Genomic DNA, 72,089 nt, shown 5'->3' with positions numbered 1-72,089 from the left:
GCTTCTATTGACTCTGTAAGTTGAGCTTGACTGTTTAAAGGGAAGCATACACTTCCAATCTAAGACTTCGTAAAATGATCACTTTCTCGAATTGTGTTCTGTTCCAAAAGAAAAATGGATTCTTAGTGCACTGATGCAATTATATTGCCATAAGTTAGGAATACTCAGAAAGAGTTTCTAAATTTTAGAGTAACCAGGCAGAGAGTAACAAACATGCTTCAAATTTTGCTCATAGGAGTATATCTTACTCAATTATTAAAGGTTGTAAATAGTTCAAAATAAGCTTCCTTCACTATGAAAAACCAAACAAGGCTCAGCAATATTCCAACCAAATATCCAAAAGGTTTCTTCAGCTTTCTGTGTTCAGTCCATTTAGTTAACTCTTGTTTTGCTCAATATTCATGAACATTTCAGTTCTTCTTGAGTCCTGTACATTTTCCTTTATTCCAATATTACGGTTTAGAAGTTACCAGAAGCCTGTACTTGAGAGCACCTTTTATAGTTCTATAGCTCATTAGAAATCATCTTTGAAAAAAATTAAAACAACAATTGTCTGTGAATAGCAAAATGCCTGGCTAGTTACAGTTACATACACGATTGAAAAAAAGTTTGGTTATCTCCGTGGTTTACAATAACTTAACATAAAAACCCTAATTATGACTGATAGTGTGTCCGGAATTGGTTCCCTCCGGTGGGTGCTTGGTCTCGCTGACTTCAAGAATGAAGCCGTGGACACTTGTGGTGAGTGTTACAGTTCTTAAAGATGGTGTGTCCAAAGTTGGTTCCTTCAGATGTTCAGATATGTCCAGAGTTTCTTCGTTTCAGTGGGTTTGTGGTCTGGCTGACTTCAGGAGTGAAGCCGCAGACCTTCGCAGTGAATGTTACAGCTCTTAAAGGTGGCATGTCTGGAGTTGTTTGTTCCTCCCGTTGGGTTTGTGGTCTTGCTGACTTCAGTAGTGAAGCCGCAGACCTTCACAGTGAGTGTTACAGCTCATAAACGTAGGGCAGACCCAAAGAGTGAGCAGCAACAAGATTTATTATGAGGAGCAAAAGAACAAAGCTTCCACAGAGTGGAAGGGGACCCAAGTGGGTTGCTGTTGCTGGTTCTGGTGGCCAGCTTTTATTCTTTTATTTGGCCTCACTCACATCCTGCTGATTGGTCCATTTTACAGAGTGCTGATTGGTGCGCTTTTACAGAGTGCTGATTGGTGTGTTTATACTCCTTTAGCTAGACATAGAGTGCTGATTGGTGCATTTATAATCCTTTAGCTAGACACAAAAGTTCTCCAAGTCCCCAACCGACCCAGAAGCCCAGCTTGCTTCACCTTTCAATAGCATATACTCAGACATTAGAATTTTAGAAATGCCATACATTTTTGAAACATATATTAGCATTATTCACCAAGATATAACCTAAAGAAGATTGAGCATCATTTTGGCCATCCCATGTACTTAAATGTGTCAAATAATCCTGTTTACCTCTCTTTTCTGGGCACTTCAGGGGCCCTCTGAAGTATCCAAAAAGCCAGGTGCCACAGAATACAATTGTGTGACTCAAGTTTGATTTAGGGAAGGCTGTTAAATTTTCGAAGTTTAAAACACTTGATGTTAAGAAATAGAATTCCAGATTACCGTAAGTTATTTATTTTGATAAAATGACTCAGAAATTTTAAAGAAGGAAAAACCTTTCATAACCCTTTACAAACTTTGCCAAAGAACAGATTAGCACCTTAGGAAAACCTTGTTATGCTTTTATTTTAATGCTCAATTTACAGAAAAACCATGTAATACCCTTTTTTGAATTTAGTCAATGTGTTCACACAGAGAAATTCTTTGGCAAGATTAATTCCCACAATTCTTCCACCACTTCTTTAAACCTTCGGCTTTTTCCTAATTTAACTCAAAACAGTTCTTTAACCCAAGGCAAAAGTTTACATTTCCATGCCTTCTTATAACCTTTTACTAAAAAATACATTTTATTGTTCTTAGCCAACTTGCATGTAAATCTATTTCTAGTAGTTTCAATTAACTCCTAGCAAGTTTTAACTTTAAGGTAAAACTTGGTAAGTTGCTTTAATTGTGTGCTAACTGCAGCCAAGGTTTGCCTTCTTAGTTAAGGGCGTGGTTAATTCCATATGTCTCCAGGCCTTACCAATCGTGAAGCCAGCAAGTCAAATAGTTCCTAAAACCCAAAAAGCACTTTGTAACCTCAAAACACTGAGCAAAACTTGCATCTGACCTGCATTTTACCAATAATCTTTAGGGCTGTTTTTGTTTCTCTAAGATTAAAATTACATGAACTGAAAGGTTCCAGCTTTTAACTTCCCTGTAAAAAATATTAGATCCAAGCGTTTGTCTTTCTTTAGGCCAAATTAGTTAGATATCTCTTTTTACAGGTATCACACAGAGTACACACACAGGCGGAAGAAAACCTAGTTGCTGGGTGGGGGCCTCTAAGAGACAGGGCTGGGAAAACATGTGGATATCAAACCAGAAAGAAACTTACTTCCTAAGGCAGGATTGCTAAACAAAGCCTTGCCACTGGAGTTACAAGCCATGACCTCCCCATGTAAAACAAGATGAAGCATTGATTTCACAAGGAAGACTTTGCAGAGAATACACACAGTGATAGTTGGTGGGGTTGGGGGTGGGGAGTGGGGTATGGCCTGGTAAAATGAATCCTAAAAGAAAAAAATAATAATAATAAACTTAACTGCGGGCGGAATGGAGAAGAGGAAAGAAAACCAGTTTTAAAATGCCTGGGGAAGAACCTCTTACCCTTATGCAACTGGTTCCTCCACCAGGGAGAAAAGTTTAATTACTGTCTGATGGAGAAGTAAAACCTCTTGGCTGGGGAAGCGGAAGGTTGAGGCAGCCCTGAGGCTGGGAACCAGCACAGCCAGCTGCGTGGGACCCTTGGGCCATGTGACCCAGCCACGGCCTGGAGTGGGGAGCGGCTGGCTGACCCCCAGGAGCAACAGGGTGTGGGGGTGCAGTTCTCCGTAAGCTCAGAAATCCAAGGATGAAAAGGCTGAAAAACCACAGTGAGAGATTTTGAGTCCCCGTTGACGCGCTGCTTCTCGAGCACCCACATTGTGCACCAAAAATATTGCAAGACTTTTCCTTAGTTCAGCTAAAGATAGGGTCCTTGCTTGTCCCATGGCCACAGAATTTTAGGTTTGCAGACGGTTTGAAGGATGAGTAAAGCAGGGTTTTATTGGGTGAAAAGGAAGAAAAGGGGGAAATAGGGAATGTCACAAGGCCAGAGTGCCTGCTAGAGTGCTTCTAGCCAGGCCATTTGAATCTCAGTTTCCACACTGGAAGAGGAGGGGCCGGGCTCCTCCCTGCTGCCAAAGTGGTGAAATTCCAAGACTCCACCTCAGTGGGCAGGCTGGTTGGAGTTTCTCCAGCCACACCTTCCCACCTGACTGTCTCAAAATCTTTCACCTCCTTGTTTAAGTTCATACACAAATATTTTGACACTACTATAAATGGGATTATTTTAATAATTTCTCTTACAAATAACTTACTGTTAGTGTATAAAATGCAACTAACTTTTGTATGTAGATGTTAGGTCCTGCAACCTTACTGAATTTGTTCTGTAGTCTTTTTAGTGGAATCTTCAGGTTTTCTACATACATATAAGATCATATCATCTGCAAATGGGAATATTTTACTTCTTTCCTCCCAAATTGGATGGCTTTTCATTCTATTTATTGCCTGATTGCTCTGGTTAAAACTTACAGTGCTATGCTAAATGGAAGTGGCAAGAGTATGCATCCTCGTCATGTGTCTGATCTTAGAGGAAAAGCATTCAGTTTTTAAACATTAAGTATGATGTTAGCTGAGAGCCTGTCACATATGGCCTTTCCTACATTTATATAAATTTCTTTTATATGTAGTTTGTTAAGTTTTGTGATGCAAGTGTGCTGAATGTTGTCAAACACTTTTTTGCATTTATCGAGATGTGTATGAGGTTTTTATCCTTCATTCTGCTAATGTGATGTATCACATTAATGTCCTCCTGTATGTTTAACCATCCTTGCAACCCAGGGATAAATTCTACTTGGTCACAGTGTACATTTTTAAATATGTTATTAAATTTGCTTTGCTTGTATTTTCTTCAGGGTTTTTGCATATATGTTCATCAGAAATATTGGTCTGAAGCTTACTTTTCTTGTAGTGTCTTTGTCTGACTTTGATATTAGAATAATGCTGGACTTATAAAATGAGTTTGAAAGTGTTCCCTCCTTTTAAATTTTTTGGAAGAATTTGAGTATGATTGGTTTTATATATTCTTTAAATGTTTGATAAAATTCATCCATGAAGTCATCTGGTCTTGAGGTTGTTTTGTTGTTGTTGGGAGGTATTTGATTACTAATTAAATTTCCTTATTTGTCACTGGTCATTTCAGGTTTTTGATTTCTTAAGAATTCAGTCTGAGTAGGTTGTATGTTTTTAGAAATTTCTCCATTTCTTCTAAGTTATCTAATTTCTTATTGTATAATTGCTCATACCAATATTTGTGATTCTTTTTTATTTCTGTGGTAACAATTATAATATCTTCTTTTTATTTCTAATTTTATTAATTTTAGTCTTATCTCTTTTCTCCTTAGTCTAGTTAAATGTTTGTCAATTTTGTTGATTTAAAAAAAAAAAACTCTGTTTCATTGATTTGTTCTAATTTTTATTTCATTATTATTATTATTATTATTGTTTTAGATATTATTTTCTTTCTTCTGCTAACTTCTGACTTATTTTGTTATTGTTGTTTCTGAGGTATCAAGTTAGATTGTTAATTTTTGATCTTCCTTTTTTATTTTTTACAAGACTCCTGGATCAGAGGCAGTCTTCTTTATTAATGTAGGCATTTACCACAACAAACTTCCCATTTAGTACTGCTTTTGCTGTATCCCAGGAGATTTGGTATTACGTATCTTCATTTTAATTTATCTTAAGGTATTCTGATTTCTCTTTTTATTTCTTCTTTGACCCATTGATTGTTCAGAATTATGTGTTTAATTTCCTCATATTTTGAGTATTCTAATTTTCCTTCTCTTATGGATTTCTGCTTTAATTCCATTGTGGAGAAAAAGATACTTAGTATGAGTTCATTATTTTAAAATTTGTTAAGACATTTTGAGAATGTGAATTTTTCTGCTGTTGGATGTAATGTTTTGATTGGCTGATAGGTCCATTTTGTCTTTAATGATTTGAAGTCTGTTATTTCTTTATTTTCTATCTGGATCGTGTATTTGTTATTAAAAGTGGGGTATTGAAGTTTTCAATTATTATTGTATTGCAGTTTATTTATATCTTTATTCTGTCTGTTTGATATTTTTTGTTCCTCTGAATAGATGTACATACATGTTTATAATTGTTGGGCCTTCCTGAGGAATTCATCATTATATGTCCTTCTGTGTCTCTTGTTACAGTGTTTGAATTATAGTCTATTTTGTCTAATATAAGTATTGCCACTCTCGTTTCTTTTATTTATATTTGTATAGAATATCTTTTTCTATTCCTCCTCTTTCAGCCTAAGTCCCTATATCTCACGTAAGGATTTTTTAGACAGCACATAGGTTTGTTTGTTTGTTTTTAAAATATCCATTCAACTACTTTAAGTCTTTTGAGTTTGGATTTTAACTTGTTTTTATTTAAAATATTTTTACCTTTTTGTTGCTAAAAGAATAGATTTCATAATTTTAATATTTTTACAACTTTTGTTTTAGAATTAGGGGTATTTGTGAAGCTTTATTACAATGGTATATTGTCGGATGCTGTGCTTTGGAGTACAAATTATTCCATTACTGAGGTAGTGAGCATGGTACCCAAGAGGTAGTTTTTCTCAACATTTATCTGATTTCCTCCCTCTATCTTCTTGAAATCTCCAGCGTCTATGGTTCCCATTTTTATGATTGTGTGTGTCCAAAGTCTAGCTTCTACTTATAAGTGAGAACTTGTGGCATTTAGTTTTCTGTTTCTACATTAGTTCACTTAAGATCATGGTTTCTAGCTGTATCTATGTTTCTGCAAAGGACATAACTTATTTCTTCTTTATGGCTGCATAGTATTTCATGATGTATATATACCATATTTTCCTTTTCTAATTCACTATTTATGGGCAACTAGGATGATTTCATGTCCTTTGTAAACTGTGAATACCACTATGATGAACATATGGATACATGTGTCTTTTTAGTAGGATGATGGATTTTACTTTGGGTATACACCAGGTGTGGGATTGCTGGGTTGAACGGTAGTTCAACCCTCAGTTCACTGAGATATCTCCAAATGGCTTTCCAGAGTGACTGAACTAATTTAAATTCTCACCAATAGTGTATAAGTGTTCCTTTTTCTCTGCAGCCAAGCCAACATCTTTATTTATTTATTTACTTTTATTTTTCAGTAAAAGCTATTCTGACTGTTGTGAAACAGTATCTCACTGTGGTTTCAGCTTGCATTCTTCTGATGATTAGCAATGATGAGCGTATTTTTATGTTTGTTGGCCATTTGTATGTGCTCTTTTGAGAATCATTTGTTGATGTGCTCTGCCCATTTTTTAATGGACTTATTTGTTTTCTGCTTGTTGGGTTGTTTAAGTTACTAATAGATTCTGGATGTAATATAGAACAAATTTTTTTTATAAATGATTGTTTTCTTTTATTCATTATAGTTTCTGAAAAATACAGCTGTTCAGTTATACCATTTCTCAAACTATGTATTTGAACTCCTTGTCAATCATTTATTGTAAAATATAATGTTGACATTCATTAATCTGATGCTAAGGAGATAATTTCTTTCTGACATAAAACAAAGATAAAAGAGATAATAGTTACTTTGATTGCACAATAGTAGAGGAAACATATTTTTTCAAGAACAATAAGGATAATTATTTCATTCTTAGCAATATACATGGCTATCATTTCTTTTTATGAAGTAATTAAATAGCCTGTTTATTAATTGAATTATTCCAACATTTTTATGTTGGAGTCCCAGCTCCCAGTACCTCCAAATGTGGCCTTATTTGTAAACACAATGATTAACAATGTAACTAGTTATGATGAGGTTATAATGGAGTAGGTTGATAGCCTAATCCAACATGATTGGGGTCCTTTATAAAAATATTTGGGCCTAGATAACACACAAGGAGAATTTCATGTGATGATAAAGGCAGAGATATGAGTGATGCTTCTACAAGTGAAGAGCCACCAATGATCAACAGTAAACCATCATAAGTTAGGCAAGAGTCATGAAACAAATTCTTTCTCACAGTAGTCAGCAGAAAGCAGTTCTGCCAATAGTTTGATCTTGCACTTCTAACCTCTAGAACTGTGAAAAAAATGCATTATAGTCCTTTAAGCTACCCAGTTTTTGGTGCTTTGTTATAGTGAAGTAAGGCAGGTGAGCCAAAAAGTTGGGGATTAGAATGGAAAAATTCTTGGCTTCACTTAAAAAATAATTCAAGAGTGAGCCAGTGGTAAAGAAAACAACTTCATTAGGGTGGCAGTGTTACAGCTCCATGACTGCTCCTGCAGAGCAGATCTACACCACAGGCAGTGGAATGAGAACAGCAGCTCAGGGGCAGCTCTGCAGTTATATTTATACCAACTTTTAATCACATGCAAATTAAGGGTGGGTTATTCAGAATTTTCTACAAAACCGTTGATAATTTCAAGGTCATTCCCATGGAGTGGAGATGTAACTTCCGGGTGTTGCCATGGCAATGGCAAATTGACATGGCACTGGCGGGCAAGTCTTATGAAGATATGCTTTGAGTGCCTCTTCCCCGTTTCAGCCAGTCTTCAGTCTGATTCAGAGTAAAATCCTGCCTTCTACCTCATTCCCTACTCAGAGATTAGATACTTGTTTTTAAACTCAAGGGGTTTGCAAAAGGATGGAGATGTGTCTTCTATAACTGCTTCCTGCTGAGTTCATGGGTGTAGACTCTGCCCAGCACCGAAGGAGTAAAAATTTTGGGATTAAAAAAAATCCAGAGATTTGGATAAAAAATCCAGATCCAGAGGTAAGAACTGCATGACATACAAGAGAGTCCTGAATACTATCAATGGATTTCTTAACAGAAACTCTGAAGGAAAGAATGGTATGAAATATTCAAAGCTCTGAAAGAAATAATATGAAAACTGGCAATTAAGAATACTTTAGTTACTTTAATTGGAAAAACTGTTCTTCTAACATGTAACAGGTTTGTTTTGTTTGTTTGTTTGTTTGTTTGTTTTTCAAGATGTCTGATTAGGGATGTCAGATTCCAGGTCTCCTCAGAAAAATCAAAGTTACAAATCAACAGCCATGATTGAATGGAAAGCTGAGGAAAGAAGGCCTGGATCTCTTTGAGGGCCCAGGGGAAACAGCTGGTGTCCCTAAAAGGAAAACAGCAAGTATATTGCAAAATTAATCCCCCAAAGAACTCAGAGCCCCATGAAAAGGACAGGTTGGGGTGCTTCTGTACTTTCCTCATGCCTGCAACAATCTGCTGACCACTGTCAGGCCTTCTGTCTTAGTTACGCTGGGCAATGCTTTTGGTGGCTCTTTGAGAAATTGCCAGGGATAGAGCACTGTGCGGTCAGTTCACACAAATGCACCCACAGTCTTCTCAGGGCTGAACCGAGATGGTCAGAGACATACTGCTTGTGTACCCAATATGAGCCACTGTTTTGTCTAGGGAACCTCAGCGCTTATATCACTGCATCACCAGATATCCTGCAAACATACCCCAAGACTTGCTCTGACTTTGGCAATGAGAGGAGACTGCCAAGTCTCTGAGGAGCTGCATAATCCCTGCATAATGGCCTTCAGCAGGGGCCACCCCTATGGAGCGGGGAGAGCATAAACCATCAACGCCATCTTGGGACAAAGGAAATGTAAACAAAACACCGATCATTGAGGGTGGCAGCACCAGTGACTGGGAACAGACGTGGAGAACGGATAATTTTGTGCTGCCTCATCCACTGTCACAGACACAGTAGAGGCTCTCACACTGGGGTTTGATGTGAGTCTACTTGGAGACAACCTTCCCATTGCTTTATACAGTGGTTGCACTCCCATTGCAAGTAAGACCATACTGAGTGGGCATGCACAAAAGATGAGGCCCATCTTCCCCTTTCTACACAGAGCAACAAAATCCTGGCAACAGCAGGCAGACGAGTCACAGAGCTTTCTGTGCTGGACTGAGGGATGCATCTCTGCCTCGAGTTTGTTTTGATGGTAGCTGCCAGAGGGGAACTTCTCAGACTCTAGTCACACTTCAACTCGGAGCCAAAGAACAGTATCCATATGAATTGAAGGTCATTAGCCCTATTAAGGGAAACAGATTGTGCTTCTGCCTGCCCAGGATGAGAAGCTGGTGTAGACTTTACCCTCTTATTCCTATCCTGGAGACATTAGTGCACTCCAACATGATCTCCCCCTCAGTGCTCCCCGGGAAGGTAGATGCTCATGCTTATTATCAAGCTACCAGAGAGCGAGCTGGCTCTTACTCTAAAGCTCCATTTACTGTACTGGAGAGTAAGCTTCACTACCAAATACAAAACTTACTACTGAAAGGATATAGTGTCAGTGTATGATATAAGCTTCCTGAGATTTCTGCATTCTCAGACCCACAGGAGATAGATCATATGTTCAATGCATTGCTACGACAAGATGCATTTGAGAAAAATACTGCAAAAGAGCTATCCACAACCAAGGAATCCATGCAAAGCCTGTGCACCTTGAAAGCATCCAGAAATAAAACCAAAAGATTTTACACAAGATACACCACAGTAATAACCTCAAGGGAAAAAAGAATAAATAATAAGAAGGTCCCATCCAAATGATAGCAAACACAAAACTGAGAAGTGACACTGCTTCAGAGGAGGAAAAAAAAAATCATTGCAAGAACTCTGGCAGTACAAAAAGACAGACTGTTTCAACATCTCCAGCAGATTGGACTATCTATCTCACAATAGATCCTAAACAAAATGAAAATTCTGAAATGAGAGCTAAGGAATCCAAAATATGGATTATATTGAAGCTCAAGGAGATGAAATAGAACGTTAAAAAGAAACAAGCAAACAAACAAACAACAAAAAAACAGAGAAATGTTTCAGGATAAGGAAGATGAGATAGCTATGTTAAAAATATAGAACTTTTGGAATTAAAAAATTAAAGAAAATTCAAATAGAATTGAAACCTTCAAAAGTTGACTAGATCAAACAGAAGAATTCCAGAATTTGAAAACTGGTCTTGCAAATTAATCCAATCAGAAAATATTTTTAAAATAATTTTAAAAAATGAACAAAGCTTTTGAGAAATATGAAATGATGTGATGTGACCAAACCTATGATTTATATGCATTCTTGGGAGAGAAGAACAAAAAGTAAGCAATTTGGAAAACATATTTGGGAAAATAATTTAGTAATATTATCCTAATATTGCTAGAGAGATAAACATCCAGATACAAAAAATTCAGAGAATAACTGCAAGATACTACACAAGATGAATATCACCAAGACATATAGTCATCCAGACTATCCATGGTCAAACTTACTGAAAAAAATCATAAAGCAGATAGAGAAGGGGACAAATCTCATGCAAAGATAATCCCATCAGACTGACAACAGATTTCTCCACAGAAACCAGAAGAGAATGTTGTTCTATTTTGAGCCTTCTTAAAGAAACAGAAATGCCAGCCCCAATTTTCATACCCTGCCAAACAAAGCTTCATAAATAAAGCAGAAAAAAAGTATTTCCCATACAAGGAAACACTGAAACACTTTGTCACCATGCCACCACTAGACTGCACTTAGAAATGCTCAAATGTGTTCTCAGCATGGAAATAAAAAGATCATACTTCTATCGAAAAGCACATGTAAGTATAAACTTCACAGATCCTATAAAGTAATTACACAATTGAGACTACAGCAACTAGCTAACAACTAGCTAACAACATTATAACAGTAACAAAACCTCACATATCAATTTTATCCTTTAATGTAAATAGCTTAAATGTTCCACTAAAAGATACAGAATGACAAATTGGATTAAAAAAAACACACACACACAAGACCCAACCATATGTTGCCTTTAAGAGACCTACTTAAAGTGTCATGACATCCACAGATTCACAGTAAATGAGTGAAGAAATATATTTCGCATACATGGAAAACAAAACAGAGCAAGGTTGCTATTCTTGTATCACACCACATAAGCCAGACTTTAAACAAACAACAGTAAAGATAGACAAAAAAGGCACTCTGTAATGATACAAGGTTCAATTCAAGAAGAAGGTTTATCTATTCTAAATATATATGCACCCAACACCAAATAAGCCAGATTTATAAAACAAATACTAATATAACTAAGGAAAGAGATAGACATTCATAAAATAATAGAGGGGACTTCAATACTTCATTGGCAGCAGTAGAAAAATATTTGATGCAGAAAAGTAACAAACTCTGGTCTTGAACTGTACTCTTGACCAAGTGAAACTAATAGATAAATCAGAATATTTCATCCAACAATGGCACAATATACATTTTTCTAACCTGTGCATGAAATATAGTCAATTTACAGATTTCATGCACAGATGAAAATTCACAGATTAATTCCCCAAAACTAATCATATACTTGGCCATAAAGCAAGTTTCAATATACTTTAAAAAAATCTATCACTATATCAGATCAACTACATCCTCAGACCACAGTGGAATAAATCTAGGAATCTATACCAAGAGGAATCCTCAAAACCATACAAGAACAAGGAAAATAAGCAACTTGTTTTTGAATGACTTTGGGTAAAAAATAAAATTCAGGCAAAAATCAAAATTTTTGAAACGAATGAAAATATAGACACTGCATACCAAAACTTCTCAAATGCAGCAAAAGTAGTATTAAAAGAAAAGTTTATAAAACTAAACTTGTATTTCAAAAAGATAAAATATTTCAAGTTAACAACCTAATATCACACCTCAAGGCACTAGAACAACAAAAACAATTCAAACCCAAGGACAACAGAAGAAAAAAATAACAAAAATCTTACTAGAGCTAAATGAAATTGAGGACAAATAATACAAAGGATCAACAAAATGACAAGTTTGTGTTTTTGAAAGTATAAACAAAATTGATAGACAGCTAGCTAGATTAAGAAAAGCAACTCAAATGAGCACAATTAGAAATAATAAAGGTGATGTAACAACTGATACCACAGCAATACAAAACACCATCAAAGATTACTGTGAACATCTCTACATGCACAAACTAGAGAGCCTAGAGAAAATGGAAAAATTCCTGGAAACATGCAACCTTCCAAGATTGAACCAGGAAGAAATAGATTAGACATAGATTTCTATTTCTTCCTGGTTCAATGTTGGAAGTTTGCATGTTTCCAGGAATCTTCTATGCCAATAATGAATTATGAAATTGAAAAATTGAATCAATGATAAAACATCTACCAAACAAAGCCCAGGACCATATGGATTGAGAGCTAAATTCTACCAGAAGTACAACAAAATCTGGTATGAATGTTACTAAAACTATTACAAAAAATAAAGGAGTTGAGATTCCTCCCTAACTCATTCTATGAAACGAGTATTATTCTGACACCAAAATCTAGCAAGAACTCAACACAAAAGTAAACTTTAGGTCAATATTCTTTTTTTTTTTGAGACGGAGTCGCTCTGTCGCCCAGGCTGGAGTGCAGTGGCCGGATCTCAGCTCATTGCAAGCTCCGCCTCCCGGGTTCCCGCCATTCTCCTGCCTCGGGCTCCCGAGTAGCTGGGACTACAGGCGCAGGCCACCTCGCCCGGCTAGTTTTTTTGTATTTTTTAGTAGAGACGGGGTTTCACTGTGTTAGCCAGGATGGTCTCAATCTCCTGACCTCGTGATCCTCCCGTCTCGGCCTCCCAAAGTGCTGGGATTACAGGCTTGAGCCACCGCGCCCGGCCTAGGTCAATATTCTTGATAAACATAGACACAAAATTCACAACCAAATACTAGTAAACAGTATCTACCAGCACACAAAAAAAATAATTTATCATGATCAAGTGGTGTTTATCCCAGAAATGCAATGATGGTTCAACATATGAAAATGTGTTATTTACAACATATTCAGAAATAACAAAAAGCACATGATCATCTCAATAGTTGCAGATAAAATTCAGTATCCCTTTATGATAAAAACCCTCAACAACGTAGGCATCAAATGAATATATTCCAAATTAGTAACAGCCATGTATGACAACCCTCAGCCAACATCATACTTAATGAGGAAAAATTGAAAGCATTCCTCCTAAGAACTAGTATAAGACAGGGATGTCCACTCTCATCACTTTTATTCAAGATAGTACTGAAAGTCCTTCCCAGAGAGACTAGGCAGGAAAACAAACGACATTCAAGTTGGAAAAGAGAAAATCAAATTATCTCTGCTTGCTGATCAGATGATCTTATATCTGGAAAATCCGAAGATTGCTCCAGAAGACTTTCACATCTGATAAACAACTTCAACAAAGTTTTAGGATACAATATTAATGCACAAATACTAGTTGCATTTCTATACACCAACAATGTTCAATTTAAGCACCAAATCAATAAATCAATCGTATTTAAAATAGCCACAAAAATATATAGGAATACGTTTAACCAAGAAGGTGAAAGATCTATACAAGGAAAACTATAATATGCTGATGAAATAAGTTGTGGATGACACAGATGAAAGAACATACTATGCCCATGAATAGAATCAGTATCATTAAAATGAATATACACCCCAAAGCATTCTACAGATTCAATACAATTCTTATGAAAATACCAACATTGTTTTTCACAGAGTTAGACAAAAACAGTTCTAAAATTCATATGGAAACAAAAAAAGGCCCAAAATAGCCAAAGCAATCCTAAGCAATAAGAACAAAGCTGGAAACATCACATTACCTGACTGCAAACTTCGCTACAAGGAGATAGTAACCCAAACAGCACTGCACAGGCACAAAAATAGACACGTAAATCAATAGAATAGAAAAAGAAACCAGACACTAACAGATTCTTGACAAAGTAAACAAAAGTAAACATTGGGGAAAGGACATCCTATTCAATAAATGCCTCAGGAAGAACAGGCTAGCTAAACGTAGAATAATGAAACTGGACGATTATCTCCCACCGAATAGAAAAATTAGCTCAAGATGGAGTAAAAGTTTATATTTTAGACTGGATTATCAAAAAGTTCTGGAAGAAAACCTAGGAAAACGTCTTCTGGACATTGGCCTAGGTTAAGAATTTATGACTAATGCATCAGAGGCCAGTGCAGCAAAAGCAGATATATACAAATTAAAATTAAATAAAAGAGCTTCTGCACAGCAAAAGACACTAACAACAGACTAAATAGATAACCTACAGCATGGAAAAAAATATTTGCAAACTATGCATCTGATAAATGACTAATATTTATAATCTATAAAGAATTTAAACAAATCATCACTAAGAAACGAATAATCTCATCAAATAGTGAGCAAGGACATGAACAGACACTTCTCAAAGAAGGCATATAGCGAGTCAACAAATATATGAAAAAAGGCTCAATATTACAAATCATCATATATGAGCAAATTAAAACCACAATGAAATCCATCTCATAAGAGTCAGAATGGCTATTATTAAATACTCAAAAAATAAAAGATGTTGATGAGGATGTAGAGAAAAAGGGACACTTATTTACCATTACTTGGACTGTAAATTAGTTCAACCCCTAAGGTAATCAGTATCCAGATTTCTCAAAGAACTACAAACAGAACTGCCATTTGACCCAGCAACCCCACGGCTGCTTCTCTCTCCAAAGGAAGAGAAATCATTCTACCAAAAAGACATCTGCATTCATATGTTTATGGCAGTCCTATTCACAATAACAAAGTCATGGAATCAACCTAAGTGTCAATCTATGGTTGATTGTGTAAAGAAAATGTGGTATATATACAGCATGAAATCCCATGCAGCTATAAAAAATAATACTGTCTTTGTAGCAACGTGGATGGAGCGGGAGGCCATTAACCTAAATGAAATAACTCAGTAACAGGAAAACAAATACTGCATAATCTCACCTTTAAGTGGGAGTTAAGCAGTGGATGCACATGGAAAAAATATGGAAATAATAGACACTGAGAAATCCAGCACATATATATATACAAACACACACACACGTATAGTTAATAACAATGTATATTTTTATTACAATACAATAATATGCATTTTAATACAAAATATGTATTTTAGTAATGTATTTTAAAATTATATATTAACTTTAAAATTATATTATTATATATTATATATATTAACTATATATGGTTGATATTAATGTATATTTAGAAATTAAGAGAATACAATTCAAATTTCTCGTTAAAAAGTGATAGCAAGTGATGTAATAGTTAATTTAGTTTTATTTAATCTTTCCACGTTGTGTGTTTGTGTGTGTGTGTGTCTTTGTGTGTGTGTGTGTGTGTATTTGTGTATACACATACATGCGCGCACACACACACACACACACACACACACACACACACACAAGTGTGGGACCTGTGGGACCTGGACTGGCTTCCTCTCCTTGGGTTAACCGTAGTGCATTGGAGGTATGAATAAAGGACCTAGGATCTTTGCTCCTTTGTTAGTCTGAGGGTAGAAAGGTCCATTTCACTCCAGAGGCCATGGCAGAGAGGTTTTCAGTTGCCCCTGGAGGCTCTGTCCAGGAAGTTTCTCAGCTGCTACTGGCTCAGTAGTTCTGGTGGGGGTGGCTGGAGGCCCAGGCATGGAGGACCTCACCAGTGAGGAGATGTGGGACCAAGCACCCACTTAAGTCTGGTCACTTTTCCATTAGGCTGCTGCAGTATGCTGGGGTCTCACTCCAGTCCCTAGTCACCTTAGATTTTCCAATACCTGGAGGTGTCACCAGTGAAGGCAGTGTAACAGCAAAGATGGCAGCCTTCCCCACCGGACCTGTTTTTGGCCTGAACACACCTGTAGAAGGTAGCTAGAGACCCTGGTTGGGAGTTTCCACCCAGTGAGGAGGAACAGGATTGGCAGACCAGCTTGAAAAAGCAGTCGGGTCATGTTTTGGTAGAGCAGCTGTACTGGGTGTCCACTTCAGTCCCCAGTCACCGTAGACACTCCAAAGCCCAAAGGTTGGAATAGCTAAGTAACACAAACAACGAAAATGGCGGCTCACCCTTCCTCTGGGAGCTCCATCCCCGGAGAGTTTGAAACGCCTGTCAGCCAAAGAACACTGGTAGGGATAGCTGGAGATCCCGGTTGGGAGGCCCCACTGATGATGAGAAACAGAATTGGGGAACTGCTTAAAAAAGCAGCCTGGCCACGTTTTCATAAGGCAGTTGTGCTGTGCAGGGGGTCCGCTTCAGTCCTTGGTCACCTTGGACTCTCCAAAGTTCAAAGGCCAGAATAGCTAAGTCGCCCAAACAGCACAAAAGGCAGCTCACCCCTCCCTCTGGGAGCTCCATTCCAGAGAGGCTTCAAATCTCTGTCAACTGGAGAACACCAGTGGGGGTGGCTAAAGACCCCAGTTGGGAGTCCTGTACACTGAAAAGGAATGGGATAGAGGACCTTCTTAAAAAGTCAGTCTCGGCCGGGCGCGGTGGCTCAAGCCTGTAATCCCAGCACTTTGGGAGGCCGAGGCGGGCGGATCACAAGGTCAGGAGATCGAGACCACAGTGAAACCCCGTCTCTACTAAAAATACAAAAAATTAGCCGGGCGCGGTGGCGGGCGCCTGTAGTCCCAGCTACTCAGGAGGCTGAGGCAGGAGAATGGCGGGAACCCGGGAGGCGGAGCTTGCAGTGAGCCGAGATCGCGCCACTGCACTCCAGCCTGGGCAACAGCGTGAGACTCCGTCTCAAAAAAAAAAAAAAAAAAAAAAGTCAGTCTGGCTGTATTTTCGTAGAGCAGTTGTGATGTGCTGTAGGATCCCTCCTGTTCCTGGTTAGCTTGGACTCTCCAAAGCCCACAGGGTGGAAGGGCTAAGTCTCCCAAACAGCAAAGAGGGTGGTCCACCCCTACCCCCAGGAACTCCATCCCAGTTGCAATATTACTATCAGTGGCTGGCTGAAATTCCAAGCCAGAGTTTTATTCTGTGAGGTGTCTTGTTAGTGGGACCAGCGGACAGTCACTGCTCAGCTCCCTGGATTCAGCCTCTTTCCTAGGGATATATACAGGGGTCTAACCTTTCACTTTGCCGGAATTGCAGGTAATTTTTCTGGGAAGCCCAGAAAGCCAGAGTATCGAAGGCTCCAGGGTCTCAGCACGTGCCTGACCAGCTGCTCAGCTGAGACTCCACATAGCTCTGTGTGTCAGACTGAAGGTCCTGGTGGAGTTGGTTCATGAGGGGAATCTCCTGACCCAAAGGTTGCAATGATCTGTGGAAGAAGCATGGGTTCCTGTGGTCACACTTTCACTCACCACTTCCTTGGGTCGGGGAGGTTACTTGGCTCCATGTCGCTCCTGGGTGGGCCTTCATCCTTCTTTGATTTCTCCATTTTTCATGGGTCAAGTTGTTTTCTTGATTAGTCCTTATGCGCATGCCTGGATGTTTCAGTTGAAAATGCTGTATTTACTCAGCCCTTCCTTTTCTCTCCATGAGAGCCATGCACACTAGCTTCTTCTAGTTGGCCATCTTGGCCACCTCCCCCATGGAGAACCTTTCTGACAGGGTTAACAAATATGGATTTGATGATGGAATCCTTTAACTTTGATGCAAAGCTACAAGAAGGCTTTAACACCTTTGGTTTACAACAGTATTAGACTGTCTCACTTCCATCATTAATTACAAATTATTAATGCGCATCCCACATAGTGCAGGATTAGTCAGTCTGTTCAAAGCTTTGATTGGACACTCCTCAGTTGTAATCAAGCAGATCCTCAGTATCACAATGCATGCTTTTTTTTTTTTTTTTTTTTTTTTTTTTATTGTGGAAGTGCATTAAGAAGTTGTGTTTGTACAATCTATAATTTACAAGTTATAGGAAACTGGAAGCAGATGAAAAATGTCTGATTTCAGCCATCAATGGCAATATGCTACGAAAATCTCCAGGAAGTGTTAAACCACGGGTTTGACATCTGCTCTGTGACATGAACACTCTATATGAACATTTATAAATTTAAAATTAACTGATAGTTATTCTGCCAACTAGAATTTACAGGTTCACATATAACCTAGATACTCAATGATACCTATTTGGACATGTTAGTTTAGTTTTTATACACCCCATGTTTGTCTTGAAGAACAAGTGAATTTAACTCAGGACAGATAGTATGATTGCTAAGCAGCAGGAAAATTCACTCTAAGGCCGGGTGCGGTGGCTCAAGCCTGTAATCCCAGCACTTTGGGAGGCCGAGATGGGCGGATCACGAGGTCAGGAGTTCGAGACCATCCTGGCTAACACGGTGAAACCCCGTCTCTACTAAAAAATACAAAAAACTAGCCGGGTGAGGTGGCGGGCGCCTGTAGTCCCGGCTACTCGGGAGGCTGAGGCAGGAGAATGGCATAAAAACCCGGGAGGCAGAGCTTGCAGTGAGCTGAGATCCGGCCACTGCACTCCAGCCTGGGCGACACAGCGAGACTCTGTCTCAAAAAAAAAAAAAAAAAAAAAAAAAAAAAGAAAATTCACTTTATTTCTTTGGTCATAAATTAACTTGAGATCTTTCAGCTTGAGTTTCTTATTGTTATTTCTTTGTTTGTTTGTTTTCTTTTTCCATACCTGTTATTTTTGTTATAGGTATAGACTAAGTAGAGAGTTAGATTAGCTAAAGTTGAGGGTCTGCCAGGTAACTACAATAGAGAGATAAAAAGTGTGAGCAAGAGAGAAACAAACAGGTAAGTGGCTCGTACATGCAAGACAGAGACTGCAATGAAAGAACATGAACTCCAAAGTGGGTAATAAGGGAAAATAATAACATGCAGAAAACATTGAAAAGTGATAAGGTGGTAATGTAAATAAGTTTGATTCCAATAGAATCAAATAATTGTTGGAAAGGAATGCTGGAGGATATGACCTAGAAATATAGGATGTTGTGACTGGTGAATATAATTATTGAAATTGAGATTTTGTAAATGTGATTAATGAAAATAATAATGTCTGTGATCATAGGTGGAGGTGTCACAGGTGGGGCAAAAGACAAGATCACTGACACTAATGAAGTCAAGAAACTGAGAGAACAGTTTGAGCGATTTTTTTTTTTTTTTTAAATTTTAACATTCCTGACAACTGACAAGAGTGGTGTTGGAGATAAATTAAGTCAGATGTAAAGTTCTGAAGGAAGAAATGTAAATAATTAGCCTGTCTATAAATAAAAATATAAGAGATAGTGATACGGTTAGCTCATGCATCTTCACCCAAATCTCATCTTGAATTGTAATCCCCAGGTGTTGAGGGAGGACCCTGGTGGGAGGTGATTGGATCATGGAGGTGGTTTCTCCCATGCTGTTCTCATGGCAGTGAGTACTCACAAGATCCCATGGCTTTATTAGTGTTTGGCAAGTTCCTCCTTCACTCACTCTTCTCTCTCCTGCCGACTTATGAAGAAGGTGCTTGCTTCCCCTTCCACCATGATTGTAAGTTTCCTGAGGCATCCCCAGTCATGCAAAACTGTGAATCAATTAAACCCCTTTTCTTTATAGATTACCCAGTTTTGGGTAGTATCTTTACAGCAGTATGAGAACAGACTCATACAAATGTAATACTATCACTATTGGGGAAAATTTGCCCCTGATAATTCACATAGGTTCTTTTCTATTTTCCCTAAGTGTTGGCTGGTCTGAGAAATAAAGGGAAAGAGTACAAAAGAGAGAAATTTTAAAGCTGGGTGTCCTGGGAAGAACTCACATGTCAGCAGGTTCTGTAATACTCCCTGAGCCATAAAATCAGCAAGTTTTTATTAGTAATTTTCAAAGGGGAGGGAGTGCATGAATAGGGTGTGGGTCACAGAGATCACATGCTTTAAGGGCAACAAAAGATCACAAGGCAGGAGGTCATGATGAGATCAGGAGGTCAGGGCGAAACTAGAATCACTAATGAACTTCCATGTCCTGCTGTGCATGCATTGTCAGGGTTCAAGAGCAGAGAACTGGTCTGACTAGAATTCAGCAGGCTGGAATTTCCTAATCCTAGCAAGCCTGGGGGCACTGCAGGAGACTAGGGTGTGTTTCATCCCTATCTACATCTGCATAAAGGCAGACACTTCCAGAGCAGCCATTCAGAGACCTCCTCTGGGAATGCATTCTTTTCCTAAGGCTGTTAATTATTAATATTCCTTACTGGGGAAAGAATTGAGCGATATTTATCTTACCCATTTTTGGTAATAAGAGGAATATGGCTCTGTTCTGTGCAGACCACGGACAGTCAGACTTTAAAGTTATCTCCCTTGTTCCCTGAAAATCGCTGTTATCCTGTTCTTAAGGTGCCCAGATTTCACATTGTTCAAATACACATGCTCTACAAACAATTTGTGCAGTTAACGCAATCATCACAGGGTCCTGAGGCCACATTCATCCTCAGTTTACGAAGATGATGGGATTAAGAGATTAAAGTAAAGACAGGCATAGGAAATCACAAGAGTATTGATTGGGGAAGTGATAAATTTCCATGAAATGGTCACAATTTATGTTCAGAGGTTGCAGTAAAGACAGACGTAAGAAATTATAAAAGTATTAATTTGGGGAACTAATAAATGTCCATGAAATCATCACAATTTATGTTCTGCTGCCGCAGCTTCAACCAGCCCCTCCATTTGGGATCCTTGACTTCTCGCAACATATCAATCTATATAATATATAGTATACTATGGCATGCAATCCAAAGGATATTTTTTCTTTTTGTAAATTAGAAGGGAAGAAAAATGGTCCAGAATTGGCAAGAAAAAACTAAGACAATGTATTCTCAGGCCCACTAGTTCATAGAATGTGAGATAATAGAATCTCTTTCACTTAGCTCCTGGGGGAAACACTGTCCTCTGGAGACATCCAGAAAACTTAAGAAGGTAATGGAGACATCCAGGAAAACATTGAGGCATTTTTTCCATTAGAGAGCACAGTGAGAGGATTTAAGGCATTGAGAATAGATTGAAAATTGGTACATATTATAGTATATACACTGCCATGTGAAGATAAGAATTGATCCATTTTATGATAGAAAAATTTGGAGTCTTGGCGCACTCGTGATCATCAAAGTAAGCAAGGACAAGAGTCATAAAGATAATTCTCTCTATTGTCACTTACATGGAGATGAATAATTATTCTAATTATTAGTATAATTTTAGGGTCTTTCCATGAGTAGGAACTCTGAGTTAGCCCCTATATTTTCTAAGAGGTTGATGTGATGTTCATCCTAAGGAAGGACTACATTACAAAAAGCAAGTGGATGTCTATGCTAGCTGCGTAAATCATGTTGAAAATGATGTCAATCCTCAGAGATGGGCAGCCCTACTAAGACTATGGAAAATTCTGCCAACTGTGAACTTTAAACTCTCTTGAGGTGAATAACTAACCAACAGCCAACAAAATTCTTATCTGAGAAATGGTGAAAATATACTATATTTAGGAAAAAGACAAGGATGCTTCCTATTATCTGAATTTTAAATATTTGTCAGGAAATTTTACTTAATGTAATTACATATATTTTATATATTTTATAATTTGCAACATTATATATATTATATATTATATATCACATATATATCATGTATGAGCATCTATAAATGATGTTGCTGAAATGGGAAAAGTTCCCTTGTCCCTCTTGCAGGGCATGACATGGGGATGTGGCTTGCTTCTTCAGTGCTCTGTTGCTCAAACCTTCAGGGGAGCATACAGATGGGCAGGGAGACCCATGGCAGTGTCTAGGGGTGAATGTTTACAGCTGAAGTCCCAGTGGGTGTGTGTTACAGGGTGCTCTTTTAGTTTAACCATCCATAGATGGCTGTGTTAGCTCAATTAGACCCCTGCCTTATCACAGGCACAGAGGGTTTTCTGTATCCCAGGGTTCTTGCCTTTGTGTGCCAGAAGAATTGGATCACATATGGGCTTGGAGAATGAGTTCAAGGTTTTATTGAATGGAAGTAGCTCTCAGCAGATGGGGGAGCCAGAAGGGAGAAGATTTTCCCTTAGAGTCAGGCCACTTGGAGGCCTGGGCTCTCCTTCAACTGCCCCAGCCAAACTCTGTGTTGTTCTGTTGGTCGGGGGCCTGCCGACATGTTCAGGGTGTTCGTCTCGACATCCAGCCACCCATGTGTTCCTCTGCTGATGGGCTCCTCTTGACATCCAGCTACCTGTGTGTCTTCCTGCTAGCATCTTGGGGCTTTTACAGGCACAGGATGGGGGTGTGGAAGGCCAGGGTGGTCTTGGGAAATGCAACATTTGGACAGGAAAACAAAAATGCCTGTCCTCATGTAGGTCAGTGGCCGCAGGTCTGGGTGTGGAGTCCTAGCCAGGGACCACACCCTTCCCCCCTTCCATATAATTTAAAGGGATCATGCCATTCCTTTCCCAGAACTTCCCTTCCATATCATTGCTAATAACATGTTTGGATACTTCAGAAATCTAAGATAGATTAGCTAAGACACATAAGAGCTTAGAATTGTCACTTTCATTTTTAACAAGGAAAAGCTGGAAAAACTGAAAATCAATTGACACCTTTGGACTCATCAGAGAACAGAAGTTACTAGATTTCCTTGAAATATTTAGAAACAGTTATTTTCAGAAGGACAAAGTATGTGAGCATTTTCTTATCTGGAGCAGACACTGCCAGACACCCTAGAAGTCAGTAAGAATGTTAAACCAGAAATTTTGATGAATTTATGGTGCCCAAATGTGGGCTAGCTTCTGGAGGCTGCAGTCATAGGAATACCCCTCATTTCTGTAGGCTTTCCTACAGAAACTCCACCAGGCTTTCATAGAGTGGATTTAGAAAAATCCTAAGAGTGCTCCCTTTGTGACTCTACCAAGGGAAGATGAAGGTTTCCTTTCAGAACAAAAGGATTAATCCCTAGGGGGGCTGGACATTGTCAGAGGGCACCAGTAAAATCCCATTTCAGTTGGGTGAAGGAAATTTTATCCTACCCAAACAGTGTCTCACCTAAGAGATAAAAAAGCCTGAATCTATAGAGAAGACAACTTTAATAACATACACTGGGAACACTGAGATTCTTTATTGCCGCTAGAGAAGGAATTAGGCGGCAGGGTGAAAAAAAGTCTACCCCTAAAGAAAAAAAAGAAACACGAATTACAAAAGTCACAGCTCTGAAATACAGCTTACTATGCATTTCAAAGCCTGAAAATAAAAAATAAAAACTAGAGAATGCCTTATATCCTCCTTTCCTATATTATCACCATACTAGTAATGCCTCCAATAATGGTCACAGTGGATTACAACTGAAAGAGCTAAAAGAAAAAATAAATAGATAAAACTTTCTAGGAAGCCCAAAATTCAAGATGAGAGAAAAAAACATGATTACTAGAGACATATGAAGCTTTCAGTGTCCATAGCTACAACAAACATCAAACATAACACAACTCTTGGCCAGATTAACATGTATACCAAACATCTACTAACATATATGATATCTTCAGCATTCAACAAAAAGTTCTAAGACATGCCCAAAAGGCAAGAAGCAAACAAATAAACAAAGAACACATAGCCAGAAGATAAAGTATTAAAGAGACACAGACTCACTTATGACATGGATGTTGGAATTATCAGAGAGGAAATTTAAAATGATTATTATTAATTACCTTGTCAAAATCTCTAATGAAAAAGGTACAGGACATGCAAAACCAGTAGGGTCATATAAGAGGAGAGATGAGAATTATAAAAAGAAAATGTTAGAAATTATTTTTTAAAAACATACAGCAACAAAAACGAAGAATGATCTCCATAGGTTCATCAGTATACCCAACACAGCTAAATACAATGTCAGTAAATTTGAAGACAGGTCAATAGAAATTTTTCAAACTGAAATTGAATTAAAAAATGACAAAAATAGAACAGAACATTCAAGAACTCTGGGAAAATATCTGCAAAATTGTAATACTAGACGAAAAAGACAAAACAAAATGAAATAAAAATTTGGGAAATAGTAGTTGAAAAATGTTAAATTAGTGACAGGCACCAATACACCAATCTAAGAAGCTCAGAGAACACCAAGAAAAGATACACACTGTATTAGTCAGGATTCTCCTGAAAAATACAAGCAATAGAACCAATAGGCTCTATCTTTCTCTCTGTATAGAGAGAGAGATACAGAAGTTTATTTTAAGAAATTGGCTCACATTATTATATGGGAGCTGGCAAATCCAAAATCTACAGGACGGATTGGCAGATTGGAGACCCAAAGAAGAACAAATAAGGTAGTTCAAGTCTGAAGGCCATCAGAATAAAATTCCAGGAAGGAACCAACATTGTAGTTCAAATCCAAAGGATATCTACTGGCAGAATTACTCTTTGCTTGGGGGAAGTCAGTATTTTTGTTCTATTCAGTTCTTAACTGACTGGATGAGACCCACCCAGATTACAGAGCGAAATCTGTTTTGCTCAAAGTTGACTAATTTATATGCTAATCTGATGGAAAATAATCCTCATAAAAATACCTGGAATAATCTGTTACCAAATATTTGGGCACAAAGAAGCATCCAAACTGACACGTAAAATTAATTATCACACATACCAAAAAATAGATAAAAATTGCCAAAGACGTCTTATCAGATATTATGTCAACAGCAAAATAATGGCATAAAATCTTTAAAATTAAAAAAAAAAATTCTGCCAATCAAAAATTCTATACCCAGCTAAACATGTACTTTAAGATTGAAAAAAAAAAAAAAGCCTTTCTCAAAAAAAAAAATATATACATATAAATATTTATATTTATATGTATATATATTGCTAGTGGACTAGCCCTACAAAAATTGTTAAAGGAAGTTCTTCACAGAAAGAAATTTATATAGGTCAGAAAAATTGAGAATACACAAAAAGATGGAAGAGTAGAGCACAACAAATAAATAAAGGTAAAATGTCTTTTATGTTTTTCTTAATTTCCCAAAAGATAATGAAAATTTTAAAGCAATAATAATAACAATGTATTGAGTATTTATAGCATATGTTTAAATAAAATGAATAATGACTGTGTTACAAGAGAGGAGAGAGGAATTAAGAATATCATAAATTACCTGCACTATATTGGAATGAAATAGTATTATTTAAAGAGGAACTTAGATTGTTTAAAACTGTGTATAGTAAACCCTCAGGCAACCACTAAAAAAGATGAAAAGGAAGTATAAATGATATGTCAGTATAGAAAAAAATGACATAATAGATGCTCAATAAATAGCAGAGAGAGCCAGAGAAGGAAACATTTAAAACAAAGAAAGAGCAAATGTAGTTAATACAAAGCATAAAGATAATAGGTTGGGCGTGGTGGCTCACGTTTATAATCCCAGCACTTTGGGAGGCTGAGGCAGGTAGATCACCTGAGGTCAGGAGTTCAAGACCAGCCTGACCAACATGGAGAAACCCTGTCTCTACTAAAAATACAAAATTAGCCAGACATGGTGGCATATGCCTGTAATCCCAGCTATTCGGGAGGCTGAGGCAGGAGAATTGCTTGAACCTGGGAGGCAGAGGTTGTGGTGAGCCAAGATCATGCCATTGCACTGCAGCCTGGGCAACAAGAGTGAAACTCCGTCTCAAAAAAAAAAAAAAAAAAAAAAAAGATAGTGTATATACTTTATTCCAAACATGTTTGGAATCGCTTTATACCTGAATAGTCTAAATACACCAGTGAAAATCAGAAATTGGCTTTCTGTTCCTGTGTGTTAATTCACTGAGGATTATGGCCTCCACTTCTATCCATGTTGTTGCAAAGGACATGCTTTTATTTTTTTCTATAGCTGTGAAGTATTTCATGGTGTATATGTAACACATTTTCTCAATTATAAGTGGTAGCTAAATATTGAGCACACAAGGACTCAAACAAGGGAACAACAGACACTGTGGACTACTAGAGGGGGACGGTGGGAAGAAGGAGCTAGGTTGAAAAACTATCTAATGGGTAACATGTCACTACCTGGGTGCAATATAACCAGGTAAAATATCTGCACATGTGTGCCCTGTATCTAATAAAAAGTTGAATTAAAAAAAAAAAAAGAAATTTGGGAAGAATGATCAACTGATAAACACGAGTGTAGGGAAAGATGTAGAGCTAGGAACACTCCCAAACAACACTTATTAGAGTTTTAATTGGTATGATCACTTTGGGGAGCCATTTAGCAATATTTTGTGAGATTAAAAATGTGAGTATTTCATGACCAGACAATTTCAACTCTCAATGTCTATATCAGATATGTTCTATTTTATATACCCCAGGAAACATATGAAGAAAATTATTTACTTTAGCACTTGTTTATATCATCAAATAAAGTGTAAATAAATTAATTTTCTGCCAGTAGGAAAATGGATGACTTAGAGATAGCTTATTTTTATAAGAAAATAGTATATAATATTAGAAATGAATTCAGATGATTTACTTGTATCAAGAGGGATAAATATAGAAAAGATAATGTTAAGTGAAAAGCAAAGCTTCAAAAGGGTACTTAGAGTAGGAAGCAACATATAAAACTTAAAACACACAAATTAATAGAATATTTGTTTATGGGGACATACATATGTAATAAAGACAAAAATGCACATTTGTTAATTAAATGGCATAAAAATCATAAATTATAGATTAGATTAAGGAACAAACACCCATATCAAGAAAACGAAACAAAAAATATAATACCTAATTATATGCTGTGTAAAAGAAACCCAATTTAAATGTAAAGACTTATAGAAGTTAAATAAAATGATGAAGAAAGATATATCATGCAAACATAAAGCATATAAAGAAGCTGAATTACCTCTATTAATTTCAGACAAAGCAATCTTCAGAACAGAAAAGAGTATGAGGAGTAAAAGAAACATTAAATAATGAAAAAAGGATCAATTATCAAAGCAGACATAATCATAAAAGGATGTGCACCTAAAAAAACAGCATCAAAATATGTGCAGAAATTTATAGAACTGAAAGGAGATATAGACAAATATCCTATTACAGTTGCATAATTTGACACTCCCTTGTCAGTAAATGACAAATAGAGCAGGCAGAAAATGATAAGGCTAAAGATAAATTGAACAGCACTATCAACAAATTTACATTATAGAATATTCTGTGCAGCATCATAAGAACACACATTCTTCTCATGTGCAGATGGAACACTCATCATGATGGAACACTCATGAAGACACATCACAGTATAGGCCATAAAATAAACATTTGCAAGTTGAAAATGCTAGAAATTATGTAAAGTACATTGTCAGACCGTAACAGATCTACTTTAGAAATCAGTAACTGAAATGTGGCCATAAAACCCCAACTATTTATGAAATAGAGAATATAGCTCTAAATAACACTTAGGGTTAAAAAAAACTACCAGCATATCTTATGAACATAGAGTACATACAAAAATCCTTTAAAGTATTAGCAATTCAAAAATGGTAAGATATAAAAAGAGTAATATACCACAACTGATTCATTATAGGAATGCAAGTATGGTTTTACATTCATAAGTCAATCAATGTAATTTATCTTGTTAGCAGGCTAAATATGAAAAATCATATCTCTATATATTAAATTCATTTTACAAAATTTAATATCCGTTTATTACTAAAAACTCAAAAATCAGGAATAGAAAGTGTGTTAGCCCAGTCTTGCATTGCTGTAAAGAAATGCCCAAGACTGGATAAATTGTAAAGAAAATAAATTTAATTGGCTAACAGCTCTGCAGGCTGTGCAAGAAGCATGGTGCTGGCATCTGCTGGACTTCTGGTGAGGCCTCTGGGAGCCTTTATTCATGGTGGAAGGCAAAGTGGGAGCTAGCACATCACATGACTTGAGCTAGAGCCAAAGAGAGAATGGGAAATCCTGCAGAGTTTTAAATAACCAGATCTTGTGGGAACTCACTCATCACTGAGGGGATGGTGCTAAGTTGTTCATGAGGGATACACATTTTCATGATCCAAACACCTTCCACGTTTCCCATCTCCAACAATAGGGATTACATTTCAATGTGCGATTGGATGAGGACACAGATCCAAATCATCTCAGAGGGAAACATCCTTTATCTAATAAGGCAGATAGGAAAACTTACAAAGAACATCATATTGATGATAGACCAAACAAAATGAATATAGTAGTATTATAGCTAAAATTATAAAATAAATATTTACAAGTCCATACAGATATTAAAAATGAATGACTAAATAGATAAATATGGGAGAATAGACAAATCTCCTCTGCAGAAGAATTACAAATAATTCGTTAAGATATTTTCACCTTAAGGAAGCAGAGCTCATCTCTCAGTTTCTTAGATGTGGTCTTTACATTTTGACTTTCTTCCAAAACATACACATTATGAAGGAATTAAAAAAAGGAACTACAGTGGAGGAACTTGACAAACTACCATAGCCAAGTGATTAATATCAACATTAAAAAGTCATATCGATAGCATATATTCTTGATATGCTATGAGAAAGGCATTTAATCTCTGTGATCTTGCAACCAAATATCAATTATCCCAGTCTAATGAGAAAAACATCAAAGAAATTGCAATGTAAGAACATTCTACAAAATAACCTGAACTCCTCAAAACTGTCAAAGTCATCAGAACAGAAACGGAAAATCTGGGAAACCATCATAGCTGCATGGAGCCAAAGGAGACATGACTACTAAATATAGTGTGGTATTATGTTTAGGAATCTAAGATAGGAAAAGGACATAAAGTAAAAATTAAGAAAATGTGCATAAATATGGACTTTAGTTAATAAGATATCAATGCTAGTTTGTTAATTATAACAAATCTATTTTTCTAATATAAGATGCTAGTTATAGGAGAAGCTGGATGCAGAATATATAGAAATGTTTTATTTTTAAAATTGCTCTAAGTTATCAAGTTTATAAAAATATTTATTCTACTACTTCTTGCTTAAAAATTCTAATTAAGTAGGAGATAGGCTTAAATTCTTCAAATGAAGACACATAGAATATCTGATGATATTAAGAAAACCAAAGTAATGGAGCTTCACAGAAATTTAATTTTTCAAACTTAGCAGTGTTAATGATCAGCCACTCTGGACTATATTCTGAATATTTTTGTACACTTAGAATATTTAATTTGCTAGCTTTAAAAGATTTTAACTATGATGTTTCAAACAATTGTTTTAGGAGCTATCTGAACATTAACTTGAGCTTTGGAAGCTTTTATTATGGTAAAGAGAATTGGTGGCAATAACGGTTAATGATGTTGAAAATACTTTTGTGTGTTTATAATACTATATAGTGAGCCTCTTTGGAGAAGTGTATATTCAGATTATTAACCCATTTTATGATTGGGTTATTTATTTAATATTGTGCTATTAGTACTTTATAGGTTCTAGATACAAGTTTGTTGCTGCTGTTTTTGGATATGTGGTTTGCAAATATTTTTTCCCAGTCTGTTCCTTGTCTTTTCTTCTTCACATGGACTTTCAAAGAGCAAATGTTTTTAGTTTTGATTTTAGTTATGTCCAATGTAGCAATGTTTTATGGATTTGGATTTGTTATAAAATCTAAGAACACTTTGACTAGCCATGGGACCCAAAGATATTCTACTATGATTTTAATAAAAGTTTTCAGGTGTGTGTTTTACATTTAGGTCCATAATCTATTTTGAATGGATTTTTACATGAGGAGTAAGGTTTAGTTCAAGGTTCATATTTTTTTCCTATGGAAGTTTAGTTGCTCTAGTACCAATAAAAATAAAACTTAATAAAAATGCATTATATACAAAAACTGGCTCATAATGTTTCATTGACCTAAATATAAAACTGCAAACTAGACAAATTCAAGGTGAAAATATAAGAGAAAATGTTTACCTCTTGGGGTTACAAAAATATATATATTGCATATTTTACAAAAAGCACTTTCACAGAAGAATAAACCTAGGTAAATTGAACAGTATCCAAATTGAAAACTTCTGCTCTTTCAAATACACTTTTAATAATGGAAAGAAAAGTCACACTTTTTCTGGGAGAAATTTTCAGATTATATATCTGATAAAGGACATATAACCAGAATGTATAAAGGACATTCAAATCTCAATATCGAGTAAACAATTTTTCAAAAAAGGACAATACATATCAATGAAAACTTGAATAAATTAAATATTCATATGGCAAGTGAGAATGTGAAAAATTAACCCCGTTACTTATCAGGGAATTGCCAGGGAAAAAACATGAGATTTCTCCAAACATGCATTACAATGGCAAAAACATTTTTCTAAATGACATACCAAGCGTTGATGAAGATACAGAACAACTGGATCTCTCATATATTGTTGGTGGGAAAGCAAGATTATATTGCTACTTGAGAAAAATGTTTAGTAATTACTCAGAACATTAATCATACACTTAATATGTTACCTTGTAATCTTACTGCTAGGTGATTTCCCAAGTGAAATAAGATTTTAAGTTCACACATGAAAAACAAACTGTACAAGAATTTTTACAATTGCTATATTCATAATTGCCAGAAAATAGAAAAAAACAAAATTCTCCTTAATGGGTTAATGAATAAGCAGACAACAGTACATCTATCTATACAACAGAATACTACTCGACAATTAAGGAATAAACTATGAATACTTACTCAACAACATGGATGAATCTCGAATGTATTCTGTAAAACAAAAACATGCATTAAAAGTGTATATTATATATAATTTCATTAATATGACATTCTTCCATAGATGAAACAATAGGAAGAGAAACCTGATGGGTGGTTGTCAGGTACTGGGGGTAAGAATTGATTACAGGCCGGGCGCGGTGGCTCAAGCCTGTAATCCCAGCACTTTGGGAGGCCGAGATGGGCGGATCACGAGGTCAGGAGATCGAGACCATCCTGGCTAACACGGTGAAACCCCGTCTCTACTAAGAAATACAAAAAATAGCCGGGCGAGGTGGCAGCGCCTGTAGTCCCAGCTACTCGGGAGGCTGAGGCCGGAGAATGGCGTGAACCCAGGAGGCGGAGCTTGCAGTGAGCTGAGATCCGGCCACTGCACTCCAGCCTGGGCTACAGAGCGAGACTCCGTCTCAAAAAAAAAAAAAAAAAAAAAAAAAAAGAATTGATTACAAAGAGCAAAATAAAATGTATTAGGGTAATGGAACAAATATGTATCTTGACTTTTCTGATGGCTATATGATTGAATATATTTGTCAGCAATCATAGAACTCTATAGTGAAGAGGGTATATTTTACTATTTGTAAATTATAGTGTCTCTCCAACCCCCTCACTCCCTAAAAATACAACATGAAAGAAAACTCAGAACTTTACCTAATAATCAGGCCAAGCTAGAAAAAAAAAAGAGATCCTTCATATATCATTTTCCAATACCATTATTTTTTAAAATTATTATTTTCTAAAAAGTTTGTAGGTACATAGTACATGTATATATTTATAGGGTATGTGATATGTTTCAATAAAGACATGCAATGTGAAATAAGCGTATCATGAAGAATGGGGTAACTATCCTCTCAAACATTTATGAGTTATAGACAATCCAATTACATTCTTTAAGTTATTCTTTTTTTATTATTATTATACTTTAAGTTCTAGGGTACATGTGCACAGTGTGCAGGTTTGTTACATATGTATACATGTGCCATGTTGGTGTGCTGCACCCATTAACTCGTCATTTACATTAGGTATATCTCCTAATGCTATCCCTCCCCCCACCTCCTACCCCAGACAGGCCCCAGTGTGTGATGCTCCCCTTCCTGTGTCCAAGTGTTCTCATTGTTCAATTCCCACCTATGAGTGAGAACAAGCAGTGTTTGGTTTATTGTCCTTGCGATAGTTTGCTGAGAATGACAGTTTCCAGCTTCATCCTAAAATATACAATTTTTATTGACTATAGTCACACTACTGTGCTATCAAATAGTGGGTCTTATTTACTCTATCTTTTTTTGTACTCATTAACCATCCTCACCTTTTCCTCAAACCCCTGCAACTCTTCCCAGTCTCCAGTAACTATCTTTCTTCTCTCTATGACCATGATCTCAATGGTATTTATTTTTAGATCCCATAAATAAGTGGGAGCATGCAATGTTTGTCTTTCTGTACCTGGCTTATTTCGCTTAATGTAATGATCTCCAGTTCCATTCATGTTGTTGCAAATGACTGAATTTCATTCTTTTTTATGGCTGAATACTATTCCATTGTGTATTACAGCACATATTTTGTTCATTAATCTATTGATGGACACTTAGGTTGCTTCCAACTCTTAGCTATTGTAGACAATGCTGCAACAAACATAGGCCTGTGGATGTCTCTCTTATACACTGATTTCCAATTTGGGGGTATATACTAAGCAGTGTGATTATTGGATCATAACGTAGCTCAATTTTTAGTTTTCTGAGAAACATAGGAGTGCAGATATTTCTTTGATATAATGATTTTCTTTCTCTTGGTACATATCCAGCAATGGAATTGCTGGATCATATAGTAGCACAGATTTTTTTTCCAATGTTTTCTTATGATAATTTAATGGTTCAGTCTTAAATGTAAGTCTTTAATCTATTGTGATTCAATTGCTGTATGTGGTGAGAAATAGGGGTCTAGTATCATTCTTCTGCATATGAATATCCAATTTTTCCAGGACTATTTATTGAAGATAATTCTGTTTCCACAGTGTATATTTTTGGCATCTTTCTCAAAAAATGAGTTTGCTGTAGGTGTGTGGACTTGTTTTGGGGTTCTCTATTCTGTTCCATTGGTCTGTGTGTTTTTCATGCCAGTACCATGTTGTTTTTGTTAATATAGATCTGTGGTATAATTTGAAGTGAGGTAATATGATTCCTCCAATTTCATTCTTTTTACCTAGGTATGGTGTTTGGTGTTGCTGCAATTTGTTATTATTGCTTTTGTTGCAGCTGCTGCTGTTTATGTCTTTGTGACTTTCCTAAATTAATCCATTAAGGTCTGTGCTATGGTTTGAAAGTTTGTGACCCTCCTACCCCCCACCAAATGCGTGTGTTGCAAGCTAATCACCAATGCAATGATGTTAGGAGGTGGGATCTTTGAAATATTAGGTCATAATTAGGTCATGAAGGTGGAATGCTGATGAAAAAAAATAGTGATATTATGAAGGAGATCCTGGCAAGCGTTTTGGCCCTTTCTATCACGGGAGGACACAGAAAGAAGTTGCCATCTATGAAGAAAAATGGTCCCTCATTAGACACTAAATCTGTTTGTACCCTGATTTGGACTTCCCAGCCTCCAGAGCTGTGAAAAATACATCTGTTTTTTAAAAGCCACCCAGACTAAAGCTTTATTATTATTATTATTATTATACTTTAAGTTCTGGCTTACATGTGCAGAAAGTGTAGGTTTGTTACATAGGTATACACGTGCCATGGTGGTTTGCGACATCCATCAATCTGTCATCTACATTAGGTATTTTGCCCAGTGCTATCCCCCTCCTAGCCCCCAACCCCCCAACAGGCCCCAGTGGGTGATGTTCCCCTCCCTGTGTCCATGTGTTCTCATTATTCAACTCTCACTTATGAGCAAGAACATGTGGTGTTTGGTTTTCTCTTCCTGTGGTAGTTTGCTAAGAATGATGGTTTCCAACTTCAACCATGTCCCTGCAAAGGACATGAACTCCTCCTATTTTTTTTGACTGCATAGTATTCCATAGTATGTATGTGTCATATTTTCTTAATCCAGTCTATCATTGATGGACATTTGGGTTGGTTCCAAGTCTTTGCTATTGTGAAAAGTGCTGCAATAAACAAATGTGTGCATGTGTCTTTACAGTAGACTGATTTATAATCCTTCGGGTATATACCCAGTAATGGGATTTCTGGGTCAAATGGTATTTCTGGTTCTAAATCGTTGAGGAATTGCCACACTGTCTTCCACAATGGTTGAACTAATTCACACTCCCACCAACAGTGTAAAAGCATTCCTATTTCTCCACATCCTCTCCAGCAACTGTTGTTTCCTGACTTTTTAATGATCGTCATTCTAACTGGTGTGAGATGGCATCTCATTGTGGTTTTGATTTGCATTTCTCTAATGACCAGTGATGATGAGCTTTTATTCATATATTTGTTGGCTGCGTAAATGTCTTCTTTTGAGAAATGTCTGTTCATATCCTTCCTGTGCAAATGGTTGAAGACAATCTGCATTCTTTGTTGCATGTGACCACTAAGCTTTCTCATCAGGTAGCTTAGAGTCCTGCTAATGATTAAAGAGACATTTCAGTAAAAATTTTGAATGAATAATCGCCTAACCCTGAGCACTCAGCATTCATATTTTACCATAACTTTGACATTCTGTTGTATAGTTGGGAGCTCTGCCTTTTCCTTCACTTTCTGCTTACACAGAGTCTCAAGGTAACATAGAGGTGAAAGTTGAGGATTTTCTGTTTCCTTTTCTGTGTATACACACAGTCTTATGTCTGTGTGTCCTTCTGGATTCCCATATATATGTCAGAATATTTCAAAGCCCCTAATGTAAATCTTGATTTCTCAGCTTTTAAGTTTTTTTTTTTTTTTTTTTTTTTTTTTTTTTTTTTTTCCATTCTTTTTGCCCCAACTGTTATCTGTATCTCAAAATACTGGGATGTTAAACCATTTTTATTAATTGTTTCTGACGAACTCCCTTGGAAGAAAGACTATTTCCATTGAATGAGATATTAGGCCAAATAAAGACAAGCTCTGAAATTGAGGCATTATGTATACTGCCAAACAGGTCAAATAATGACAGTTCTTCAGAAATGATGCTTTTGCATGCTTCAAACATTTTCTACTATTTTCAGTTGCTCTTAGGCTGCTAGCTATTTGTGGGACTGTTGGTTTTCAAGGCCACCATGGAACTGGGGAAAGTGGAATAGAAATAGGGAGAGTAAAAATGCCATAAAGCTTGCTCCCCTTATTGAGGTGTAGGTGTTTCTATTGAATTAGTGTCCCTTGGATGTTGCTAGCCTTTGGTTAATTTACAGAATTCTGAGTAGTTGACTTTGACCATTTTTTTCCAGTGCTCTTGTTTTAGTTTTTATGGAGAAACAGATTTTTGAAGGACTTAACTCCATCATTTCTTCTGGAATCACTTTCTTGATATAAATATTAGAGTAAGATTTTTTTTAAAGCACACACATAAAAACAAACAAACAAAAAACAAAAAAAAATCTTGCTAGAATTTTTCCTGGAAAATACTTATAAATCATTTAGGGTGTCAAATTGACATATTTAGCATGCTGAGTCTTCCATTTTATAGACATGGTATGTCTTGTCATTTATTTAATTCTTTATGTCATTTTATCAGCATTTTGTAACTGTCAGCATGAAAAACAGTTACGTGTTTTGCTAAGTCTCCACCTAAGTATTTAATATTTTTGGATAGATTATAAATGATATTTCAGTTTTAAAGATGATTTTCATGTGGTCACTATTGGTATATAGAAATGCAGTTATTTATTGTGTAGTAATCATGTATGCTGCAGTGTTGCTACACTCAATTACTAGTTCTAGTAATTTTTAAACTTTTCTTTGGTGGACTTGTTGAACTTCCCTGCATCTACAATCATGCATATGCAAATAAAAATTTCTTTTTTTTCCAGTTTGTATATCTATTATTATTATTCATTTTCCTATTACTTTTGCCAAATGTTCTAATATTATGTTGAAAACGAGTTATGAGAATGGACATCCTTGCCTTTTCCCTGAAAGTATTCAGCCTTTCACAATTAAGTATGATGTTAGCGCTAATAAATATGATGCTTCAGTGATGTTAGCATTTGTAGATGCTCTGTATCAAGATGTGTAAGTTTTCTCTCTAATTCTAACTTGCTGAGTGTTTGTTTCTTTGTGTTATGAATTGTGTTGAGTTACATAAAATACCTTTTTGTACCAATTTATATATTGCTTGTGTTGCGGGAAGTCAGGGACCCTGAATGGAGGGACCAGCTGGTGCCATGGCAGAGGAACATAAATTGTGAAAATTTCATGGACATTTATTAGTTCCCAAATAATACTTTTATAATTTCATATTCCTGTCTTTACTTTAATCTCTTAATCCTGTTATCTTTGTAAGCTAAGGATGTATGTCACCTCAGGACCACTGTGATAACTGTGTTAACTGTACAAATTTATTGTAAAACATGTGTGTTTGAACAATATGAAATCAATGCACCTTGAAAAAGAACAGAATAACAGCAATTTTTAGGGAACAAGGGAAGACAACCAAAAGGTCTGACTGCCTGCAGGGTCGGGCAAAAAGACCCATATTTTTCTTCTTGTGGAGAGCCTATAAATGGACGTGCATGTAGAGAAGATATTGCTAAATTATTTTCTTAGCAAGGAATATTAATATTAATACCCTGGGAAAGGAATGCATTCCTGATGGGAGGTCTATAAATGGCCACTCTGGGAATGTCTGTCTTATGTGGTTCAGATAAGGACTGAGATACACCCTGGTCTCCTGCACTACCCTCAGACTTACTAGGGTGGGAAAAAATTCTGCCTTGGTAGATTTGTGGTCAGACCGGTTCTCTGCTCTCAAATCCTGTTTTCTGTTATTTAAGATGTTTATCAAGACAATATGTGCACTGTTGAACATAGATCCTTATCAGAAGTTCTGCTTTTACCCTTTGCCCTGTTGCCTCAGAAGCATGTGATCTTTGTTAGACCCTTACTAGTAGTTCTGCTTTTTGCTTTTTGAAGCATGTGATCTTTGTACCTACTCCCTGTTCTTACACCCCCTCCCCTTTTGAAACACTTAATAAAAAACTTGCTGGTTTGAGGATCAGGTGGGCATCACAGTCCTTCTGATATGTGATGTCAGCCCCGGTGGCCCAGCTGTAAAATTCTTCTCTTTATACTGCCTCTCTTTATTTCTCAGCCAGCTAACACTTATGGAAAATAGAAAGAACCTACGTTGAAATATTCGGGGTGGGTTCCCCTGATACACATGAGTTTTCTTCTTCCTTAAACTGTTGATAAGATTTATTATGTAGATTGATTCTTGACTGTTTACCCAGTCTTGTCTAACTGAAATAAATTTTTCAGTCATTGTGTTAACTCTGTGTATTGTTGTACTTCATTCACTAATATTTTGTTAAAGGTTTTTGTGTCTATATTCATAAGGCATATTAATCTTAAATTTTTCATTTTTGTATAGTTTTTGTCTGGTTTTAGTATCAGGATAATATGTATCTCATAAAATGAAATGTTTCTTTCTATTACTTTCTCTGGAAAAGATTACTTAAAGTTGAAATGAATTCTCCTATAAATGTTTAGTTGAAACATTTGAAAAAGTAGAATCACCTGGTGCTAAAGACGAACTTTTCAGGAACATTATACTTATTAATTCACTTTCTTTAATGGTTGTAGAATGAATATTGTTATGTATTTGGTCTTGTTTTGTTAGTCATGGTCTTGAATTCACAAGTACAAAGGTGGTCTTGAATTTATGAGTACAAATTAATTTTAGTGTTTTCTAATTATTATTTTATTCAGGAACTGTTACAATATTCCTCATTTCCTTCATGATGTTGGTGGTTTGTGACTTCTCTCTTTATTTTCGTTTATGGTGTTGGTGATTTGGATCTTCTCTGTTTTTATCAGCCTTGATAGAAGTTTCTAAATATTATTAATATAAAAATAACTATATTTATTTGCTTCATTATTTTCTGGTTGTTATTTGCCTTGATTTCTGTGCATATTATTATTATTTCATTCTTTCTGCTTATACTGCTTACTTTGCTTTCCATTTTCTACTTTCTTGAGGTAGTAACTTAGAACTTAGACTATTGACTTAAGAACTTTCCTATTTTTCTAATATAAGCATTCAGTAAGATAAATTTCCCTGTCAACATGGATTTAGCTACATATATCAAGTTTTAGTATGTTGTATTTTCATTGAAATCACACACACCCCTATATATTTTTTTCTTTGTAATTTCCTCTTTGAGAGATGAATTATTTAGAAATGTGTCATTTAGTATCCTCAAGTGTTTAAATATTTTCTTTTGTCTTTCTGGTATTGATTTCTAGTTTGATACCATTATGATCAGATAAACAAATCTTTATAACTTTTTCTTAAATTTGTTGACTTCAGTTTTATGGCCCAAAATATCTTCTGTGTTGGTGAATGCTTCATGGTCACTTAAAAATATGTGTATTCTGATGTTAGTAGGTAAAGTGTTGTATATATGTTCCTCTTTCTCTTTAAATTTTCTATGTTATTAAATTTGAAATAATTTTTTAAAAAGCATGTATTTGGTTGTTTCTTAAAAATTACTTTACCAGTCTCTGTGTTTGTTCTTTTTGATAGATTTCATTTTTTAAAATTGTTTTAGGCTTACAGAAAAATTGAGCAGATAGAGCATATAATCCCTATATATCCCAGACCCATTTTTTATAATTAATAATTTACATTAGTGTATTTGTTAAACTAAATGAGCTAATATTGACTTCTTGTTATGAACTAAAGTCCATAGTTTAGATTTCCTTCATTTTTACCTGATGTCTTTTTTTGTGCTTCAGGATCTCATCCAGGATATAATATTGCTTTGTTTGCCATGTCTCCTTAGGTAGCTTTTGGCTGTGGCAGTTTCTTGGACTTTTCTTGGTTTTGAGGACCTTGGCAATTTTCAGAAGTATTTATCGGGTATTTTGTAGGATGTTCCAATATTGGAATTTGATATTTTTATTATAATAAGACTGGGGATTATGAGTTGTTGGGAGGAATTCCATGGAGATGATGTTACACTTCACCACATCATATCAAAAATAAATACTATCAATGAGATTTATGACTGTTAATATTGACTTAATCACTTGGCTGAGATAATGTATGTCAGGTTTCCTGTCTGTAAAATTACTCTTTGATTTTGCATTTTTCTACTCTTTCATTCTCTTCCTTTTTGTTAGAAAGTTACTATGTGGCTTAAGGAGTGGGAAGTTACATCTGCATAATTTTTTTGGAATTCTGCAATTAAAACTTGTCCTTCATCCACATTTATTGATTTATTCAATACTTCATGTATTTCAGTATGGAAAATTGGCTATTTATATTATACTTGAGATCTAATCCAATACTACTTTCTCTTGTTGCTCTAATTGTTACTATTTTGGCAATCAGAAACTTTTCAATTGGTGTTTGTGTCCTTGACATACCTGCATCCATAGACTTTTCATAGACTTTGTAAAGCACTTGTTTACATTTTGGCACTACTTGATGCTGCAAGCTCGTGTTCTATATTTCCTGCCCAAGCCCTAAATTCAGTCATTTTTCCAAGTTTCCTTTTTTTTTTTTTTTTCTTGAGGAATGTATTAAAAAATAAAATTTAAGTGACATGTATGCTAATTGCTACTGGAATTTTATTGACTCTAGGCCTTTTTTGGTGGCAGATTGCTATGGACTGAATGTTTATGCCCCTCCGAAATTTATTTGTTGAAATCTTCACCCCCAAGGTAATGCTATTAGAAGGAGGAAACTTTAGAATAATTAGGTGATTGGGACAGAGCCCTCATGAAGAGGATCAATGCCCTTATAAAAGAAATCTGAGAGAGACCCTTTGCCACTTCTGCCATGTGGATTAGACTGAAAAGAAGGTTATTTATGAGAAAAGAGCCCTCATTAGACACTGAATCTTCTGGTGCCTTGATCTTAGACTCACCAGCTTTCAGAATGGTGAGAAATAAATTTCTATTGTTTATAAGCCACCCAGCCTATGGTATTTTGTTATAGCATCTGGAATGGACTAAGACACAGAACAAGATAATGGGTGGATATGCTAACCTTTGTATATACACATGTCTATTTATATTTCCATATGTCTCCATCTTTTTTCTATATCAAGCTAAACATGAGTTCATATTGATGTTTCCAATTCCAATTTGTTACAAAATGGATCATCACTTTGTTTTTCTGTAATCTTCTATTCAGTGAAAACCCTTGCTCCCATGCTATGACATCCATTTATTTAATTGTTTGATTTCACGATATATGTACAGCAATATCCAAATTAATAACATGTACCCCTGTGGACATGATTATGTGAACTAGAGTATAGGGTTTATAAATTTTAAAAATTTATTTTTATTTTGGAAAATGCACATAACAAAATGTGGCATTTTAATGATTTTTAAGGGTAAAATTTAGTGACAATGATTATATTACTAATGCTGTATAGCTATCATTACTATCTATTTTGAAAATACTTTTAAGAACCCAAACAGAAAATCCATACCCATTAAGCAATAACCCTATTGCCCCCTCCTTTCAGTCCCTGGCAATGACCATTGTACCTTTAGTCTGTATGAGTTTGCCTTTTCTGGATATTTCATTTTAGTGGAATCATAGAATATTTGCTGTTTTGTGTGTGGATTATTTCACTTATTTTTTTAAGGTTTATTCATTTGTAACATGTATTAAAACTTTATTCGTTTTGAGGTTGAATAATATTCTATTATGTGTATGTAACATTTTGTTTATTCATTCATTTGTTGGTAAATACTTGGGTTATTTTCACCTTCTAGAAATTGTGAGTCATGCTGCAGTGCACATATGCACACAATTCTCTGAGTTGCTACTTTCAATTGTTTTGGATATATAATCACAATTTGAATTGATGGTGCATATGGTAATTTTATGTATACTAATTTGAGGAACTTCCATACTGTTTTTCTCAATGGCTACACCATTTTACATTCCCACCAGCAATGCATTGTGGTGCAATTTCTCCACATCAACAGCAACACTTATTATTTTCTAGGTTTTATATATTTTAATAATGTTTATCCTAATAGATATGAAATAATATTTCATTGTGATTTTGATTTACACGCTAATGATTAGTGATGTTGAACATCATTTCATGTGCTTATTGGTTATCTTGTATCTTTTTTAGATAAATGTCTATTTAAATCCTTTATTTATTTTTGAGCTGAAATGTTTAGTTTTTGTGGAGTTGTGGTAATTCTTTATATATTCTGAATATTAATCTCTTATTTTATATATATATATGATTTGCAAATATTTTCACCGTTTTTCTGGGTTGCCTTTTTACTTAGTTGATACTTTCCTTTGATGTTCAAAGTTTTAAATTTTGATTAAGTCCAACTTAACTTGTTGTTGTGTTTTTTGTGCCATATCCAATATAACTGTCAGATCCAATACCGTGAAGTTTTTTTCCCTGTATTTTCTTCTAAGAGTTTCATAGTTTTAGCTCCTACATTTGGGTCTCTGACCCATTTTTGTTGTTGTTGTTGTTGTTATTGTTGTCTGTTTTGAGATAGGGTCTCACTCTGTTGCCCAGGCTGAAGTGCAGTGGCATTATCAAGGCTCATTGCCACCTCGACTCCTGGGTTCAAGTAATCCTCCCACCTCAGCCTCCCCAGTAGCTGGAACCACAGGGATGTGCCACTATGTCTGGCTAACTTTTGTAATTTTGTAAAGGCAGGGTTTAGCCGTGTGGCCCAAGCTGGTCTTAAACTCCTGGGCTCAAGTGATCTACCCGCCATGGCCTCCTGAAGTGCTGGGATTACAGGCTTGTCTGGCCTCTTATCCATTACACATTTTAAATCAACTTTCATATATGGTGTAGTGTAGGAGTCCAATTTCATTCTTTCAAATGTGGATACTGTTTTCCTAGTACCATTTGTTAAAATGACTATCCTTTTCTTAATTGAATGATCTTGGTAATCTTGTCAAAACTAATTTGACTATAAGCCTAAGATTTGTTTCTGGACTGTTTATGTACTATTTTGCTGGTTTGCATGCCTGTCCTTATGCCAGTATCATGTTGTTTTGATTACAGTAAATTTGTAGTAAGTTTTAAAATTAGGAAACATGACACCTCTAACTTTGTTCTTGTTAAAAATTGTTTTTTCTATTGTGGGTTGATTGTGGCTACACATGCATTTTAGGATCAATTTTTTTTATTTTGTCGAAAAACATCATTGAGAATTTGATAGGAAGTGGGTAGTATTGACATCTTAGCAATATCAATCCTCCCAATCCATGTATATGGATTTTTTCCATTTATTTGTTTTCTTTAATTTCTTTCCACCATATTTTGTAGTTTTCAGTGGACAAGTTTTTTGCTTTCTCGATGAAGTTTATTGCTAAATATTACATTCTTTTTGATGCTATTGTAAACGGAATTATTTTCTTAATTTCCTTTTTGGCTTGTTGTTAGTATAGACAAACAATACTGATTTTTATATGTTTTGCTCATTTGTATTTAAGTTGTTTAGTTTTATATTATTCAGTTGTAAGGATTGTATATTTTGAATATAACTTTTTTACTTGATATATACTTTGTAAATATTTTCTTTTAATCTGTGGGTTCTCCTTTGATTATATTAACAGTGTCTTTCACAGAGAAGACATTTTTAATTTTAGTACTTTATGTCTTTTGTTTAGTAAATTTAGATCTTTTATATTTAAGGTAATTATTGATGTGTTAGTGTTTTAGTTTGCCACTTAATTTTTTGTTTTATGTTACCTCTGTTTTTCATTTCAATTTTACCTTGTCTTAATTGTCTTGGGCTTGCTTGAATATTTTTGAGGATCCCAACATTATTTTATATAGAATTCCTAAGCAAATAAGTTAGTATATACTTTTTTTAGTCATTGTTCTAGGTATTGAATTATACATGTAACTTATTACAGTCTACTAACATAAATATTTTATTTCTTCACCTGAAGTGTGAAAACCTTACTTTTATTTAAGTTCCTTTTATTGTCTCACTTTTAATGATTATTTTCATAACATTAGATCATGTTATAATTTTTCAGAAAAAAATAAATTTTATATAACTTATAAGGAAAAAATATTTTTGTGCCCATTTTTTTTTTTTTTTTTTTTTGAGACAGAGTTTCTGTTGCCCATGCTGAAGTGCAGGGGGCATAATCTTGGCTCACTGCAACCTCTGACTCTCAGGTTCAAGCAATTCTCCTGACACAACCTCCTGAGTAGCTGGGATTACAGATGCCTGCAACCATGCCTGTATGTCAATTTTTTTTTCTCTTTCCATTGTTTCCTCCTCTTGCATGATGCTACAAGAGTACTTTTTTTAAAATAACGTCCTGTCTGAAGATTATTCTTTAGCCCATCTTTAAGGATACGTGTGCTAGTGACAAACTGTTTTAGTTTTCTTTATATGAGAATTATTTATTTCCCTTTACTTAGTTTTATCATATTTAGATTTCAGAGTTTTAATTATTTTCTCTCAGCATTAAAAAATCAGTTTCAGCTAAAAAATCCCTGCTTAGTTGAAGTGTTTTCTTCCCCTGTAGTTAATGTGTAATTCGTCTTTGCTGCTTTCAATTTATTTTCATCTTTAGTTTTCAGAGATTTAATCTAATATTTCTTGATGTGTACTTCTGTGAGCTTACATTATTTAGGTGTTGCTAAGCTCTGTGAATCTGTATGGTTTTTTGTTGTTGGTTGTTTGTTTCAAAACTGAGAATTTCCAGCTAAGTATTTCTTCACATGTTTTTTGCAATTCTCCTTTTATCTACTCTCCTTCCAGGATTCTAATTATATGAATGTTAGGTGCTTTGTTATTGTCATACAAGTTGTTGATGGTCCTTCTTATTTTTTCCTTAGTCTAAGTCTCCTGAGTTCTTCAGGTCAATTCTTCTGACCTGTTTCCAAGGTTATTGATTTTATCTTCTGTCATCTCTACTATGTATTTGTGCCCATTCAGGGCACAATTAGGTATTTTTGGTTGTTGTTATTCTTTAATTTATTTTAAACTTCACTTATAATATTTTACTTTTATATTTTTCATTTTATTCTTTTTTGTAACTTCTATTTCTTTGTAGATATTTTCTAATGTTTTGGCTTGTTTAAAGAAAATTTGTCATTAATTGTTGAAGCATTCTTATTATGGCTATTTCAAAATATTTGTCAGATAATTCCAACATTTGATTCATCTTAATATTGTTGTCAGTTGTCTTTTTTCATTAAATTTGTGATTTTTGTATTTATTGGTATAATAGGTTTTTTTCAATTATACATTGGAAATTGTGTCTATTATGTAAAAAACCCCTGGTTCTTATTTGTTTCAATTTTAACAGTCACATTTAGCATAAAGGCCCGAGTTTACATATGTGGGATGTAATTCCAGTGACAGCTTATTTTTCAGAAATCGGCAGTGTTCTTTTGACCTGTTTGGTTGATTTGATGGTACTCTGGCTCCCTGTGGTCTTTGCTGATGTTGCCTGAGAGAACTCAACTGATTTCACCAGGTTAGGCTGCCTTAGTATCTCTTGATGTGAAAGAAAGTCTACAGCTTGTGAGGAAAGAGGGTTCTCTGGTGAGACTCTTACTGTGGTGGAAACCTCCTTGCCTTAGAGTAACAGGTAGTATTTCCCGGGTTTAGTACTTGTTGTAGCATGTTAGTTTCTGAATGATCCCACTATTTACCTCAGTGTCTCTTTGTCAGGGAGGAACATGTTAGGCCTATTGTGACCCCAAAGCTGCCAAGGCCAAGCCACTTCTTGTGGCTGGGTCCTTAATTCAGTTTTGTTATTTTTATCCTTAAGCACCAAACCGTTATTCCTTCTGCTTACCATTTGTGTCATTCTTCTCTGTTTGGTTTTTACATGATTTCAGAGTTCATAGCTGGACTTATATAGAAAGTATCAGGAATGAATCAATGCCTTCCTGTCAGAACAAGAATTTTGCATTGTATCTGTCCTCAAACTTTTCTCCCAGTGGCCAAAACAGTCTACATTTTTTTTTTCTTAACCAATATGGAATGCTGCTATCTAAAAGTTAGGCAAAACATAACAGAACATTGGGCTTTAAGTCCTTCATGGGTAGTATATATTTTAACTAGTAATAAGTAGAGTTTCCAGAATTGAATAGAAAATTATTAATACTAGGCAGAAGATTTTCTTACTTTTCTGCATTGGAAAGCCTTATATTTCACCATTCTACAGCTTTCCAAAAGATTAGCGCCATGTATCTTCACATTGGAAACTAAGCCTAAATTTAGAAACATACTAATTAAAGCTAAACAAAATTTAGAGACATACTAATGTGCACTAAACTTTATTGACTAACCATTAGGTAGCCAGTTAAAAATTGTTGTGCAAAATTTTAATGACAATTTGCCTGAATTTTATCACAATTTGCCACTTAAGTGATCAAGAAATTATATCAATTTTTAAATGTAAATTTGATAATGTAGAAGAATGTTTTGTTTATTGTTATGTAGGAAGCAATCACAGAAGTCTGAGTTGTGATCATGCCACCTAGTATCAATTATTTTAGACATGTTTAATAATCATAAAGGAATATTCAAATGCTCGCCTTTCAAAATTCTCCTTACATTTTCAAGGTCCTGCAGAACAGCATATCTAATTTATTTTCCCCATTTCCAGAGATCATCCAGTCATACAGTTAATATGGAACCAACATCTCACATTACAGCACTATAGGGCTCACAAGGACTTTCTTCTCAGCATCATAGATTAGAAATTATTTCCTTCATTACTGTGGTAGAGACAGGTTATCTGACCTTGTAAGTTCAATAAGTGTTTTGCTATTTAGAGCATTTCCCAAACTTTGTTCAGTGAAATATAACTGGGTGAAACAGTAATAGATTCCACAGACATAGACAGGATGTCATGGTCATGTAAGTTTGGTAAATAATAAGCCAAATATAGTTAAATATTTGTATTTCTCTGCTTGACTTCCCAGAAGCTTTAATATGCCTCTCCAAGGGTGGAGGAGAGAGCAGGTTAAAATCTGTTGTTTCTAAAAGAATTATCTTTTGAAATAATCTTTAGAAAATTTGCCTGGAATATTTTCATTTGTTTAACACAGAATTTCCAAATCTTAATTGAATATAGAATGCCCCTCACCACACATATTTTATTTCCCTTAAAGAAGAACATATATTCAGTCAAAACAATTAAATGAAGTAGGAAAATTTAAAGTGATAAAGATTAGGAAAAAAATAATTGCAAGTGACCTGCCTTCCAGATTATATGATCATTTCTATTGACTTTGATAAATACTTACAAAGTGTTTGGTAGAATGAACAGAGACAGTGTAATTTTTTAAAAGGTAATTGCAATTTTTTACAACAAAAAACATTAAAAGCCTCAATCTTTAATACCAACAAAATCGCATATATATGTTAAAATTTTAAGATTTATAATATATTTATGTAGAAAATAATGTAAAATATTTAGAATATTAAAAGAACTAAATAAAAAGATACATTATGTTCATGAATAAAATAGACTATATGTCAAAGAAGTCTATTATTATATTGATTTGTGTTTTGGGGCAATTCAAATCAAAATTTGAACAAGATTTTTAGTATTTTTAGTGGAATTTTACAGATTATTTAACTCTCTTAAGAGAGCCAAGGTCTAGGAGTAGCAATGCTATTCTTCCATAACAGAACAGTAAAGGGACTATTTCTACTTGTCCTATCAGCTATCAAGATATTATTAAGGCTCATCTAAGGCCCATGATAAGGCCATAGTAATAGGATCGTATTCTACTGGCAAATAAATAAATGCAGGAAAATAGTGCAGAATTTAATCAACACCTGTATAAAAACTAATATGTGGTGTTGGTGTTGGAATGAGTGGTTATCTACACAGAAAAAAAAAATTAACTGAATTCTTATTTTATACCTCCACAGAATACAACTATAGATATATTAAGTACTTCAACGTAGAAGAATAGTCCTTGAAAACTTTTAGAAAAAGGCATGATGATATTTCTATGACTAGATATTTTACACACGATAAAAAGGTGCAAGTGACAAAGAAAGTGGAAAGGCATTCCATGACAGGGAAATCATCAGGGAAAACATATTTATCATACATATCATTTGACAAAGGCTTACTTTTCAGAATATGTTTTGAGATAATTACAAAAAAACCCCTACAAACCAATAGGTAAAGATAAGTAATCTACCAATAAAGCAATACACAAAAGTGACAAAAGGGCTTTCTACATAAGCAGAGACATATGTGTTCAATAAACATTTGAAAACATGCTCAACTATATTAGTCAGAAAGAAAATACAAATTAAAATCAGACACCATTTCACATTCATTAGAATAATGAAAATAAAAAATTCAGACAACACTAAGTGTACTAATTTGCTGAGGCTGCCATAAAAAATACTGCAGACTAGGTGGCTCAGAATAGCTTGATTTTATTATCTTACAATTCAGAAAGTGAGAAGTCCAAGATCAAGTTATTGGCACATTTGGTTTCTTCTGAGGCCTCTCTGGCTTGCAGGTGGTGGTCTTCTCACTGTGCCCTTACATAGTCATTCTTCTGTGTGTTATATATGTTCTAATTTCCTCTTCTTATAAGGATACCTGTCATATTAGATAACAGTTCATCCATATGACTTCATTTTATCTGAATTTTCTTATTAAAGACCCTATGTCCAAATACAGTCACATCATGAGGTGCTGGGGGTTAGCACTTCAACATCCAAGGGTGTATAATTTAGCTCATAAATTTCAAGGGTACATAATTTAGCCCATAACACTAAGTTTGAGCAAAGATACTAATATGAAACTAACATTAAACAAACATTAACACTGAACAAACAAGAATAAGACTAAACAAAGACACTAATTGTCTGCTTTTCTATGGTAGATAAAATTATCATATGCTTCAGTTGAGAGTTTAAGTTGGTATAGACCTTTAGAAAAACATTTTTTTTTAGTAATGTTGAATATGTACATGCCCTAAAAATGTTACTTCTACTTATGTCTCAGGTGGCATTTGTACAGGTGCTCAAGAAGAAATATATAACAAAAAGCCAAAAGTAAAAACTAGCAAACCCCCAAATATCTACCAAAATGGAATAGATGAAGAAATTGTGGTAAAGTAATATAGTGCAATATTGTAAAACAATTAAAATGATTAAACTATAGTAATGTACATCAGCATATGTCAATCACAAAAGTTTAGTGATAGACTAAATTCACAGAATATATCAATATTTCTTCTTTGTGTGAAGTGATTTTCTAGTAGTATGTTTTAATTTTTTGCTTTTTTGTGTATCCATTGTAGATTATTGATTTGAGGTTACCATGAGGCTCTCCTATAATATTTAACAACCAAATATTTTAAACTGATGACAACTTAATTTGAATCACACAAAAAATTTACAAAGCAAAAAAAAAAAATTAAAAATTTTAAACTTTAACATCACCATCCCCCCACTTCTTGACATTTTGTTATCTCTATTTATAATTTTTATACTATTATCTCATAAAGTTATTGTACTTATTACTTTTGTAGGTTTTTCTTTTAGTCTTCCTACTCAAGATATGAGTAGTTTGCACATCAAAGTTACAGTGTTAGAATATTCTGTATCTGTTTGTGTGCTTAGTATTACTAATGAGTTTTACATCTTGAGATGATTTATTATTGATCATTTTTTCTTTCAGAATAAATAACTCCCTTTAGCATTTCTGGTAGAACTGGCCCAGTGTTGACAAAATCCCTCCGCTATTGCTTGTCTAGGAAAGTCTTTATTTATCTTTCATGTTTGAAGGTTATTTTTTGCTGGATGTGCTATTCTAGCATGAAAGTTTGTTTTTCCTCCTTCAGCACAATGAATATGTCGACTCACTCTTTTCTGGCCCCTAAGGTGTCCACTGAGAAGTTTGCTGCCAAATGTATTAGAGCTCATTTATATGTTATTTTTTTAGCTGCTTATACAAAGTTTTTACACATCAAAAGAAACAATCAACAAAGTAAAAGACCTTGTTTTACAGATCCGGTTTCATTATTCTGTGTATGGCTAGCCAATTTTCCCAGCAACATTTATTGAATAGGATGTTCTTTCCTTGCTCTGTGTTTTTGTCAACTTTGTTGAGGATCAATAGACTCTAGGTATGTGGCTTTATTTCTAGGTTGTCTATTCTGTTCCATTGATCTATGTGTCCATTATTGTACAAGTACCGTGTGGTTTTGGTTACTATAGCCTTTTAATATAATTTGAGGTCAGTTAATGTGATGCCTCCAGCTTTGTTCTTTTTGCTTAGAATTGCTTTAGCTTTTCTGGCTTTTTTCCTTATGAATTTTTGGATCTTTACTAATTCTGTGAAAAATGACATAAGTATTTTGATAGGAATGGCATTACATTTGTAAATTGCTTTGGGGAATATGGTCATTTTAATGATTGATTCCTTCAAATTATGAGCATGGGATTTTGTTTTACATTTGTCTTTGTCATTTAGGATTTCTTTCATCACTTTCTTACAGTTTTCCTTGCAGCAATCTTTTATCTCCTTGATTAAATGTATACCTAGATATTTATTTTTTCTTATAGCTATTGTAATTAGGTTTGACATTTTGATTTGGTTCTCAGCTTGATCAGTATTGGTGTATAGAAATGCTACTAATTTTTGTACATTGATGTTGTATCCTGAAATGTTATTAAATTCATTTATTAAATCTAGGAGTACTTTGATGGAGCCTTTAGAGTTTTTTAGGTATAAGATCATATGATAAGCAAACGGAAATAATTAGGCTTTCTCTTTTCAATCTGGATGCCTTTTATTTCTTCCTCTTAACTGATTGCTCTGGCTAGGACTTCCAGTACTATGTTGTAATAGGAGTGGTGCAAGTGAGCATCCTTTTCTTTTTTCATTTCTAAGAAGAACAGCTGAAAGCTTTTGCTATGATGTTGGCTATGTGTCTATTATATATGGTTTTTATTATTTGGGGGTATGTTTCTTCTATGCATAGTTTGTTGAGTGTTTTTATTATGCAGTAATGCTGAATTTTATAAAAGGATTTTTTGCATCTATTGAGATGATCATACGGCTTTTGTCCTTAATTCTGTTAATGTGGTGAACTGCATTTATTGATTTTTACATGTTGAACCACCCTCACATCTCTAGGATAAAATCCACTTGATTGTGATGCATTACTTTTTTTGATGAGCTATTGGATTTGGTTTACTCATGTATTGTTCAGAATTTTTGCATCTATTTTCACCAAGAGTAGTGGTCTGCAGTTTTCTTTAATTGTTTCTTTGCCTGGCTTTGGTATCAGAGTGAAACTGGCTGCATATAATTAGTTAGGGAGGATTCACTTCTCCTTAATTTGTTGAAACTGTTACAATGGGATTGGTACCAGTTCTTCTTTGTAATTCTGGTAGAATTAGGTTGTGAATCCATCTGGTCCTGGGCTTCTTTTTTGTGGGGAGATTTTTAAATTACTGATTCAATCCCACTATTCATTGTTAGTCTATAGAAAATTTTTATTTCTTACTGATTCAATCTTGAGAAGTTATGTGTTCCAGGAATTTAGCTGTTTCCTTAAATTTTCTAGTTCATGACCATAGAGATATATACACATACATGTATATAATATATATAATGTATGTGTATATACATTATATGTGTGTATTATATATAATATATGTGTGTTATATATAATATATTATATATAACACATATATGTATATAATACACATTGTGTGTGTGTATGTATATACACATATATATGTATATATATATGAGATGGAGTGTTGCTCTGTCGCCCAGGCTGGAGTACAATGTCATGGTCTCAGCTCACTGCCACCTCTGCCTCCCAGGATCAAATAATTCTCCTGTCGCAGCCTCTCGAGTAACTGGAATTACAGGTGCCCACCCCCACCATGATATCTGGCTATTTTTTGTCTTTTTAATAGAGACAGCATTTTGCCACATTGGCCAGGCTGGTCTCAAACTCCTGACCTCAGGTGATCTGCCCGCCTTGGCCTCCCAAAGTGCTGGGATTACAGGCATGAGCCACTGAGCCTGGCCTCTGATAATATTTCGTATTTCTGTTGTATCAGTTGTAATATCTTCTAATTCATTTCTAATTGTGCATATTTGAATCTTCTCTATTTTTAATCTAGCTAGCATTTAATTAATTTTGTTTATCACTTCAAAAAATAAACTAGTTTAATTGATACTTTGTATGGTTTTTTGGTCTCAAGTTCAATTAGTTCTGCTGTGATGCTGTGAACTTTGTTATTTATTCCTTTTCCTCTGCTAGCGTTGAATTTGGTTTCTACTTTTTTTTTTTTTTTTTAGTTCCTTGAGGTGTGACATGCTGTTATTAATTTCTGATCATTCTGTCTTCTTGATATAAGCATTTAATGCTCCAAACTTCCCTCTTGGCATTGCTTTTGGCTGTATCGCCAAGGTTTTGATATGGTGTTTCTCTATTTTTATATGTTACAATTTTTAAAATGTCCCTCTTACTTTATTTATTCAAACATTGTTCAGCACCAAGTTTTTAAATTTTAATATATTTGTGTGGTTTTGAAAGTTTGTCTTGGAATTGATTTCTTCTTTCATTTCTCTATGATATGACATGATATAATTTTGATTTTTAAAAATTTATTGAGACTTATTTTGTAACCTAACATACAATCTATTTTGGAAAATGTTACATGTGCTGGTGAGGAGATTGTATATTCTTTGGTTGTTGGGTAGAATATTCTGTAAATGTTAGGTCAATTTGGTCTAGAGGCCAATTTAAGTTCAGTATTTCCGTGTTGATTTTCTGTCTTGATAATCTGTCTAGTGCTGTCAGTGGGGATTGAAGTCTGCCACTATTATTGTATTGATATTTATCTCTTTTCTTAGTTCTATCATTTGTTTCATTCAGACTTTAAACTACAATGATTTTTTTTAAAGCGGACATTACATAATGGTAAAGGATTTAATTCAACAAGAAGGCCTACCTATTCTAAATATATATGTACCCAACACAAGAACACCCAGATTTATAAAGCAAGTTCTTAAACACCTTTAAAGACACTGAGACTCCTGCCCCCGCAATAATAGGGAGAAACTTTAACAACCCACAGACAATATTAGACAGATCATGGAGGCAAAAAATTAACAAAATATTTAGGAGCTGAACTCAGCACTGATCAAATGGAACTGAGAGACACTTACAGAAATTTCCACCCCCAAACAATGGAATATGCATTTTTTATCACCACATTGCACATTCTCTAAAATCAATCAAATAATTGGACATAAAACCCTCCTCAATGATTGCAAAATAACTGATATCATAACAACTACCCTCTTGAACCACAGCATAATCAAACTGAAAATCAATACTAAGAAATTCACTCAAAACCATACAATTACATGGAAATTGAGTAACTTGTTCCTGAATGACTTTTGGGTAAATAATGAAAGTAAGGCAGAAATCAAGAAGTTCTTTGAAACTAATAAGAACAAAGATACAATCTACCAGAACCTCTAGGAAACAGCTAAGTCAGTGTTAAGATGGAAATCTGGCCCGGCAAGGTGGCTCACACTTGTAATCCCAGCACTTTGGGAGCCCTAGGTGGGCGGATCTCCTGAGGTCAGGAGTTTGAGACAAGCCTGGCCAACATGGAAAAACCCTATCTCTACTAAAAATTAAAAAAAGTAATAACCACAGATGGTAGTGGCCATGGCAATGGGCACCTGTAATCCCAGCTACTTTGGAGGCTGGAGCAGGAGAAACACTCAAACCTGGGAGGTGAAGATTGCGGTGAGCCAACATTACGCCACTACACTCCAGCCTCGACAACCGAATGAGACTCCATCAAAAAAAAAAAAAAAAAAAAAAAAAAAAGAGGGAAATTTGTAGCACTAAACGCCCACATCAAAAACTTTTAAAGATCTCAATTTAACAACCTAACATCACAAATAAAAGAACTAAAGAACCCAGTGAAACTCAACCCCAAAGCTATCAGAAGACAAGCAATAACCAAAATAAGAGTTGAACTGAAGGAGATTCAAATATAAATAAATCTATGAGCTGTTGATTTTGAAAAAAAATAATAAAATAGACCACTAGCTAAACTAATAGAAGAAAAACCCAGAAGAATCAAATAAACGCAATCAGAAATGATAAGGGGGATATCACCATTGACCTCACAGAAATACAAACAACCATCAGAGAATACTATAAACACCTCTGTGCACATTAACTAAAAAATCTAGATAAATTGATAAATTCTTGGACACATATACACTCCCAAGACAAAGCCAGGAAGAAACGGAATCTCTGAAAAGACCAATAATGAGTTCTGAAATTAAGGCAGTAATAAATAGCCTACAACCAACAAAAACCTCAGGACCAGATAGATTCACAGCTGAATTCTACCAGATGTATAGAGCTGGTACCATTCCTACTGGAACTATTCCACAAAATTAAGGAGGAGGAATTCCTCCTTAACTAATTCTATGATGTCAGCAACACCCTGATACCAAACCTGACAGAGACACAAGAAAATAAAACTTCAGGTCAATATCTTTGATGAACATAGATACAAAAATGTTTAACAAAATACTAGAAAACCAATTCCAGCAGCACAAAAACATCTTATCCATCAAAATCAACTAGGCTTTATCCCTGGGATGCAAGGCTGGTTCAACATATGCAAATCAAAAATTGTGATTCATCACATAAACGGAACTAAAGACAAAAACCACATGATTATCTCGACAGATGCAGAAAAGACTGTCAATAAAATTCTATGTTCCTTTATGTTAAAAATTCTCAATAAATTAGGTATTGAAGGAATATACATTAAAATGACAAGAGTCATCTATGACAAACACACAGCCAATATCATACTGAATGAGCAAAAGGTGAAAGCATTCCCCTTAGAAACTGGCAAAAGAAAAGGATGCCCTATCTCAGCACTCCTATTCGACATAGTATTGGAGACCCTGGACAGAGGAATCAGGCAAGAAAATGAAATCAAGGGCATTCAAACAGGAAGAGAGGAAATCAGCCTATCCCTGTTTGTAGATGATATGATCCTGTATCTAGAAAACCCCAAAGTTTTCACCCAAGAGCTTTTTAATCTGAAAAACAACTTCAGCAAAGTCTCAGGACACAAAATCAATGTACAAAAGTCACTAGCATTTCTTTACACCAACAACAGTCAAGCTGAGATCTCAATCAAGAGCAGAATCTTGTTTACAATTGTCATAAGAATAATAAAATACCTGAGAGTAGAGCTAATCAGAAAAGTGAAAAATATCTACAAGGAGAGCTACCAATCACTGCTCAAATAAATCAGACATTACACAAACAAATGGAAAAACATCCCATGCTCATGGATAGAAATAATCAATATCTTTAAAAATGGCCATACTGCGTGAAGCAATTTATAGATTCATTGCTATTCCTATCAAACTACCAATGATATTCTTCACAGAACTAAACATAAAATCAACATAAAAGCTCATCAATTGCAGACCAAATAAAGAAAATGTGGTACATATACACCATGAAATACTATGCAGCCATAAATGAAATGAGATCATGTCCTTTGCAGGAACATGAATGGAGCTGGAGGTCATTATCCATAGCAAACTAACACAGGAACAGAAAAGCAAATACTGCATGTTCTCACTTATAAGTGGGAGCTAAATGATGAGAAGACATAAACACATAAAAGGGAAAAACAGACACTGGGTCCTATCAGAAGGTGAAGGTTGGGAGTAAAAAGTGGATTAGGAAAAATATCTCACAGGTACTAGGCTTAATACCTTGGTGACGAAATAATCTGTACAACAAACCCCAATGACATAAGTTTACCTATATAAGAAATCTGCACATTTAACCCTGAACTTAAAGTTAAAAAATTAACTCCAGACCTAAATTAACATAAGACCTAAAATCACAAAAACCCTAGAAGAAAACCTCGGCAATACCATTCAGGACATAGGCATAGGCAAAGACTTCATGACTAAAACACCAAAAACAGTGGCAACAAAAGCCAAAATTGACAAATGGGATCTAATTAAACTAAAGAGCTCCTGCACAGCAAAAGAAACTCTCGTCAGGATGAACAGGCAACCTAAAGAATGAGGTAACATTTTTGCCATCTATCCATTGGACAAAGGGCTAATATCCAAAATCTACAAGGAACTTAAACAAATTTACAAGAAAAAAAAAACAAACAACCCCATTAAAAAGTGGGAGAAAACTATGAACAGACACTTCTCAAAAGAAGACATGTATGCAGCCAACAAACATATGAAAAAAAGCTCATCATCACTGGTCATTAGAGAAATGCAAATCAAAACCACAATGAGATACCATCTCACACCAGTTACATTGCTGATCATTAAAAAGTCAGGAAACAACAGATGCCGGAGAGGATGTGGAGAAATAGGAATGCTTTTACACTGTTGGTGGGAGTGTAAGTTAGTTCAACCATTGTAGAAGACAGTGTGGTGATTCCTCAAGAATGTAGAACCAGAAATACCATTTGACCCAGTAATCCCATTACTGGGTATATATCCAAAAGATTTGAAATCATTCTACTATAAAGACACATACACACATATGTTTATTGCAGCACTATTCACAAGAGCAAAGACTTGGAACCAACACAACTGCCCATCAATGTTAGACTGGATAAAGAAAATGTGGCGCATATACACCATTGAATACTATAAAGTCATAAAAAAGGATGAATTTGTGTTCTTTGCAGGGACATGGATGCAGCTGGAAACCATCATTCTCAGCAAGCTAACACAGGAACAGAAAACCAAACACCACACGTTCTCACTCATAAGTGGGAGTTGAATAGTGAGAACATATGGGCACAGGGAGGGGAACATCACATACCGGGGCATGTCAGGGGGTGGGGGGCAAGGGGAGGGATAGCATTAGGAGAAATACCTAATGTAGATGACAGGTTGATGGGTGCAACAAACCACTATGGCATATGTATATCTATGTAACAAACCTGCACATTCTGCACATGTATCCCAGAACTTAAAGTATAATAAAAAAAGAAAAAAAAAAACAATTTGTTTTATTAATCTGGATGGTCTTGGGTTAGATATATATCAATTTAGGATTGTTATATCTTCTTGGTAAATTGATCCCTTTACCACTTGATGGTCTTCTTTGTGTTTTTTCACTGTTGTTTATTAGAAGTCTGTTTTGTCTGATATAAGTATTGCTACTCCTGCTCACTTTCTTTTGGCATGGGATGTCTTTTTAAAGCACTTTACTTTTAATGTGTAAGTATATTTTTCAGTTAGTTGAATTTTTTATAAGAAGCATATGGTTGCATCCTGTCTTTTTCTCTCGATTCTGCTGATCCATATCTTTTAAGTGGAACATTTAATCCATTTACATTCAAAGTTAATATTGATATATATGGTTTTTTTTCCTTTTGTAATGTTGTTACCTAGTTGACTTGTAGCCTTAATTGTAATTGTTTGTAAGAACTATAAGCTTTATGCTTCTAAGTGTTTTTATGATAGCAAATAATATTATTGGGATGTGTGTCACTTTCATGTTGAAACGTGATACCCAATTTTGGAAGTGGGGCCAAGTAGGAACTGTTTGGTTCATAGTGGCGGACTTCTCATGAATGACTTGGTGCTGTCCTCACAGCAATGAATGAGTTCTCACTCTATTAATTTACACGAGAAATGATTATTTAAAAGAGCTTTGAACCTTCTCTCTCTTTGTTCTCACTCTTGCCATGTGACACACCTCCTTCCTCTTTACCTTTTCCCTGGGTAAAATCTTCCTGAAGATTCACTAGAAGCTGAGAAGATACTAGTGCCATGCTTGAATATTCCAACTAACCATGAGCAAAATAAGCCTTTTTTCTTTGTAAATTACTCAGCTTCAGTTATTTCTTTATAGTGACACAAACAGACTAACATAGCAAGTACTGACATTTTGTTTTCATGTTTAGAGCTCCCTTCAGCATGTCTTATAGGTCTGGTCTAGTGGTGACAAGTTTTCTCAGAATTTCTTTTTGTCTGGAAAGCACTTTGTTTCTTTTCCATTTATGAAGCTTAGTTTAGCAGTATACAAAATATGTGGTTGCCAGTGTTTTTCTTCAGAAGTATGAAAATAGAACCCAAATCTCTTCTGGTTTGTAAGGTTTCTACTGCAAAGTGTGCTGATAGTCTGGTGGAATTTCCTTTATAGGTGATTAGATGTTTCTCTTTTGGTAAATGTAGTATTTTTTCCTGCATGTTAACTTTAGATCGTCCAATGACTATATGTTTTGATGAAGTCTGTCTGGCAATGTATCCTCTTTGAGTTCTCTGTACCGCTTGCATCTGGATGTCTAAATAACTAGCAAGATGAGAATGTTTGCCTCAATTACTTCCTCAAATAGGTTTTCCAAACACTTTACTTTTTCTTCTCTCTCAGGAATTTCTATGAATTGTAGGTTTGAATGTTTTACATAATTCCCACACCTCTTGAAGGTTTCATTTATATTTTTATTATTCTTTTTTTCTTTTGTCTGACTGGGTTATTTTGAAAGACCGTCTTCCACATGCACACGTATGTTTATTGCGGCACTATTCACAATAGCAAAGACTTGGAATCAACCCAAATGTCCATCAGTGACAGACTGGATTAAGAAAATGTGGCACATATACACCATGGAATACTATGCAGCCATAAAAAAGGATGAGTTTGTGTCCTTTGTAGGGACATGGATGCAACTGGAAACCATCATTCTCAGCAAACTATCACAAGAACAGAAAACCAAACACCGCATGTTCTCACTCATAGGTGGGAACTGAACAATGAGATCACTTGGACTCGGGAAGGGGAACATCACACACCGGGGCCTATCATGGGGAGGCGGGAGGGGGGAGGGATTGCATTGGGAGTTATACCTGATGTAAATGACGAGTTGATGGGTGCTGACGAGTTGATGGGTGCAGCACGCCAACATGGCACAAGTATACATATGTAACAAACCTGCACGTTATGCACATGTACCCTAGAACTTAAAGTATAATAAAAAAAAAAAAAAAGAGAAAAACCTGTCTTCAAGCACTAAGATTCTTTCTTCTTGATGTAGTGTATTTTAAAGCTTTCAGTGAGACTATGTAATTCCTAGTAAATTTTTTTTTTTTTTTTTTTTACGTCTGGAAATTGGGTTTGTCTTTTAATATCCAGCTCTTTGGTAAATTTTTCTTTCGTATCTGAATTTTTTTTTCTTTTGTTGGTTTCCAACTGTTTTTGTATCTCCTGGAGTTTCTTTAAAATCCGTATTTTGAATTATTTACCTGTTATTTCAAAGTTTCATTTTGCTTAGTATCCATTCATATAGAGGTCTGATTCTTTGGGGGTGTTGCAACACTTTATTTTTTATATGCTTCCAGAATGTTTCTCTGATTAACTTTCTTCTGGATAAACTATCTCTTATTATTATGTTTGAATTTATTTGCATTTGAACATGATTTGTTTTTCTCCTTGAGGATGTGGCTACAATATATGTGTGTAGCGTTGTTTGGCTTCGGTTCAGGGTTATTTCAGAAGGAAAGACTCTGAATGAGGTTCCTGGTTATAGATAGCCTTTGTGTGTTAGCTTCCTCAAATTCTGGTTTTAGTAGCGTTGTGCTGGGTTTGTGAACATGTTCACTGCCTCCTGCGTAGCCAAATTGGTGAAGGTCTCAGGAAGATTATCTCATTCTGCATTGCTGTGTATTTGTGTCAACAAATTTTGTACTGGGTTGTGCAGTTCAATCTCCAGGCAAGTAGGTGGTGTTTATGGGTAAGAGCCAGCTGCACCAGACACAGAAGGATATATGCTTGATTATTATTTACTGAGAGAAGCTCTGTGTAGCCTCAGGCAATGGGACAATCTGTGGAATGCACAGTGGCCAAAGCTTCCTACTCAGTCCCTTTAGGGGGGCAAAGGTGGGTGGAGTTTTTCTGTCACACCCACTCTTAGATACACCAATGGCGGGCACAAGTACCAGTCCTGATGTGGTCACCAAGGACAGTGCCTGACGTAATGCACCAAGGTCACCACACAGGGAGGGAGGTGGCTATTCTAGCTCCATGGCCTTGGCAGGTAAGAATGTAATCTGCTTCCTTGTCACAACCATGTCCCAGTGCTTGAGGCACTCAGAGTGGGCATACACCATTGTCTATCTCCAGGCTGTAGTGTGGCCAAAAGCCATGAAAGACACCTGACCCTTGACTCATTGTTGAGACATCTTTTGTACAGGACCTTCTCCCTTAGCCCAAAACACATAGCTTTGTGGGTCTCCTGCTCTCCACTGCAAGAATGAATGCTGCTGCTCCATGAAGAGAGGGGCAGGGGGCTCACCTTTTGTGCAGGCCAGTGCTCAGTGGGAACACTATCAGTGGGGATGCAGTCACTCCGATAGCCCTTGAATGGCCATATTCTGGCATGTCCATGCCAATTTCCCCTGGGTAGCAAACATGGCTGTGTCTGCAATGGTGAGCAAGGTGGAGAAGTCTTCCTCTCCATACCTTAGCCCAAGCACTGAGGCCACTGGGTCACTGAGATGGAATCACACTCCTTTCTTGCAGACCTAAGCGCAGTGCCTAAGTCCCCACTGGAAGTGGTGCAGTCACTCTCAGCTCAGAAGGGGGAAGAATTTGGTTGCAAGAAAGTGACTTATTTGCTTTCTTTTGTCCCAATGGGTGCTTCCTTGGTGCACTGTTTTCTCCCTTCTCTTAGGAGCAACAGTCCCTGTCATCTAAAACCCTGCAGCTCCCCTGGGTCCAGTCACTCTCGCGTGGCTGCCACAATCTGAGTGAGTGCTGGGTCATGTCTGCAGGGGTTCTGGTAATGTGTAGATAAAAGAATTGAGAGAACTGAGGCTTCCTGGTTATGACATAGTTCCTCAATGGCTGCATCCCCAGTACGACACCTTGCTACTGCAGCTTGGAACCTGAGACAGGATGAGAAACCTGGTGCAAGTGGGTAGTCCAGTGTAATGCCTTCAAGAAGTTCCCAAATCACTGTCCACCACAGTGATTGAATTCACAAGAACAGAGGAGCTCTCTGTCAGTTTGGATACCTGAAGTCTGCTACAGGTGTGAGAAGAGTCAAAAACATCTGCACCTATACTTTCAATGAAATACCGAGTCTCTTATGGTTCCTAGATGATCTCTGCCAGTCTCTTCCTTCTTTGTTTCTTTGTGCCTTCACTTCTTCCCTTGAGTTCTCCACTAGGATCCAGCAGCCTCCCCTTCGTATTCTATTTGGGTCATGATTATTCACCTGTAATTTTGTTCCTTCTTTCTGAGGATAACTGGCATCAAACATCCCTGGACAGCCATCTTGAAAATAAAAACATTCTTCAATGTATTTTTTGCCTTTTTGAAAATTTTTGTATTGAAATGTTAGGCCCTCCTTTTTTTTTTTTTTTTTTTTTTTTTTTTTTTTTTTTTTAACTGATTTATACATATTCCTTGTGGTTCAAGATACTAACTTCCTGTCAAATTGCTGGAACTTCTTTTTCTTCCATTTTGCAGTTTGCTTTCCATTTTACTTGTGTTGTTTGGTGTATCACCGAAGTTTATTATATTTTTAATACATTCAAATCTATAACTTTTTAATAATGTATTTTGCTTTCATGTCATACTTTTAAAGGTTTCTGATTCTAGCATTGCAAGAGCTGTTACTTCTCTAATTATATTTGTAATAGTTCAATCTTGTATATATTCGGCATTTACTTTTGGTGTTAGAAATGGATTAAGATTATATTTTATTTTTTCTCAGGACTATGTAATTACTACCAAATTATTGTCTTTTCTCATGTCAATATTCTCAGTATTTTACTCTGTTCTATTATTCAATCTATCTGCTCTTGTACTTCCGTTGATTATTTTGTATTTGATAGAGATAAAATTTGGTCACTTTAATTTTATTGATTGTCTTTTGAGGGTGATTATTTCAAAATAATCATGACAACACTGGAATTTTATTGTGCTTGAGCCAAAACAGATAAGCAACTTTATTATGATTATTTTTAGACTGTTTAGGTTTAAAAAATAAAATGCATCGAGGTGCAATTTTACTACAATAAAACGCACCCACTTTAAATATATGCACTGTGTAATCATCATATATATAAAATTTGTATCACCCCAAAATATTCCCTTACGTTTATACTTATCCTTTATGTAAACACTGAACTGGTTTTTGTCGCTATAGATAAGTTACGCCTTTACTAGAGTTTCATAAAAATGTAATCAGACAGTATCTACACTTTTGTATGTCCTGTTTTAACTAGCTTTGCTTAAATATCATATTAGAATTTCTCAGTAATATAATTTTTATTTATCTTTATTTTTTTCACAGTTTTTCTTTGTTGGCTTCTCATCTTCCTTTGATTTTTCCCTTTTTGGGGGGCAGTAGGGTGAAAGTGAAAGAGTCCCTTTTTTGCTTTAAGCCTGATGATAGAATATAGAACCCAAAAGACAATAAAACTACAATAATCAAAAAGATAATTTTGTGCAAAAACAATAGTTTCTTCAGAATGCTATAAAAATTCAAGTACTAAATTGGAAATAAAAGTGTGTGTGAGACTTGACCCTTGCTTTAAGTAAGCTTTCATTCTTGAAATACAGATAGGGCATGTTCTTGAGCAATCATAAAGGCAGGCATTATGTGGTTAAAACTGTAAAATTCTAATAAAATATTACAGGATTTCAAAAAACCAAAATGCTAGCAAGAGAAAGTTTAGAAAATATTTAATGAGAGGTAAATCTTGCTCATATTTAATAATTCACACATTTGATATTTCCTTTCAGAGATACATAATAATTTCTTCATCTCACTCATTTCCAATATATGCTGAGAGGTAAAGGGATGAAACTTTAGTTTGATTTGCATTACATCATTTATATCTACGCTCTCAAAAAATAACGTTTTATTTCAGGTGTTTATTCACTGTGTTTTATTCACTATCTGTATTTACTCCAGAGGAAGAAAACACAAATAAACATAAGTTTTCTTCCATTCTACCCTTAAAATCTGTCATTTGTGTATGTATTATTTAGAATTAATTTTACAAATGATACACAATTCAATTCAATTGGAGACATCTGGTACAGAATGCTTATAGATGAGCTAGATGTGTGATAATATAAAATAAATGAAATTCAGAATACTAGATAAAATTAGTTTTGAAGTTTTCAGTCAACAATGTTTTAGGTAAAAAATATTTCTTAGTCATTAATATTTGGTAGTTATTCCAGTATTTGATATATAAATGTGCTCTTAATTAGCATTTTAACCTTATACAAAAATTATTCACTTATTTTAAAAAGCTATAAATTGAATTATATATTTAAAAAAAATTTTGTATACATTGAAGATGACAAAACATTTATTCTAGAATATCTTGGCAAGAACACACAAGCACCTTGGCTCTATAAGGATGATACTTGTGTCTTAAAATGGAAGATCAAATATTAGTGTCAAGCAGCAATGTCAATAGTAACTCTTAGTTAATAAATGCTGCAACACATGTTAAGAAGAAAGGGGTATAAATTAGGAAATGTCATTTATTGTAAGTAAAAATATATTTATTGATAAAACAATTTCAATTACAAGCCTTCAAAAATGGGTTGCCACCCATTAGCACTCCAATTGTAAATTATAAGTTAAGTTTTAACTTTTTGTTCTGTTCATCGTAAAATGAAACAAATATGGCTTATATTCACTTTTCTCGTTATATTTCCAAAAAGCATAGTATGATTGTTAGGGTTCTCTAGAGGGACAGAACTAATAGGACACATGTCTATATAAAGGGGAGTTTATTAAGGAGTATTGACTCATACAATCACAAGGTGAAGTTCCACAATAGGCCGTCCATGAGCTAAGGAGCAAGGAAGCCAGTCCAAGTGCCATAAACCTAAAAAGTAGGGAAGCCAGCAGTGCAGCCTTCAATCTGTGGTCGAAGGTCCAAGAGTCCCAAAGCTGAAGAACTTGGAGTCTGATGTTCAAGAGCAGGAAGCATCCAGCACAGGAGAAAGATGGAGGTCAGAAGACTCACCTGGACAAGCCTTTTCACATCCTTCAGTCTGCTTTTTATTCTGGTTGTGCTGGCAGTTGATTAGATTATGCCCACCCAGATTGAGGGTGAGTCTGCCTTTCCCAGTCCACTGACTCAAATGTTAATCTCCTTTGGCAACACCCTCACAGACACACCCAGGAACAATACTTTGCATCCTTCAATCCAATCAAGTTGACACTCAATACTAACCATCACAATGATGAAAAGTAAAGGTGTTTTACACAGTTTAATATATTCTAGTAAGTCTTTTGTAAGATTCTCTAATTTTGTTAGATTTACCCTCAATGATTTTATTTCTCTAGTTTTGTGATGTTATTTGAATTTTTGCTTCTTTTGAGATTTTTTTCTAAAAGACAAATTTTAAAAAAACTTGAAAGATCCTTGTCTAAATAAAAGTCAGTGGAAGTCAGCTAGAAACATGAGGAGTGGCAATATCGCATTTTTCATTACCAAAACCATGCAAAAAATGCAAATAACATGTTTCTTAAGAGGATTAATAATGTTAGAAAATAGTAAATTCAATATTATTTTTCAGACTATAAAATATTATAAAGAAGTATTTTTATATGTTGATATAATAAAACCAAAATACATTTCTGTAAAGTATTTTAAGTCTTTATTCTCATTTTATTCTATATATTTCTTAGAATAATTTTTCAAGATTTGTCATTCCTGCCTTTTCCCTCCTCCACAATTAAACTATACTCTTACAATGAGAAATGAAACAGGATACATTGCCACTGATGCCACAGAAATAAAACGGATTCTGAGAGACTACTATAAGGAATTACGTACCAACAAATTGGATTGTGTAGAGGAAATGGATAAATTCCAGGAAGCATATAACCTACCAAGACTGAATCATGAAGAGATCAAAAACCTGAGCAGAACTATGGCTTTTAAGAAAATTGAGTTACTAATCAACAACCTCTCAACAAGGAAAACACAAGGGCCAGAGAGCTTCTTAGGTGAATTCTAGCAAACATTTAAACAATAATTAACACCAGTCCTTCTCAAATTCTAACAAAAAATGGAAGAGGGCGGAATGCTTCCAAACTCATTTTACAAGTTCAGGATTCCCTTCATATAAAAGCCAGACAAAAACACCACACACAAAAAAAATACAAGTCAATGTCCCTGATGAATATATATGCAAAATCATCAAAAAATACTAGCAAACCAAGTTCAATATCACATTAAAAGAATTGTACACACTTACCAAGTAAGATTTGTCCTTGAGGTGAAAGAACGTTTCAGTATACACAATCAGTGTGATAAACCACATTTTTACAATGAAGAATACCATCATATGATTATATCCACAGATGCAGGAATAATATTTGACAAATATCAACACTTTTTATAATACAATCTTTCAACAAATTAGATATGGAAGAAATGTATCACAACATAATAAAGGGCATAAATGAGAAACCCACAGCTAATATCATAGGTAATGAAAAAAAGCTGAAAATATTTCTTCTCAGATGAGGACAAAGTAAAGGATGACCACTCTTCCCACTTTTATTTAACATAATACTGGAAATCCTAGCCAGAGCAATAAGATACAGAAAAAAAATCCATATTCCAAGAGAAGAACTAAAATTATCCCTGTATGCAAATGATATCTTATATGTAGAAAATCCTTAAAATCTCTACCAAAAATAAAAACCTGTTAAAACAAAGAAATTTAGTAGTTTCAGGACACAAAATTAACATGCAAAAATCAGTTGTGTTTATATATACTAGCAGTGAACTATTCAGAAAGATAATTTAGAAAACAATCTCGTTTACAATGGCATCAGAAAGAATACAGTATTTATTAATAGTTTCAATCAAGGAGATAAAAATATTGTACAATGAAAACTACAAGTCATTCATTACAGAAATTAAAGATGTTGTAAGTAAATAGAAAGCCATTTTGTGTTCATGGATTGAAACACATAAAATGCCCATACTGCCCAAAACAATCTACAGATACAATGCTAACCTTATGAAAATCTCAATGACTTTTATAAAAATAGAAAAATAATCAAAAGTTTATATGAAACCACAAGAGACCACAAATAGCCAAAACAATATTGAGAAGAACAAAGCTGGAGGTATCATACATTCTGATTTCAAATTATATTGCAGAGCTACAGTAATCAAAACAGTATAGTACTGGTGTAAAAACAAACACATAGCCCAATGGAACAAAATATAGAGCTCAGAAATAAATTCATGAATATATGACTAACCGATCTTTGGCATAGGTTCCAACAATACATAATGCATAGAAGATAATCTTATCTACAAATAGTATCAGCAAAACTGGACCTCCATACAAAAATAAAGAAATTGAATTCTTACACCATATACAAACATTTACACAAAATTGATTGAAGACTTAAATGTAACACTTGACATTATAAATTTCTTAGAACACATATGAAAATAGCTTCTTGACATGGTCTTTGTGATGTTTTCTTGAATATGACACAAAAACCATAGGCAATGAAAGCAAAAGTAGATGGGATTACATCAAACTAAAAGCTTCTAGACAGGAAAAGAAATAATAAAAAAATGAAAAGGCAACCTACAGAATAGGAGAAAATGTTTGCAAACAATATATATGACCAAGAGTTAATATCTCAAATATACAAATCATTCATGTGTGTATATACTTTTTTTTCAAAACAAATAGCAATTCAATAGGAAAAAAAGAAAAAAATAAATAAATATTAAAAAGTAGACAAAAGCCTTGTATAGACATTTTTTTTTCCAAAAATATATACAAATGGCCAACAGAGTTATAATAAAGAGGCTCCACAACACTACTTATTAGGAAAATTCACTTAAAACCTTAATGGAATATGACCTCAGACCTGTTAGTGTGGCTGTTATAAAATAAGAGATTGTGAAGACAAGATAAAAATCTCCTTATGGTTCTGACAGAACGAGGGGAAAGTAATCATTTTGAAATATGCCTGAGCATTACATTCTCCTCAACAAAGGTATATTAGTCAGAATTATCCAGAGAAATAGAACCAATATGGAGCGGGGAGGGAGAGAGAGAGAGAGAGAGAAAGAGAGAGAGAGAGAGAGAAGAGAAAATTTATCGTAGGAATTGGCTCACATAATTATAGAGGCCAAAATATTTCATAACATGCTCTCTGCCAACTGGAGAACCAGGAAAGCCATTGGTGTAATTCGATCCCAATGACCTGAGGAACAAGAGTGACAATGGTGTCATCCAATCTGAGGCCACAGGCCTGAGAACTGGGGGTAGGGTTGTAAGTCTTAGAATCCACAGGCTGAAGAATGAGCACCTCTGATGTCTAAGGGAATAAGGTGGATGTCACAGGTCAAGAAAAGAGAAGAGGAAATTTGCTCTGAGATTTTGTTATATTTGGGCCTTTAACAGATGGCATAGTGCCTGCCCACATTGGTGAAGGTCTCCTGATTCAATGCTAATCATTTTCAGAAACACAGAAAAAAAAAAAAAATGTTTTATCAGCTTTTGGGCATCCCTTTGTCCAGTCAAGTTGACACCTACAATTAACCATCACCAGGCCATCCCTTTTCAACTTGATACTCATATGCATCTCCTTAAATGACAATCTACAAATAAAGATAAGGAGAAGCTAATGATTCTGCCTAATATGATATAACTAACCTGTATACAACTGAAAATACACCACTACCGTCTTCAGGAAAAGTCGTCTTTAAGTGATGTTCAATCTTCACCTGATGCCCTGCAACTTAATATGATGTAAAACTAAAACTCTTAAAAACATATTTAAAATAACCCATCTTATGTTACATGATAAAGAAACAAGAGAAGAAAGAAAACAAAGATAGATAATTAATACGTGTATATAAATACACATTTATTTATAACATAAGAAGGAAATACTCATGACAGTTACAGTTTTCTTTCTGTTCTATAACTGGTCATGTGGTCATAGCTAGTGTTCATAATTACCTTCTCCCACTCGTTCTGTATTACATTTGCCTTCAGCAAGATCCTTAGCTGCTTATAGTTCTTGCTTTAGCTGGTGTGGTAATCACAACTTTTATTCCTGAAAAGTCTCTACCTTTATTTGTCTTCCCCAGATTGAGTTGTTAGAGCTCGCCATTGAGATTAATCACAGGACATGGTAATATTAAGACAAGACCTAAATGAGATCCTGTATTCTGGACATACGCTTACTTACTTCCATTGTAGATGGTAGTCTAGTTTTCCATTGGTAGTCCATATCAGTCATCTCTGCCAATTCTGTAACTCTCTTCTTGACGTATTTACTCTAAGATATAAGGAGGCTGAATGAGCTAGGTGGCAGTCTTAACTTTTTATAGTTCAATAAAATTACTGTTATGTCTCCTAGTTGAAGGAGTTCTCTTTCTGAAGCTAAGAGCTCTAGGCCAGCAGAGTATAAAGCCCTGGGATCAGGAAGAAAAAATGTTGCTAGTGTGTCACAAGGGATAATAGTGAGTGGCGCCACTCCCATTTTTATCCCTTAATTCCTGGACCTATGAATCCTAGCTATAGGAGGAACAGTACCATAGGTTGGATGCTGATTCAAGCACATACAGCATTCTGGAAAACCCTGCCCCACCCCTATAAGGTATTTTCACCTACCTGGTGCTGTAACAGAGTCTTCAAAAGGCAAATCCACATTCTATCAAGGCAGCTGCTTTAGGATAGTGTGGAACATGGTAAGACTAGTGAATTCCATAAGTATCAGCCCATTGTCACACTTTTTTAGCTGTGAAATGATTTCCTTGTTTAAAAGCAACAGTGTGTAATACTATGACAATGGATAAAGCATACTGTAAGTCCATGGATGGGAGTTTTAACAGAAGCATTTCATGCAGGGAAGGTAAATTCTTATCCAGAGTCAGTGTCTATTCCAGTAAGGATAAAACATGTCTCTCGTATGATAGAAGTGATCTAATGTAACCAACTTGCCAACAGGTAGCTGGATGATCACCCTGAAAAGTGGTGCCGTACTGGGGGCACAGTGTTGCTCCCTGCTACTCCCATATTGGGCACTCAGTGGAGGCCATAGCCTAGTCTGCCTTGTGGGGTGAAAGTCCACATTGCTGAGCACTTTCATAACTTCTACCCCTGTCACCTTGGCCATGTTATTCATGAGTCCATTATGCAATGACAGAAGTGGCTGGAGAAATAGGATGGCTGGGTTCCACAGAAAAGATCATTCTATCTACTTAATTATTAAAATCCTCCTCTTCTGTGGTCTCTCTTTTTGGGAATTCACACAGAATACAAATATCTTCACTTTTTTCCCCATTCAGAATGGTCTATCCATGTACCTCATCCCCAGATTTCTTTGTTACCAATTGGGAAATCAAGCGCTTTCAAATCTCTGACCATCCAACCAAATCATTGATGACAGCCCAGAAGTTGGTATATAATTGCTCATCTAGTCTTTTCTCTTTCCAAGCAAAGCACATAACCAGGTTCAGTACCCCAAATTATTTACATTGGAAGGACTTACCTTCATCACTATCTATCAGGGATGTCCTAGAGAGAGGCTGTGGTGCTTCAGCTGCCCACTCGCAGGTAGTGCCTTGAGTATGGTGCAGAACCATTTGTAAATCAAGCTCAATTTTTCCCTTACTCTGTCAATTTGCTATGATCAATTGATCAGAGAAAATTCCCATGAGGTCCTAGGTGCAGGCTGGGAGAGAGATGACAGTGTAGTAGGAGTGGAAGCTATGGACATTTGAACAAATTTGTTTGTTGTAATTGGGGAAAGGCAGCCTCCTTTCATTTTGTCAATTTTGTTTTAGGCCACTTCATGTAACGTACTTGTGCCTGCTTGGGACTGAGTATGTATATGCCACTTCTGCTTGATGATGTAGTGCTTTTGTACATGCCAGACTCTATGGCTAGATTGATCATGTGATGTCAAGTTCATGATAAGTTGCTCAGTTCACTTGGTAACTTGGTGACCTATGTTCAAGCATTTAGTTCTATAAAGGTCCAATAATATACTGACCAAGGGCAGTATCTCAGAGGGAGAACAGATATCCTCATATAATGACAGGGCTGGTCTCTAAAATCCTGAAGACCTGCTCTGTTATTCACCTATAAGGGTTTGCTAAAGCCTCCAAAGAGCACCCCTATCTGCCACTGAAGCTTCAAGCACCATGAGATCTGCTGGATCATATGGCCCATGTGGCAGAGCAGCTTGTACAGCAGCCTGCCTCTTGCAGAAGCTTTTCTTATTTTGAGGACGATTTAAAACTAGCATATTTTTAGGTCATTCTTTGTAACACACCCAAATGTGAAATAAGCTGCCTCCAAAATCTAACTACGTTCACTAGACATTGTGCCCCTTTTATGGATGTAGGAGGAGCCAGATGCAACAATTTATCCTTCATCTTGGATGAAATATTACAACATGTCCCACATCACTTGTTCCCTAAAAATTTCACTGAGGTAGAAGATCCTTTAACTTAGTTATATTTATTTCCCACCCTCTCATGTGCAAATGTCTTACCAGTAAGTCTAGAGTAATTGCTGCTTATTGCTCAATAGGCCAAATCTACATAATGATATCAATATAATAGACTAATGTAATACAGAAGGAAAAAACTATAAATATCTCTGCACACTGCTGGATGTCATTATCCTAAGGAAATTAATGCAGGAACACAAATACTGTAGATTCTCTCTTATAGATGGCGACTAAACATTGGGTACACGTGGACACAAGATGGGAACAATATACACTGGTGACTATTTAAGGGGGAATAGTCAACTACTATTGGAAAACTACCTATTGGATACTCTGCTCTGGACCTGGGTGACAGACAGCACCCATGGTACCCCAAACTTCAGCATTATGTAATACACCAGTGTAACAAACCTTCACATGTACCTCCTGAACCTAAAATAAAAGTTGAAAAACAGATCCCTGCAAACTAAATTATGACATGGGGCTAGATAGTTGATATTCTTCCGAGGTAGGAGAGTGAATGTAAATTGCTGTCCTTGACTACTGAAAGAAAACTGTGTCTAATGGGCCTGTGTAAAGGGATAAAGAAAAAGGCATTTGCCAGAATAATAGCTGCATATCAAGTACCTGGGGATGTGTTAACTCGCTTAAGATATGAAACCACATCTGATAACAGCTGCAGCTGGAGTCATCACTTACTAATTCTCAGTAATTGACTGTCATTATCCAAGATCCATCTGTCTTCTGCATAGGCCAAATAAAAGACTTGAATGGGGATGCGATGAGAATCACCATTCTTGCATCTTTTAAGTACTTGATGGTGGCACTAACCTAGGCAATCCCTCCATGAATGCAGTATTACTTTTGAATTACTATTTTCCAAGGTAAATTCAGTGTTGAGCCTTTCACTTAGTCTTTCCAACCATAATAACTCTGACACCATAGATAGGGAACAAAGGTGGAGATTCTGCCAGCAGCTAATTATGCCTACACCAATTATACATTGTGGAACAAGGAAAATAACCAGAGAGTAAGTTCAAAGACCCGCCGGATTCACCGTGACACAGACCTGAGCTAAGTCTCCATTAACCATGTGACCTCCATACTTCTACTGTGACTGAAGGCCCACAGTGACAATTTGATTCTCCTTGAATCTATGTTAGTTCAGAGCTAGTGTCCAGTAATCACCCCAAAGATCTTATTATTCCATTCTCCCCAAAACACAGTTACTTTCATAAAAGGACATAGGTTTTTTGAGGAAGTTTGACAAAGGTTAATGGTAAATATTTTCAGTATTGCACTGGGATTCTTCCTCAAAGAGACCTGGCATTCACTTCCCCATTCAATGGGTTCTGGATCTATGAACTGGCTTGTCTTAGATTGAGAAGCAGTGGCTCTCTGTTTGTATGGTTTGAGTTAGGCCTTTTTTTTTTTTTTTTTTTTCCCCACTTGATATGGAGCTCCTCTCTTTTCATAGATCAAGTAAGAATTTAGTAGGCTTCCTATCTGTTTCACTTCTGGGAACATCATAATTAACTAGCCAATGTCATAGGTCTATGCAAGTCAGATTATTCTGGTTGCTACTTTGACTTTGCTATCTGACCTAGCAAGTAAGTCCACTTTGCCTTTTGCAGTAAAGTGCTGGATGTTGGCCTCTGTCACTCTAAGATCCAATTATTTCTATTGTATTTATGTTTTGCAATTGAGTAGCTGTGGTTTCCACTGTAAGGGCAGGACTATTAGAGAAGAGCAATTACAGAGCTCTTCAAGGATGCCGTAGATATCTCCATGAATGTATTTTTCAAAAAATTGGTGAAAGACATGTTTTATGGACCCTCCAAGTGTGGGTGAGTAGAATGACAAATTCATTTGTCATTAATGTTAGAGTGAATTAATGACAAATTCACTCTAACATTCCTGTCTCTCTAAGCCTTTTAATCCCTTCATCTACATTAAACCAAGCCAGATAGAGTATACCCAGCTCACTCATGATGGGTTATCTTTTGATTCGTGTTTTAACCAGAGAACCAAACAACTGTCACTGCCCTTTCTAACCTCTGTGGGAGGTGAAAAGGCTGATACTACTGTAGGTAGAGGCTGCTTTCACTGTGTGTTTGAATGCCACTGCCACTGGGTGTGGAGAGCTTATTTCCACTGGGGATGGGGTGACCATTTTTGCTAAGGGAGAGACAGTGAAAAGTATTAGAATTTAACAAAACTTCTTAAAAAGTTATGGAGAAATAAAGGCATTTGAAAACAAACAAAAACTGAGATGACTTTTTGCCTGTAGAGCTGCATAAGAAATGTTAAAGAAGTTTTTCTGAGAGAAGGAAAATGTTATTGGGCCATAACTTGGATCTACATAAAGATAATATAAGAAGGAATAAGTGAAAGGAAATAAAATATATATTGTTTTACTAGTAACTGGTCTATCAGATAACAGCTTGTTCAAAATAATATCAGCAATATATTAGAAGATTACAGCGGCTGGGCGCGGTGGCTTACACCTGTAATCCCAGCACTTTGGGAGGCCGAGACAGGCGGATCACGAGGTCAGGAGATCGAGACCATCCTGGCTAACACAGTGAAACCCCGTCTCTGCTAAAGATACAAAAGATTAGTCGAGCGCGGTGGCG

The sequence above is a fragment of the Macaca nemestrina genome, chromosome X (assembly GCF_043159975.1).
Source record: "Macaca nemestrina isolate mMacNem1 chromosome X, mMacNem.hap1, whole genome shotgun sequence".
Lineage (NCBI taxonomy): Eukaryota > Metazoa > Chordata > Mammalia > Primates > Cercopithecidae > Macaca > Macaca nemestrina.
This window is presented reverse-complemented; position numbering follows the sequence as displayed.